Raw genomic sequence first — 72,089 nt, 5'->3', positions numbered from 1 at the left:
TCTGAGAATTCTACCAAATGGTGGGGAAGTAAGAAGCAAGACTCACAGCAAAGGCAGCGGCTCATCAGCTCCCTGCGTCTTGTCTCATGGTGTAAGAAAAAAGAATCATGCAAATGTCGTATAATTGTTTGTCTTCATTATGTGAGCTTGTTCCTCACTTCATTATGCATAGAATTTGCAAGTTGCTTTCTGCCTTTCTCACATTTCAAAAAGCTGATTTGAAATTTCAGGAAAGGTACATATTAGCGGGACTCCATATAGCCAATATTAATTTAGAAATTGGTGTGAAGCATAAACATCAACTTATAACATCCATTATAGAATGAGAAACCATGCATATGTTTTCAAGGACCAGAGATACGGGGAGGTTGGAAACTATTTTGAGGACCTGGGTAAGCACGCTCGTTCGTAGATTGTCCAAATTGCTCTGGGAATGGCAGCAAAGGATGGACAGAATGGGATGTTCAGCATGGTTTATACAGAAGAGGTGTGAGAATTAAAATTAAGGAGGAAGAACCAAGAGCAAACAGCAGAATGACTGTGGATAATGCCGGGGTAAGTTTCCAGGGCTGTTCCCACCGAACCCAGGCATTTTAGTTAGTGTTCTCGTGGGTGACACGTGCCTTAACAGCGTGGTATTCCTCACAGTCACACCTGATGCTAGTGCTGAGGAAGGAGACATCGCGGGACATGGCATAAATAGGGTGCCTATTCCTTCAAAATCGCTCATCAATGCCCCACCCCTCCCCAGAGCTCCTGGGAGGCCTGAGGGAGATAGAGGAATGGGAGAGAGAGGGGGAGCTCTTTGGGGATCCCAGGGCCCCTCCACATATCAGCTGGAAGACATCAGCCAAGTTTCCTGCCCATTCTGAGCCTCCGCTTCTTCATCTATAGAATGTGGATATAATATCTACTTCCTCTTAGGGTTCCAGTGAGGATTAGAGATAAGGAAGGTAATGCTTCTAGAAGAAGTGTAAACAAGGGAGACCGTTATTAGGGATGGAGGTCCCTGTGACACCATGTTATAGGATCAGGATCCACCCCCATGATTAGATGCAGAAGTGGGACAGGAGGGAAACAATAGCTCTTTGGGAGAAATCCAGATGACCCAGCTTCAGGGGGTTTGGTGAAGAGCCTACTCTTTCCGCGTCTCCTCCACAAAAAAAAAAAGCCCTATGAAAAGTTCAAGTGTGCAGGGAGATGGCTTTTCAGAAAGCACTGAAGGATCCAAATAAATATATTTATGCATTTTCTAAATTTAGACCAGTGGAGAGACATACCATTTGTGCTTGAAAGGTGTAAACATTAAGGAAAGGTAAAAGGAAGCTGAAGGGCTTCAAAAGAAACTATATCTTATAGTATCTGGTAGAACAGGATGGAATTATCAAGATGAAGTCGAAGAGGCTAGTCCATGGCTGGCCTCTGGGAAGGCATGGAGGCAGCTGTACCTGTGCTGATCCCATCTCCTCCCTCTGGGTGGGAAAAGGGGGCAGTCCTCCAGGGATTGGTCAGGGAGAGAGAAAAGATGAATAAAAGGGATTTTAAAAGGTATTATGTATGATTATTTTCTATTGCCTGATCTTATAGCAGAGACTAAGAATGGAACAATAGTAAGGCTCCCCAGGAGCAATTAGGGTGTGGAGACAAACATGAATTCTCAGTCAGCTAGATGTGAGTTGTTATCCAGGTCTGTTTGGAGACTGACAGGCCCATAGTAACCTGGGGCGGTGGAGGCTCCCACCGGGAAGTGAGGGACTTAGTGATCTCGGAATGGAAAAGAGAAGTATATATTCTTGTGTTTTTATCTTAATCATCAATGTTAATTGTTGTTTTTAACCCCTCAAGATGCAAAATTCAGTTAAACCAATAAATGATCAGGTTGAAATTAGTAGTTTCAACACAGAAATAATCCTTAAGTGAACAGACATTTATTAAGTAGTAAATAGTAGTAACAGATATTTCTCAAGTCAAATGGCACTATTCCTAAGTAAAAATGTACCTTTGTTTGAAAAGGCAAGGAGGAACCTGAAATGCATATTACTAAGTGAAAGAAGCCTGTCTGAAAAGGCTACAAATTGTATAATTCCAGCCTTATGTCATTCCGGAAAAGGCAAAACTATAGGAACAGTAAAAAGATCAGTGGTTGCCAGGGGTTGGGAGGAGGGAGGGAAGAAAAGATGAATAGCTGGAGCACAGGGGATTTTTAGGACAGTGAAACGATTCTTTGTGCTACAGTCACAGTGGATACATGACATTGTGCACTTGTCAAAACTCACAGAATGTACACCACAGAGTGAACCCTAATGTAAACTATGGACTTTAGTTAATAACAGTGTATCAATATTGGTTCATCAGTTGTTAACAAATGTACCACACCAGTAAAAGATGTTAATAGTAAAAATAATAACAGAGGAAATCTAAGGTGAGGAGGGTTGAGGGAGAAAGGGTGTAAGAGAATTCCTTGTACTTTCTGCTCAATTTTGCTATAAACCTAAAACTGCTCTTAGGGGATGAAGTCTAATGATTAAAAAAAAGTTTCTTTAGATCAGCTGGTTGGTGAAAAGCCTCTGGTATTAGAAGAAGAAAAACTTAGTGGTTATACTTATTTTATGTCAGTAATAAACATGTATCAAGCCTAATAAGTACTGGACACAATCCTAGGCTCTGAGGAGCTGAGATTGGATGGAAATACTGTCTTCAGCTGAAACAGCAGCCTATCATTAGCCCAACAACAACAATGACCAATGTTTTTTGAATGCTTTTTATATTCTATCTCATTTCATCCCACAACTCTAAAAGGACCAAATAGAGAAACTGGCATTTTAGAATGAGCTGACAGATAAGGAAATAAGTTTAGGAAATTTAAATAAAGGTCCAAGGTCACCCAGCTAGGAAGTAATAGAGTAAAAACTGTATTGAGGTAATTTGACAGCTGCCATACTCAGAAATCTGGTGTATCCCCTCAGGAAGGGAGAGCCAGGTAACATTCTTTATTCTGTTTGCAGTGCTGCTTTCTTAGTGAACTCTTCATGTAAAGATATTAGAACAAATTCTATTATAAAAAGGAATCAGATATGGTGTTCTGCCTTAAAAATCTGCATCACTTTTTATATAAGAAATCTAGGGGCTTCCCTGGTGGTGCAGTGGTTATGAATCCACCTGCCAGTGCAGGGGACACAGGTTCAAGCCCTGGTCCGGGAAGATCCCACATGCCATGGAGCAACTAAGCCCGTGCACCACAACTACTGAGCCTGCACTCTAGAGCCCGCGAGCCACAACTACTGAGCCCACATGCCACAACTACTGAAGCCCATGCGACTGGAGCCCTTGCTCCGCAACAAGAGCAGCCACCGCAATGAGAAGCCCGCACACCCCAACGAAGAGTAGCCCCCGCTCGCCGCAACTAGAAAAGGCCTGCGCACAGCAATGAAGAGCCAACGCGGCCAAAAATAAATTTAAAAAATAAATGTATTTAAAAAAAAAATCTATCGGATTATATAATTTTATTTCTCTTTGAAAATTAAAAAAAGTTCCTTCATTGCAATTATTGTTGCTGCTGGGAAGATAAAGGTACATAAGCACAATGCAGAACTTTACAGCTATTAAGAATTAAGTACAAAGAAAATAAGTTGGAAAATGAAGTGAAGCTCAAATATGTATCTATATTTAACTTTATATGAATAGGAACATTAAACTTCACTGCAGCTTGAGGCTGTTAAATCTTTTCCATTATCCTGAGAACACTGTTGTTCAGATCACTTCCAAATTTTATGCAAAAGAGAGCAGTGAATGTGGCAAATCAGATCCTTTCTTTCCCACACATAGGTTTCATATAACCATCCTTTCAAGGGTTCATTGACTTAGAGTTATGAGACCACCTTGAACTGATGTAGCCTTTCTCTTAAGTAGGACACACATAGTCAATCTCCAACAAACAGCAAACACCACGTGTAAGCAGTGTATTAGGAGTTACACACTACAAAGAAGTGGGAAATAAGCTCACAGCAAGCTGGGAGACAGATAAATAAGCACACACACACATGAAAAATTAACTGAGGATCTCATAATGGAAGCTAACATCACATTTTCCACAGATGGATGACAGAAGCCTCGGGAGATGAAAAGAGCCCGCAGCAAGGTTCACAAAAGGGTCTGAAACCACAGCCAGAAACAACATCTTTGAAATCCATGGCTCCTGAATATTGGCTATCTGTCTCTGTCCACCCCTGCAGCTCTCATTACCTATGGCCTCTTGAGTAATCAAATTTTCTTTCTGAAAAACTCGACATCACCAACTGCAATCAGCTTTGTCTAGGAAACTTCTGCCTTTTCACACCCAAAGAAGGTCCTCCTTTCCAAGGCAGGCCCACAGATTTCCCTGGGCTAAATTACTGTAGAGACCAACTCCTTCCCCAGGAAGTGTGCAAACAGTTTCATGAGTAGCAAGGGAGGGCTCAGCAGCTCCTTGCTGTAAGGTGACCCTTCTTCAGGCAGGTGATCCTCAGAAACACTGGAAATAGACATATATCCATACCCGGAAACCCTCTCTTCAAGGGTGAAACGTGTCCGTCGAAATTTTTCTCCCACAAGTAGTAAAAAATTACTCTAGCTTTAATCATGGACTTAAATATGGATGGCAAAGAAAGTGTAGCTGAACTCCTCATAAAATGCCTTGGCTTATTGCATCTCCCAACTTGTCCCACAGCAAACATGCTCTATGGTCACATAAGTCTGGGAGATGCTAAAATCTTGGGGATCTACACTGCAGAATAAAATTTTTAAAACACTAGAAAATTCTGCAGTAATATAATGTGTTTACGTTTTCTTTAAACATCCCCTCATTTTTCTCCCTTTGTAACACTGATAACATTCCTAGGAGGGCTCTTTGGGAAAACTTTCCTTAGAGTCAAGAAATGTTCATGAATATAAATACCTAATTAGGATGCTTGGTCGATGGATTTCTTCCTTATGACAAACTATTGTAAGATGATTAGTTCCTGCAAATTGCCCTTCATGACAGAAAGTTCACACACATCCTCTCACTGCCCTCCATCCATTATCTGGAGCCTAAAACAGAAAATTTGATGTATTATGATGTAAATAGAAAGGTCAGTCATGTCTATCAAGACAAGAGCTTGTTAGAGAAGCAGAAACCTGACCCCTTTCCAATGCTCTGAGTCATCTCCCCAGGGTCAGTTACTGCCTAACTTCTGGAAAAATAAAGGGACAGGTAACAAAGTCCTTGCCATTTTCTGAGGAAAGGAGGTGGGGCACCCAATGATGGTTTCTGGCTGCTGAACGAAGTATTGACTGATGGGGAACTGAAAGGAAGCCTTGTCATCACCAATCCCTGAACAGGAGTGTGGTTGTCCACAGTTAGTGCCCTGGGCTCCTGGAGCAATCCACAGGAGACCCTGCCATTGCCTGTACAGCTCCCGCCATCACTGGCGTGTGAGGCTCATTCTATAGAGGACCAGTGGTAATGACCCAAAGACCATAACTTATTTGTCCACCGTCTCATCCTTCCAGTTTACTCTCCCCACTGCATTCAGAGAGGCCTTTCCAAAATGCATTTATGTTTACCTCCCCTCCCTCTGAGGCCCCATTTAAATGGTAGCATAAACCCCAAATGATGAAGAGAACAGGGTAAGGACTTTAAGCAGGTGAAAGGGATTAATAAACTCCTGAAATAAGGAGAGCAGAAAAGATGAAGTGGTGTCTGAGGAAGGAAGGCAGAGGAAGCAGCTGTAAAGGGTCAGCTGAGAAGGGAGAGCAGACGACATGCAGTGGTTACTGAGGAGAAAGGGATGGAGGCCGTTGCAAAAGACACACAAAGAGGCAGGCAGCTGAGGAAAGAGCCACCTGCAGAGCCCAGGAGAGGCTCAGAGGCTAGAAACTCCAAGTATCACCAAAGGCAGGAATGAAAAAAAGGGATCAGAAACAGGGAGGATGCTTGAAAGTTGGCATATGGAAGAGTCAACCCCTCTACCAGCCTTTCTCATCCCGTGGGAGAATGTTGAACATTCACATGTCTACCGGGTAGGCAAAAAGCAAATAAAAAACAAACATTTGCAAAATATATTGTTATTGGCTGAATTGTGTCACCCCAACATTCATATGTTAGAGTTTTAACCTCCACTACCTCAGAATGTGATTGTATTTAGAGACAGAGCCCTTAAGGAGGTAATTAAGGTAAAATGAGGTCAAATGGGTGGCCCTAATCTAATGACTGGTGTCTTTAGAAAGAAGAGGACACACACATGCACAGAGGAAATACCATGTGAAGGCACAGTGAGAAGACAGTCCTTTGAAAACCAAGGAGGAAGGCCTCAGAAGAAATCAACCTTAATCTTGGACTTCTAGCCTCCAGTGGTGTGACAGTATAAAGTTTTGTTGTTTAAACCACCCAGTCTGTGACATTTTGGTATGATAGCTCTAACACGCTAATACATATATTTTCCTTATCTGAAACTGAACAGCACCAGAGAAAAGTTCTCTGTAATGTGACATGTTATGGGTATCTCAAAAGTAATGACTGTTTCACTATCGGATCACCCTAAAAGGAAGGCTGCTTGGTGACAAGGTCCTTGTCCTTTACAAAGAGTTCCCAATCAGCTTTGTATTGCCTAATTCTTCAATATGAAAGTGCAGCTCTTTTTACATAGAGTTACCTTAAGAGATTTAAGGAGAGTCTGCAACATAAACTAGAGAAACCAAGATAAATGTTTTTAAATGACCATGGATGTAATAGATAATTTGAGGAAAGAAAGCTTAGAAAATTTCTAGTTTATATATATATGTATTTTTTTAAAGGAAAATGATCCTCTCTTTATTTTTGAATTTTATTTAATTAAATTTTTTATACATCAGGTTATTAGTTATCCATTTAATACATATTAGTGTATACATGTCAATCCCAATGTCCCAATTCATCCCACCACCACCCCACCACCCCCCAGCCCCCCTGCCGCTTTCCCCTCTTGGGTCCATACGTTTGTTATCTACATCTGTGTCTCTATTTCTGCCCTGCAAACTGGTTCATCTGTACCATTTCTCTAGGTTACACATATATGGGTTAATATAAGATATTTGTTTTTCGCTTCCTGACTTACTTCACTCTGTATGACAGTCTCTAGATCCATCCACATCTCTACAAATGACCCAGTTTCGTTCCTTCTTATGGCTGAGTAATATTCCATTGTATATATGTACCACATGTTCTTTAACTATTTGTCTGTCGATGGGCATTGAGGTTGCTTCCATGAACTGGCTATTGTAAATAGTGCTGCAGTGAACATTGGGGTGCATGTCTCTTTTTGAATTATGGTTTTCTCAGGGTATATGCCCAGTAGTGGGATTGCTGGGTCATATGGTAGTTCTATTTTGAGTTTTTTAAGGAACCTCCTTACTATTCTCCATAGTGGCTGCATCAATTTACATTCCCACCAACAGTGCAAGAGGGTACCCTTTTCTCCACACCCTCTCCAGCATTTGCAGTTTGTAGATTTTCTGATGATGCCCATTCTAACTGGTGTGAGATGATACCTCATTGTAGTTTTGATTTGCATTTCTCTAATAATTAGTGATTTTGAGCAGCTTTTCATGTGCTTCTTGGCCATCTGTATGTCTTCTTTGGAGAAATGTCTATTTAGGTCTTCTGCCCATTTTTGAATTGGGTTGTTTGCTTTTTTTAATATTGAGCTGCGTGAGCTGTTTATATATTTTGGAGATTAATCCGTTGTGCATTGATTCGTTTGCAAATATTTTCTCACATTTTGAGGGTTGTCTTTTCGTCTTGTTTATGGTTTCCTTTGCTGTGCAAAAGCTTTTAAGTTTCATTAGGTCCCATTTGTTTATTTTTGTTTCCATTACTCTAGGAGGTGGATCAAAAAATATCTTGCTGTGATTTATGTCAAAGAGTGTTCTTCCCATGTTTTCCTCTAAGAGTTTTATAATGTCCGGTCTTACATTTAGGTCTCTAATCCATTATGAGTTTATTTTTGTGTATGGTGTTAGGGAGTGTTCTAATTTCATTCTTTTACATGTAGCGGTCCAGTTTTCCCAGCACCACTTATTGAAGAGACTGTCTTTTCTCCGTTGTATATCTTTGCCTCTTTTGTCATAGATTAGTTGACCATAGGTGTGTGGGGTTATCTCTGGGCTTTCTATCTTGTTCCATTGACCTATGTTTCTGTTTTTTTTGCCAGTACCATATTGTCTTGATTCCTGTAGCTTTGTAGTATAGTCTGAAGTCAGGGAGTCTGATTCCTCCAGCTCTGTTTTTTTCCCCTCAAGACTGCTTTGGCTATTTGGGGTCTTTGGTGTCTCATTACAAATTTTAAGATTTTTTGTTCTAGTTCTGTAAAAAATGCCATTGGTAATTTGATAGGGATTGCATTGAATCTGTAGAAGCTTTCGGTAGTATAGTCATTTTTACAGTATTCATTCTTCCTATCCAAGAACATGGTATATCTCTCCAGCTGTTGGTATCATCTTTAATTTCTTTCATCAGTGTCTTATAGTTTTCTGCATACTGGCCTTTTGTCTCCCTAGGTAGGTTTATTCCTCACTATTTTATTCTTTTTGTTGCAATGATAAATGGGAGTGTTTCCTTCAATTCTCTTTCAGATTTTTCATCATTAGTGTATAGGAATACAAGAGATTTCTGTGCATTAATTTTGTATCCTGCTACTTTACCAAATTCATTGATTAGCTTTAGTAGTTTTCTGGTGGTATCTTTAGGAGGCTCTATGTATAGTATCATGTCATCTGCAAACAGTGACAGTTTTACTTCTTTTCCAATTTGTATTCCTTTTATTTCTTTTTCTTCTCTGATTGCCATGGCTAAGACTTCCAAAACAACGTTGAATAATAGTGGTGAGAGTGGACATCCTTGTCTCGTTCCTGATCTTAGAGGAAATGCTTTCAGTTTTTCACCATTGAGAATGATGTTTGCTGTGGGTTTGTCCTATATGGCCTTCATTAGGTTGAGGTAGGTTCCCTCTATGCCCACTTTCTGGAGAGTTTTTATCATAAATCGGTGTTGAATTTTGTCAAAAGCTTTTTCTGCGTCTATTGAGATGATCATATGGTTTTTATTCTTCAATTTGTTGATATGGTGTATCACACTGATTGATTTTCGTATATTGAAGAATCCTTGCATCCCTGGGATAAATTCCAGTTGATCATGGTGTATGATCCTTTTAATGCGTTATTGGATTCTGTTTGCTAGTATTTTGTTGAGGATTTCTGCATCTATATTCATCAGTGATATTGGTCTGTAATTTTCTTTTTTAATATCTTTGTCTGGTTTTGGTATCAGGGTGATGGTGACGATCATAGAATGAGTTTGGGAGTGTTCCTTCCTCTGCAATTTTTTGGAAGAGTTTGAAAAGGATGGGTGTTAGCTCTTCTCTAAATGTTTGATAGAATTCACCTGTGAAGCCATCTGGTCCTGGACTTTTGTTTGTTGGAAGATTTTTTTTTTTTTTTGCGATATGCGGGCCTCTCACTGTTGTGGCCTCTCCCGTTGCGGAGCACAGGCTCCGGACACGCAGGCTCAGCGGCCATGGCTCACGGGCCCAGCTGCTCTGCGGCACATGGGATCTTCCCGGACCAGGGCACAAACCTGTGTCCCCTGCATCGGCAGGAGGACTCTCAACCACTGTGCCACCAGGGAAGCCCTGTTTGTTGGAAGATTTTTAATCACAGTTTCAATTTCAGTGCTTGTGATTGGTCTGTTCATATTTTCTATTTCTTCCTGGTTCAGTCTTGGAACGTTATGCCTTTCTAAGAATTGGTCCGTTTCTTCCAGGTTGTCCATTTTATTGGCATAGAGTTGCTTGTAGTAGTCTCTTAGGATGCTTTGTATTTCTGCAGTGTCTGTTGTAACTTCTCCTTTTTCATTTCTAATTTTATTGATTTGAGTCCTCTCCCTCTTTTTCTTGATGAGTCTGCCTAATGGTTTATCAATTTTGTTTATCTTCTCAAAGAACCAGCTTTTAGTTTTATTGATCTTTGCTATCGTTTTCTTTGTTTCTATTTCATTTATTTCTGCTCTGATCTTTATGATTTCTTTCCTTCTGCTAACTTTGGGTTTTGTTTGTTCTTCTTTCTCTAGTTCCTTTAGGTGTAAAGTTAGATTATTTATTTGAGATTTTTCTTGTTTCTTGTGGTAGGCTTGTATAGCTATAAACTTCCCTCTTAGAACTGTTTTTGCTGCATCCCATAGGTTTTGGATTGTTGTGTTTTCGTTATCATTTGTCTCTAGGTATTTTTTGATTTCCTCTTTGATTTCTGCAGTGATCGCTTGGTTATTTAGTAACGTATTGTTTAGCCTCCATGTGTTTGTGTTTTTTACATTTTTTTCCCTGTAATTGATTTCTAATCTCATAGCATAGCGGTCAGAAAAGATGCTTGATATGATTTCAGTTTTCTTAAATTTACCAAGGCTTGATTTGTGACCCAAGATGTGATCTTTCCTGGAGAATGTTCCATGCACACTAGAGAAGAAAGTGTAATATGCTGTTTTTGGATGTCCTATAAATATCAATTAAATCTATCTGGTCTACTGTGTCATTTAAAGCTTGTATTTCCTTATTAATTTTCTGGTTGGATGATCTGTCCATTGGTGTAAGTGAGTTGTTAAAGTCCCCTACTATTACTGTGTTACTGTCGATTTCCTCTTTTATAGCTGTTAGCAGTTGCCTTATGTATTGAGGTGCTCCTATGTTGGGTGCATATATATTTATAATTGTTATCTTCTTCTTGGATTGATGCCTTGATCATTATGTAGTGTCCTTCCTTGTCTCTTGTAACATTCTTTATTTTTAAGTCTATTTTATCTGATATGAGTTTTGCTACTCCAGCTTTCTTTTGATTTCCATTTGCATGGAATATCTTTTTCCATCCCTTCACTTTCAGTCTGTATGTGTCCCTAGGTTTGAAGTGGGTCTCTTGTAGACAGCATATATATGGGTCTTGTTTTTGTATCCATTCAGCGAGCCTGTGTCTTTTGGTTGTAGCATTTAATCCATTCACTTTTAAGGTAATTATCGACATGTAAGTTCCTATTACCATTTTCTTAATTGTTTTGGGTTTGTTTTTGTAGGTCCTTTTCTTCTCTTGTGTTTCCCACTTAGAGAAGTTCCTTTAGCATTTGTTGTAGAGCTGGTTTGGTGGTGCTGAATCCTCTTAGCTTTTGTTTGTTTGTAAAGCTTTTGATTTCTCCATCAAATCTGAATGAGATCCTTGCCAGGTAGAGTAATCTTGGTTGTAAGATCTTCCCTTTCATCACTTTAAATATGTCATGCCACTGCCTTCTGGCTTGTAGAATTTTTTCTGAGAAATCAGCTGTTAACCTTATGGGAGTTCCCTTATATGTTATTTGTTGTTTTTCCCTTGTTGCTTTCAATAATTTTTCTTTGTCTTTAATTTTTGTCAGTTTGATTCCTATGTGTCTCAGCATGTTTCTCCTTGGGTTTATCCTGCCTGGGACTCTCTGTGCTTCCTGGACTTGGGTGGCTATTTCCTTTCCCATGTTAGGGAAGTTTTCAACTATAATCTCTTCAAATATTTTCTTGGGTCCTCTCTCTCTCTCTTCCCCTTCTGGGACCCCTATAATGCTAATGTTGTTGTGTTTAATATTGTCCCAGAGGTCCCTTAGACTGTCTTCATTTCTTTTCATTCTTTTTTCTTTATTCTGTTCTGCAGTAGTGAATTCCACCATTGTGTCTTCCAGGTCACTTATCCGTTCTTCTGCCTCAGTTATTCTGCTATTGATTCCTTCTAGTGTAGTTTTCATTTCAGTTATTGTATTGTTCATCTCTGTTTGCTTGTTCTTTAATTCTTCTAGGTGTTTGTTCTTTAATTCTTCTAGGTCTATGTTAAACATTTCTTGCATCTTCTCGATCTTTGCCTCCATTCTTTTTCTGAGGTCCTGGATCATCTTCACTGTCATTATTCTGAATTCTTTTTCTGGAAGGTTGTCTATCTCCACTTCATTGAGTTTTTTTTTTCTGGGGTTTTATCTTGTTCCTTCCTCTGGTACATATCCCTCTGCCTTTTCATCTTGTCTGTCTTTCTGTGAATGTGGTTTTTGTTCCACAGGCTGCAGGATTGTAGTTCTTCTTGCTTCTGCTGTCTGCCCTCTGGTGGATGAGGCTAAGAGGCTTGTGCAAGTTTCCTGATGGAAGGGACTGGTGGTGGGTCAATCTGGGTGTTGCTGTGGTGGCCAAAGCTCAGTAAAACTTTAATCCACTTGTCTGCTGATGGGTGGGGCTGAATTCCCTCCTTGTTGGTTGTTTGGCCTGAGGCGACCCAACACTGGAGCCTACCTAGGCTCTTTGGTGGGGCTAATGGTGGACTCTGGGAGGGCTCATGCCAAGGAGTACTTCCCAGAACTTCTCCTGCCAGTGTCCTTGTCCCCATGGTGAGCCATAGCCACCCCCCACCTCTGCAGGAGACTCTCCAACACCAGCAGATAGGTCTGGTTCAGTCTCCTATGAGGTCACCACTCCTTCCCCTGGGTCCAGTACGCACACTGCTTTTTGTGTGCCCTCCAAGAGTGGAGTCTCCATTTCCCCTAGTCCTGTCGAAGTCCTGCAGTCAAATCCCGCCAGCCTTCAAAGTCTGATTCTCTAGGAGTTCCTCCTCCTGTTACGGGACCCCCAGGTTGGGAAGCCTGATGTGGGGCTTAGAACCTTTACTCTAGTGGTGGACTTCTGTGGTATAAGTGTTCTCCAGTTTGTGAGTCACCCACCCAGCAGTTATGGGATTTGATTTTATTGTGATTGTGCCCCTCCTAGTGTCTCACTGTGGCTTCTCCTTTGTCTTTGGATGTGGGGTATCTTTTTTGGTGAGTTCCAGTGTCTTCCTGTCAATGATTGTTCAGCAGTTAGTTGTCTATAGTTAACATTCTTTTTTTTTTTTTTTTTTTTTTTTTGCGGTATGCGGGCCTCTCACTGCTGTGGCCTCACCCGCTGCGGAGCACAGGCCCCGGACGCGCAGGCCCAGCGGCCATGGCTCACGGGTCCAGCCGCTCCGCGGCATGCGGGATCCTCCCAGACCGGGGCACAAACCCGTGTCCCCTGCATCGTCAGGCGGACTCTCAACCACTGCGCCACCAGGGAAGCCCTATAGTTAATATTCTTAAAGAAATTAAAGAAAATATTATACCACAAAGCAAATATAGGAACTATGAATAAAGGATGGGGAAAAAAAAACCTAAAAGCCTGTAAGTTGAATGTATGGTTATAAAATAAAACTAATTGAAGAGCTAGAGGATATTTAAGAGCCCTTCCAGAGCACAGAAGACAAAACAAATTGTCCTAAAAAGGAGAGGAAAATAATAAACACAGAAGGGCAATGGAGGAGGAACATCTTGTAATAGAAGTCCCAGAAAGAAAAAACACAGAGAAAATGTAGGAAATTATCATAGAGATGATGTAAGAGTCGGGTTGTGAGGGCAGCACCTGTACCACAACCAAGCTGGATGAGCACACTGTGCCCTGCCTTCTCTGCACAGTAGCTGCAGCCCCACCACAGCTGGTGGGCAAGTGCAGCCCACACAAGGGACACTCCTTGAAGCACCTGGCCTCCAGGAGATTTTGTGATTCTGGGCCCCACTGATCATCTCCTAGACAAGACCACTCCTTCAAGGCTGGGATAGGTAGCTGTTTCACCTAATACATATACACAAACAGAAAGAGTGAGGCAAAATGAGACAGGGGTATATATTCCAACCCAAATAACAAGATAAATCCCTAGAAAATGACCTTAATGAGGTGGATATAAGCAACCTACCACATAAAGAGTTCAAAGTCGTGGTCATAAAACTGCTCACCTCAGGAGAAGAATGGATGAACACAATGAGAACTTCAATAAAGAGATAGAAAATATAAGAAAGTACCAAACAGAAGTTATAAGTGAACTGAAAAATACACTTGAGAGGGTTCAAGAGAAGACTGGATGAAGTAGAAGTACGAAGCAGCGAGCTGGAAGACCAAGCAATGGAAACCACTCAGACAGAGCAGCAAAATTTAAAAAAAAAAATTTTAAGTGAATGTACCTTAAGGCCTCTAGGACAACATCAAGTGAAATAACAGTCGCATTATAGGGATCCCTGAAGGAGAAGAGAGAGAGAGAGAAAAGGCCAGAAAAGTTATTTGAATAAATAATGGCTGAAAACTTTCCTCATCTGGGGAAGGAATCAGACATCCAGGTCCAGAAAGCCCAGAGAATTCTAAATAAGATGAACTCAATGAGAGCCACACCAAGATACATTATAATTAAGGTGGTAAAAGTTAAAGAGAGAATCTTAAAAGCAGTAAGAGAAAAACAACTTATTACATACAAAACCCCATAAGGCTATCAGCAGATTTTTCAGCAGAAAGTTTACAGGCCAGAAGGGAGTGGCATGACATATATAAAGTGCTGAAAGGAAAAAAATTCCAACCAAGGATTCTCTACCCGGCAAGGTAGAGAATTCATTCAGAATTGAAGGAGAGATTACGATTTTTACAGATAAGCAAAAGGATGTCATTACCACTAAACTGGCTCTGTAAGAAATGTTAAAGGGACTTCTCTAATCTAAAAAAAGGCACTAATTAATCATTTTAAAAATATGAAAGTAAAAATTTCACTGGAAAAGGTAGATAAATAGTAAAAATAGTGAATCAATTGCTTAAAAAGCAAGTGTGAATGTTAAAAGACAAAAGCAGTTAAATTAACTAAAATTACAATAATTAGTTAAGGGAAGCATAAAATAAAGTGATGTAAAATGTGTCATTAAAAATATAAAACATGGGAGGGTGTAAAAATGTAAAGCTTTGGAATGTGTTCAAAGTTAGTTTACTATCAAGTTAAAAGAGACTACTATATACATAAGATGTTGTATGTGAACCTCACAGTAACCACAAAGAAAAAACTTATAGTAAACACACAAAAGAAAATGAGAAAGGAACCTAAACATAACACTAAAAAAAATCCAGAAAACCACAAGGACAGAAAGAAAGAGAAAAAGAAAGGAACAGAGAGGAATTTTTTTTTTAAAAAGGCCAGAAAACGATGAACAAAATGGCAGCAAGTACATACTTACTTTAAAATGATTATTGTAAATGCACTAAATTCACCAATCAAAAGACACAGAGTGACTGAATGGATTAAGAAAACAAAACCCATCTATATGCTGCCTACAAGAGGCTCACTTCAGAAGTAAGGACACACACAGACTGAACGTGAAGGAATTGAAAACAGATATTCCATGCAATTGGAAATGAAAAGAAAGCTGGTGTAGCTATAACCATATCAGACTAAACAGACTTTAAAAAAAGAAGACTGAAATAAAAGAAAAGGGTACTACATTGTGATAAAGTGGTGAATCCAGGAAGAAGATACAACATTTATAAATATATATGTACCCAACATAGGTACATCAAAATATATAAAGCAAATATTAATAAACCTAAAGGAAAAAAATTGAAAGAAATACAATAATAGTATGGGACTTTTAACACCCCACTTATGGCAATGGATAGATCATCCAGACAGAAAATAAACATCAGCCTTAAATGGCACATTAGATCAGATGAACTTAATAGGTATATACAGAACACTCAATCCAAAAGCAGCAGAATACACATTTTTTTCAAGTGCACATGGAATATTCTCCAGGATAGATCACATGTTAGGCCACAAAACAAGTTTCAATAAATTCAAGAAGATTGAAATCATATCAAGCATCTTTTCTAACCACAATGGTATGAAACTAGAAAACACAAGAAGAGAAATGGAAAAGCCACCCAAAAAAGTGGAGATTAAACAACATACTACTGAATAACCAATGGGTCATCAAAGAAATCAAAGGAGAATTTTTTTTTAAATCCCACAGAAATATGACATACCAAATCTATGGGATGCAACACAAGTGGTTCTAAGGGAAATTCATAGCAATACAGGCCTACCTCAAGAAACAAGAAAAAACAATCTAACTTTACACCTAAAGGAGCTAGAAAAAGGAGAGCAACAAAGCCTAAAGTTAGTAGAAGGAAAGAAGGAAATGATAAAGATCAGAGTGGAAGTAAATGAAATAGAGACTAAAAAGACAACAGAAAATATCAATGAAACTAAGAGCTGGTTCTTTGAGATGATAAACAAAATCAATAATCCTTTAGCTAGACTAACCAAGAAAAAAAGAGGGCTCAAATAAGTAAAATCATAAGTGAAGGAGGAGTAATTATGACTGACACCACAGAAATACAAAGGATCATAAGAGAATACTACAATTATACATGAACAAATTGGTCAACCTAGAAGTGGACAAATTCCTAAAAATATACAATCTACCTAGACTGAATCATGAAGAAATGGAAAACCTGAATAGATCAATTACTAGTAAGAAGACTAGATCAGTAATCAAAAAAACTCCTAACAAGCAAAAGTCCAGAACCAGACACTTCACTGGTGAATTCTACAAAACATTCAAAGAAGATGAAATACCTCTCCATCTCAAACTTCTGAAAAAATTGAAGAGGAAGGAATGCTTCCAAACACATTTTATGAGACCAGCATTCCAAACTCATTTTATGAGGGCAGCATCACCCTGATACCAAAACCAGACAAGGACACTAAGAAAAAGAAAAGAAAAGTAGAGGCCAGTATCCCTGATGAGCATAGATACAAACATCCTCAACAAAATATTAGCAAAACAAATTCAACAATGCATTAAAAGGATCATACACCAGGATAAAGTGGGATTTATTCCTGGGATGCAAGGATGTTTGAACATTCACAAATCAATCAATGTGATACAGCACATCAGTGAATTGAAAAATAAAAGTCATATAATCCTCTCAAAAGATGCAGAAAAACCATTAATAAAATTCAAAATTTATATATGATAAAAACTTTCAGCGAAGTGGGTAAAGAGGGAATGTACCTGAACACAATAAAGGCTGTGTATGACAAACCCAGTGCTAACATTACACTCAAGAGTGAAAGCTGAAAGCTTTTCCTCTAAGATCAGGAAAAAGACAAGGATGCCCACACTTGCCACATTTATTCAACATAGTATTGAAAGTCCTAGTTACAGCAACTAGACAAGAAAAAGAAATAAAAGGCATCCAAATTGGAAAGGAAGAAGTAACACTGTCACTTTTTGCAGATGACATGTAATTATATATAGAAAACTCTAAAGACCCCACCCCCCCAAAAAAAAACTGTTAAAACTAATAAATGAAGTTGCAGGATTCAAAATCAATATGTAGAATTCTGTGGTGTCTCTATATACTACTAACACACTATCAGAAAAAGAAATTAAGAAAACAATCCCATGACAATTCCATCAAAAAGAATAAAATACATTAGAATATATTTAAGCAAGGAGGTGAAATACCTGTACCTTGAAAACTATAAGACACTGATGAAAGAAATTGAGGAAGACACAAATAGATGGAAAGATATTCCGTGCTTGTGGATTGGAAGAATTATTAAAATGCCCATAGTACCCAAAGCAATCTACATATTTAATACAACCCCTTTCAAATTTCCAATGACATATTTTACAAGTGATTCTAAAATTTATATGGAATCATGGAAGATTCTGACTAGCTGAAACAATCTTGAGAGAGAAGAACAAAGCTGAAGTATCATTCTTCCTGATTTCAAACTATAGTTGCAAAGCTACAGTAATCCAAACAGTATGGTACTGGCACAAAAACAGACTCATACATCAATGGAACAAAATAGAGAGCCCAGAAACAAACCCACACATTTATGGACAATTAATTTATGACAAAGGTGCCAAAAACTTACAATGGAGAAAGGAGAATCTCTTCAATAAATGGTGTTGGGAAAACTGGACAGCCACAAGCAAAGGAATGAAACTAGACCACTATCTTAAACCATACACAAAAATTAACTCAAAATGGATTAAAAACTTGAATGTAAGACCTGAAACCATAGAATTCCTAGCAGAAAATTTAGACAGTAATCTTATTGAGATGCTGGTCTTAGCAGTGTTTTTGTGGATCTAACTCCAAAGGCAAGGGAAACGAGCAAAAATAAACAAATGGGACTACATCAAACTAAAAAGCTTCTGTACAGCAATGTAAACCATCATCCAAACAAAGAGGCCATCTATTGAATGGGAGAAGATATTTGCAAGTAATATATCTGATAATGGGTTAATATCCAAAATATATAAAGAACTCATACAACTCAACAACAAAATAACAACCCAATTTTAAAATGGGCAGAAAATCTGAATAGACATTTTTCCAAAGAATCCATTACAGATGGCCAACAGGTACATGAAAAGATGCTCAACATCACTAATTAGTAGAGAAATACAAATCAAGACTGTAATGAGATATCACCTCATACCTGTTAAAATGGCTATTATCAAAAAGTCAAGAAATAACAAGTGGTGGAAAGGATGTGGAGAAAAGGGAACCCTCATACATGGTTGGTGAGATTGTAAATTGGTTCAGCCACTATGGAAAGCAATATGGAGATTTCTCAAAAAATTAAGAATAGGACTACCATATGATTCAGCTACTATACTTCTAGGTATTTACACAAAGAAAACAAAAATGCTAATTTAAAAAGATATATGCACTTCTATGTTTATTGTAACATTATTTACAATAGCCAAGATATGGAAACAATCTATGTATGTACTGATGGATAAATGGATAAAGAAGATGTGGTACACACACACACACACACACACACACACACACACACACACACACACCCCAAATACTACTCAGCCATAACGAAGAATGAAATCTTGCCATTTGTGACAATGTGGATGGTCTTTGAAGGTATTATGCTAAGTGAAATAAGCGAGACGGAAAAAGACAAATACCATATAATTTCACTCATATGGAAGGTGAATAAACAAATGAACAAACAAAATAAAACAGAACTCACAGATATAGAGAACAGATTGGTGGCTATCAGAGTGGAAGGGGGCTTGCGGGTGGGCAAAAGGAGTAAAGGAAGTCAACTGTACGGTGAGGGGTGGTAACTAGACTTTTGGGGGTGGTCACTTATAACGTATATAGATATTGAGTTATGTTGTACACCTGAAACAATAATAATGATAATAATAATGGTAATAATAATAAAAGAAGGATGAGGAGAGAAGTGGAGAGATGGGAAAAGACAATCCTAACTAAATAACATTAGTAGCTTGATCCAGCCATGTCCGTAGCTAGATACATTCCGGACCGTCCCAGCTATATAAGCCAATAAATTCTGTTTTTGTTTTAAAAAAAGAAAAGAAATGAGAATCAGAATGACATTGAATTTTTTTATCAGCAACCCTCAATGATAAAACACAAGGGAACAATACTTTCAAAGTTCTGGAGGAAGATTATGTTAAACCTGGAATTGCATACCTTGCTGAAGTATCACTCAATTATCTTGGTTAAATAAAAACCTTTTCAGAAATTCAAGAACTCGCACTATTTTTTATTGCTGAGGAATATTCCATTGTATGATACCACCAATTGGAAGTGTTTCCAATTTGAGGCCATGAAGAATAAAGCAGCTATAAACATTTTTCTGCAAAAAAAAAAAAAGAGCAATTCAAGAACTCAGAAAATTTACCTGCCATACATCTTTTCTTAGAAAGTTATCTGTGGTTGTGCTCTAGCAAAATCAATGCAGAAATCAAGAAGGAATAAATCATATGACTCTGGATAGTGAATTCAATCAATAAACAGAAAAGAGAAGTCCCAGGAAGCGAGCTGTGCACCAGACCAGTCTGAAAGCAGCAGGTTAGAGTACTCAAGTAGAGGGGTGTTAAAAATAGGGGAAGGGGGGCTTCCCTGGTGGCACAGCGGTTGAGAGTCCGCCTGCCGATGCAGGGGACACGGGTTCGTGCCCCGGTCCGAGAGGATCCCACATGCCATGGAGTGGCTGGACCCATGAGCCATGGCCACTGAGCCTGTGTGTCCGGAGCCTGTGCTCTGCAACGGGAGAGGCCACAACAGTGAGAGAGGCCTGTGTACCACAAAAAAAAAAAAAACAAAAAAAAATGGGAAGGGCTTGATAGATTGCTGTCATAATTGAAATCTGAAAGAAATTGGGAGGAAAAGTAAGACAGTAATTCTGGGAAAAACCAAACTGGGAATATAAAAGTAATTGGTAATTGTAGAAAAACAAGAAAGGAAATATATCAGTCTATGACTTTGTTCTGCAGTGAACACTTTTTACATAGTCAATAATTACAAACTATATTGATTTTTAACTTTTAGATCAATCTATAGTCCACACACAGAGTGCTTTAACTATAGCTATGTAAGTATTAACACTGACAATTTAAAAGTACAGTTGAGAGATCCTGGGATATCAAGGTGCAGGAGGGTGTGTGAAAAGCTGAAAGGATACTAACATTCTCATTTTACAATCCAGAGAGTTAAGAGATATTGTTTATATAGGAAGGATCAGGAAATGATTCTTTGAATGTATTACTTAAAGGTGCAAGGGTAAGATGTAGAAGAAAAATTAAAAAGCAGATCATTAGGATAGTGATCAACAATGAAGAATGAACAGAAAGGGGTACATTTTGACGGAATGCCATGCAGTCAACAAACAGATGTCATTTAGATATAGGAAAATGTTTGAGATATTATTTTAAGTGGAAAAAAGTAGATTATAAATTTTTAGTTATAAAATGTTATCTAGTAATTTCTATATGGTAGGTTTGTAGATTTTTTAAAATACTCCATTCATTGTCTACGGTTCATCCTTTCAAAAGGTTTATTGGGTTTCCACCATGTTTCAGCACTGTGCTAGGGGCTGGAGTAACAAAAATGGCAGTTTATAAAGAAAATCAAGTCTCTGCCACACAGTTGACAGTCCAGCAAGGAAGATACATATTGTACCAGTAAAGATGTAAAAATGTGAGCTTTATGATGGAGGACATTCATGATGTTAGGAGAACATGGAGCATAGGTCCCAAACCTGATCTAGGAATCTGGGAAAGATTCCTCTGTGCAATTACTTTTAAGTTAAGAGGAGGGGGAGGCAGAGGAGTTGTTGTTAGGCAGAAATTCACAATTAGGAACACAGTCTGATCCCAATTACATAAAATACATGAGCTCAGGAAAAATTCTCAAGGGAAACAACAAAAGATTAATGGAGATTATATTCTGGAATGTGAGGAATTTTGTATTCCTCTTTATACTTTTCCAATTTTTCTAAGTTTTCTGTAAGGAGGATGAATGGCTTTGATAATCAGAAGAGATTAATAAAAGTTACTGTTACTAGTGAAGCAGTTAGATATTTGTGCTGTTTGAGGTCCTCTCCCTAGCCCTACCTATGGAATTTACAAACGATTGCCAAACCACCTGTCCACCCTCGGCGCTGTTAAAGGCTGTCATTGGAGATGGTAGATTCATTTCAACAAATGTTTCAGTTAGCAAACCTGGCTTACATCTTCATTTGCCATGAACTTTGCTAGTAGAAGCATATGCTGGGATCTCCTCAAAAGTCAGGGAGATGCAGATGGCAGGAATATGCCCAGCAGGTACCTATTATTTCTAATATTTCTTTATTCATTGGACTTCTGTGCCATCTTTTTAAATTTAACTATACCCTGTATTATGTTCTTATTGAAAAATGCGGTTGAAAGCATTAAGTAATCCTTGTTTTGTGCCCGTATTTCTTGGATTGTGTTTTTAGGTTCTAAAAGCATTTAAATTGGTTCTCCAGTGAATCCTTTCAAGAAGTTATTCCTACATGTAAGATTGAACCTGTCAGTGGTAATTTTTACAGACTTGGGTATTTCGTTTGCTGTACCTATAAGTCCTGTTGCAATATGTTATTTCTTCAATCACACATTTGTATCATTATTTTGAGAACCACATATATACTTTATCAAAAGATCTCTTTTTTTCCAAAGTAAACTAAGCTGGAAAATGAAATTAATGCAACTTAAGTTGGCAATGCCTTTAAAAATCTCATGTTATAATGATGAGATTCAGCGGACAGGTAAATTGCAGTGTGTGCACAGGGATCAGGTGCTAGGGCATCAGCATGCACAGAGAACCTCTGTGATCTTACGCCTTAGGAGATTTATCAATATACTAAAGTCGGAGAAAAGGTAACTCAGGATGAGTGTGTGAACATGTTGCTTTACCTAAGTTCATCTTCTCACTTCAATTTGTTTCTGTGTCTCTCTGCTGGAAAAGGTGGTTCAAAGGGTATTGTTATATTATGGAAATACTACAGCTGGTAGTCAAAAGAACTGGATTCTAATTCTGACTTTTATCACTCACTAGCTGAGAGACTTCAGGTCAGTCACTTAACCTCTCTGGTTCTCATTAAAACTAAATGATCTCTTCCAGTCATTTCTAATGTGAATGCTAAGTGATTTGATGAGATCTAACTTTTGGCTAAATTGTGGCGAGTAGGGGCTCCTCTGCACAGTTCCTCCTCCGCTGAGATCTAGGCCTTTTGTTCTTCACCCCTAGTCAGAGCCACTTTGCCCAACCAACTGCCTACTCGAGGAAAATCTCACAGCAAGGATTCAGCAGTGATGAGGGAGCCATACTAAAACAACATCCTCCATATGGCCCAAGAGGAGAGAGATCTGAAAAGGTTTGGGGTTAGTCAAAGCCTAGAGTAAGTTGTATCTTCTCTGGAGGAACCTCCCGCGTCTCCCCAGCTAAACCCGTGGTCTTATCCCTTTCCTAGTTCTTCTGTATCCGTGAACCTCAACTTCCCCTTTCAAATCTACTTTCACCTCCAGGTTGGTATCCAAGCTGAGATATGCCAATGGGGACAGAAGAGGGTTCTTTTCTTACTAACATAAAACATAGTTTTCCTCTAAAATCGCAACCAATTTCATAATTATGATCTTCTATTGACAACTCACATCTTCCCCAGAAGACACATTTCTTCCTCTGTTCTCTTATGTCAAAACTACATTCCATAGTGCAATGATCCAACTATGGGCTGACTTCTCTGGAAACTGCCAGAATTTCTCTTTCTACCTTCCTTTTGTTTCTAAGAGCAGTTGTGGATTATTATAGACCCCAAAATAGGAGTTGAAATAAGCATTGCATCATTTGTCATGCTAGCTACAAAGGAAGTAGCTACAAAGGAAGTAGCAGAGGTAACCAGGAATGAGGAAAAGGAAATTTCTGATAAACAGCTCTGATGGTTATATAGAAGCTGAATTGAATCATAGACACCAGAGTTTGGAATTGAATTTTGAATTGCAGAATTAGAGGTAACTGCCTCCCAGCTATATGATAGTATCGATTTATTTTGAAATTCGAGTGTGGTTTTATAGGCATTCCATTCTGTGGTACTGCCAGAGAACATTTATTTATTTACTAGTCTCCCATGCAGCACATTTGAATTTGGAAAAAGAAATAATTAAAACAACAACAACCTGGGTGCTCCTGATGTGGATAGTATCATGGATATTAATAGTATTTGGAACTAAAATGAATTAGGTTATCTTTTACAGGCTCAATATTCATCAGTGAAAACATGTAACTGACAAATTCAGCCCTGTAATCAAGCAGTTTAAGCCTTTCCCATTATAGAATAGGAAGTTAGAAGGAATGCTCCTGTCATTGGGCTTGCATTGAGTAAACTAGATAAAGATCGTTTAACTCACTCACCTCTCACTGGTACTTTCTCTAATCTGGAGACAGAAAAGTCCAAAATTAATTTCAGATTCTGAGAGAAGAGACAAAGGAGGAACAGTGAGTTTCTGGGAGAACTTAAAATCTTTCCTGACTGAACCTGGTTTGTGCCTCTTCATCATGGGAGTAGCTCTTGCATCATTTTAAAAACTTGGGCAGTGTTTCAAGAGACTTATTGGTCTTGCCTCTGCAGACTCGTAATTCCTTCATCTGTTCTTGGGAGGAAAAAGCAGTTAGAGGCTTAAAAGCTGGACGTCTCTGCACTCCCATCTCCTTGTTCTTCATTCTTATCCGGGCAGAAAGGTAATGGGACACTTTAGCAAAGGGATATTTTCCAATACTGAGGTGTTGCCTGACACAGCTGGTCAGAGAAGTTAGGTGGGAGAGGGGAGGGGAGGATCCAGAGCCCCCCCCCCCCATAACTGGTTACTGCTTTTCCCACAAGACCGTGTGTTGATAGACCTCCCTTCCTTCACTCTTTCCCTTCCTCTCCCCTCTCAGTCACTGTCTCTTTCCTGACCTTCAGTTTGGCCTTTCCTAGTAAGAGGTCAGTATGTTTGCACACTTGGGAAATCTCATTCAAGAATTTTTGTCAATGGACAAGTCATAAGAAGCCCTTCCATTTTAGGGCTCATTGACGTCACCAAGGAGGCGATAAATATCTGTTGATATAATTGGATGTGAGATTCAGTGTTGAGAGAGCAAAAATTCTGCCCCTCGTTCCCCGGCAGGGCCCTGTGATTTATGCAGGAGCAGAGGCAGCACGCAATCGAGCTGTCAAGAGAGCGTCAGCTTATTAGGCAAATGCTGCGTGGTTTCTGAAGAGGGTCGACGCTATAAAATCCCACTCCGGGCTCTGGTGTGGAGAAACTCGGAGCCCAAGTCCGTTGAGAGACTGAAGAGAAAGAGAAGAGGGAAAGAAGAAGAGAGTGGGGAAAGAAAGGAGAAGGGAAGAAAACCCCTGAGAAAGCCCCGGAGCCGTTCCTCTGCAGAGCGGCGCAGCGCTCCGCTCACCTGCAGAAGCGCCTCAGAAGGTAGGGAGCGCCTAGACGGAAACGCGCCTCCAACTTTGCACTGCCTGAGCTGCCACGGTGTGCGCCGCGCAGCCAGCTGTCCCTAGGCGTGCTTGTGTGTGTGTGTGTGTGTGCGTGTGTGTGTGTGCGCGCGTGTGTGTGTTTACCGACTGTGCCTCAGGATTCCGATAGTAGCTGGGATGTGGCTAAAGCGAACTTAGACGGCTGCTCATCGTTACCCGAACTGGCAGTTATCCCTCGCTGGCTGCGTAAATGAGCCCCCCATCCATCCCAACCGCCGAGAGAAGGATGCAAGGGCAGGGATGGAAAACGACGAGGAGGAGGCAGCAGTTCTCAGTTCGGAGGAAAACGCTGAAACATCCGGAAAGGGTGGGGTGGGGGGTGGGGGGAGATGTGTAGAACAGGTGAGATCTTACATTTGTAGGTCTTCTCTAGGGCTCGGGGGATTGGTTTGGGGGACCGTTACAAAGGGCACTCAGGGACCGTCCCTTCGTGAGTCTCGTAAGAAGAGTCAGTCCGGCCTGACGAGGGGCTGAGCTTTGGCGCCGAGCCCCGCAGGCGTCCCTTTTCCTGCTCCCCGTCTCGGCCTGCCTCCAACTCTGGAAGTCCGAGTTTGCGCGCTTCAGCACCGCGGACAGCGCCCGCCCGAGCCCCCGAGCCAGGTCTGTGGGTGTCGTCCTGTAGGAAGCCCCCCATCCCCCGAGTGCACCTCCCAGTTGAGCGCAACTCTGATCAACTCTTGCTTTCTCTCTTTCTCTCTCTCGTTCCGCCCTCTGCCCACCTGGGTGCCGCACCTAGCGCCCCTAACATGCGGCTGCCGCTGCTCGTGTCCGCGGGCGTCCTGCTGGTGGCTCTCCTGCCCTGCCCGCCATGCAGGGCCCTCCTTAGCCGGGGGCCCGTCCCGGGGGCCCGGCAGGCCTCGCAGCACCCCCAGCCCCTGGATTTCTTCCAGCCTTCGCCGCAGTCTCAGCAGCCGCAGGCTCGGCCCGGCCTGCTCCGCATGGGGGAGGAGTACTTCCTCCGCCTGGGTAGCCTCAATAAGAGCCCCGCTGCTCCGCTCTCGGCCGCCTCCTCGCCTCCTGCCGGCAGCAGCGGCAGCCGCCTTTCGCCGGACGAGGTGGCCGCCAACTTTTTCCGCGCGTTGCTGCAGCAGCTGCTGCTGCCCCGGCGCCCGCTCGACAGCCCTGCGAGTCCGGTGGAACGTGGCGCCGAAAACGGCCTCGGCGGCCGCCAGGAGGCACCGGAGAGGGAGAGGCGAGCCGAGGAACCTCCCATCTCCCTGGATCTCACCTTCCACCTCCTCCGAGAAGTCTTGGAAATGGCCAGGGCTGAGCAGTTAGCGCAGCAAGCTCACAGCAACAGGAAACTGATGGAGATTATTGGGAAATGAAACGGTGCGTTTGGCCAGAAAGATTCTGCATTTAACACAAAAAAGTAAAAATAGAAAATAATGCAGTATTCTGTACCACAGCGTTGCTCTGATACCATTTGTTTATTTTTATATAGCTTGAGACGTAGAGGATGTACAGCAAGAGCGCCCATACTCCTTAGCATGCACAAAGTGTATTCACGTGCAGTAACAGCAACATCCTGTAATTTGTACCGTGTACTCATAGTTTCTATTTCCAGGTGTCTTTAACAGTGTTTTAAAGAGAGTATAGACCCAGGAGGAAATGTTTTGAAGAAGCAGACAGAAGTCACCCAATTGATTTTGTTGTGGTTTGAGCCAAAAAGAATGTCATTCTCTTGGGTGGGTGAGACAAAATCTGTAAGCTCTTTGAACCAGCTTTTCCTTGTAAACGTTTCAGTAATAAAACAGCTTTCCAATCCTTGGTCAATTTGGTTGTGTAAGAGAATGTTGAATATTTATATTTCTAATAAAAGCTGCAAAGGTAATCATGACTTTATTTTTCCTCTTCAGTGCTCACAGGGGAATATACCCTGAGCTCCTTACTTCCTCCAAATTGACTTCAGCACAAGAGAAAACAAAACTCCTTGCATTTTATTTTCTACTAAAAACACGAACCTATGTCAGTGGCTTACACTGCAACCACTTTGGACTCATCTCTGCACCTCAGATTACTCCTCTGAGGTTAAGTTAAATAATTTGGAAAGTTGTTTCCAGTTCTAAGGCTTGGTAATTCTATAGATGGAAGATTGATTCATAATGGAAATAACATCTAACCCTGATTACCTGTAAGATGTGAAATAATTGGGGACAGTGGGGAAGGAGGAAAAGAAAAGAGGACAAGGGCTGTGGTGGGGCTTTCCTCCAATTAGGGGCCAAAATGCTGCATTGTTTTCCCATGAGAAAGGCTTACTTTATCAAACGATTACTTTGGTACCATTAATTATCTTTTTTTCTAAGCTATTTTCCACTGCTGTCTTCTAGTAGGAGAAACTTAATAGCCCCTCCACTTAAAAGAACTAAATGTAGTTGCTGTAAAATGGCCCTTGGGAACATTTTTTTTATAAAGCACATTTTGACTTTAATAACTTCACAAATACCTCATGTATGTCTATGCCAACCCTAATCACTTTAATTCTTAGGAATACGGACTATCTCTATGCACTTCTAAAATCAAACAGCACACCTAATTAGTTTTACAATGCACTCGCCTTTGGTAGTTTAGTTATAACTTTAAAAATTCAGTCGAATGTTTAATACTTCAAAATCAGTTTGGATGGATGAGAATGCTTCTTCCCTTGAGACCCTTTAAATTCACTTGATTAGTGGATTAATAAGATGATATGAAACATAATAAATCCTTGTAAGACTAAGTTGTTAAAAACAGCATTTATTTAAGAGTTCATACAGAGTAAAGTTAAACTTATGTTTCGAAGGAGGCAAAATTATGGTGGAACAAATAAAGCATGATTTAAATACATATATATTTGTACATGTATAATGTGTATTGTGTGTGTGTATATATATATTTAAATACATGCAGTTATTCTACGGTTCAGCAGATTGGTGCCTCAGTGGATACATAAGAAAATAGACAGTTCCTGTTGAAAAGTCTTCTTTAGTTAAAGTGCCTGATATCTGCATATCTAAAACTAAGATTAGAAAAGTGTCACAAGAAGTGTCCTTGGCCTTTAGCCTTCTGGACTATGAAAGTATCACCAGAGTCAAAGAACATTTCTGGATATCCATTCAGCGACATCTGTCGTGGAAAAGAGGAAAGCTTTGTGAAGCATCTCATATCTTTGGTCAATGATTTACCTTTTGTCCATATATTGATAAATCAGTCACTTCTGAATGAACACTGAATTTCACTGACCACCTGCACTGTTAAAGAGGAAAGAGAATAAGAGCTACTATGATTTCACAACAAAAGACAGTGCCTATTAGAGATGAGAGAGTAGTGCCCACATTTTTCAACACCTGCCACTTGTTACTGAAACACACACACACACACACATATCACACCTACAAACCCTTCATAATGTTTCCCACACAATAAAAGATTTGCGTAAGATCAAGTTCCTTTTTTTCCAATGCTTTCTGCAGCTGTTTTCTCAAAGCATTGTTTTCCCTCAATGTGTTAGCTAAGTCATCTGGAATTAAAGGATATTTTTGGTAGAAATCCCGTTCAGAGGTCCCTTTCATCACCTGCATACTATTAGTTTTATCTAGGTTCCCTGCTGCCTGTGTGAATCTCAGCCAGGCAGACAGAGGTGCAGCAGTTGGAATGAACATCATTCATTCAGGGAGTTCAACCAGGAAAAGGAGAAGACATGGCGAGCTGGCTGAGAATCAGCTCCATTCCCACTCCCTGAAGCTGCGGCCTGTCCCTGGAGGGGAGGGTCCTCAAATCCAGTCTGCAACAGAAGAAAATCTGCATCAGAGGAAAAAGAGGCCAGTCCTTTTTGAGTTGATCCAGTCACTTTTCTATTGAGGAGAAAGGATAATAATAATTATATAGGACATAATTATTGTTAGGAGTGGAAAGCAAGCTCAGGTTATCTTGGCCATGACCAAGAGCCATGAAAGGAATTCACACTCATGATCTAAAAAGGGGCAACAGTAATGCATGCCCCTTGGGAAACAGTACAGGCTATTCTACTTTTTTTTAAAGTCCACTTGTACATGATTTACTGAGATGAAAATAACATTAAAACTAGTAGGAATTTGGGTTTAGAAAAATCTGCAAAATAAATAAAATCCTGATTTAAATGACTTCACTACATCACATGACATAATCTCTCCACTGCTAAAGTAAGAATTTCGACCAGCATGTGAAGAATATATATATATATATATATATATATGTAATTTTTGCAAAACTGCAGGCTTAGTTTTGAGCAAATCATGAATAAAAGGACTTTTTTCTCCAGGCAATAAAATCTAATTACATAGACATTCCTAAAGAGATATCTATCTTTCACAGATACCAGACAGATACAAGTTATGATTTTGAAGTCATTGATCTATCTAATCTCATAAGTGAAATTTATTTATGATGCCTTGAGTTTAAAAAATAATCACTCAGTGGAATGAGGGACAATCATAAAGAAGTCTTGCTGAAATGCAACTTGATGTAAAAATGCAGACTGCTTACATCGAAGGCACCATGACAAACAGTTCTTCCTCAGAGAACTACCAAACACAGACTAACATTCTGATGACTTCACTGGTAAAGTTATCCCATGGGATTAGAATGCCACTGATACCAAAGCAATGAGGTAGGCACAGGCGGGTGATGTTATGAAGCTGCTGTATGAATGGACAATACCTGGCACAGGTGAAGCAGAACTTCAGCAAGTATGTTGTTTTGTTGCCACTCAAACTATTTTCAAGAGAAAAAAGAGTACTTGGCCTGCATTTTACCAGATTTTACCCTAAGCATATACTGGGTGCTGATGTTTCAAGTTCCCTAAAATTTTCCCAAGTCCTTATGGCTTTAGGATTATCCTTCCCCCTGCCATGTCATGCCCTGATAGAAAGTTAAGAAGGCCCATGGAATCATATTAGCCACAGTAGAATAAAACTAAAGCAGGTAGATTTCTATAAAGGCATAGTTGAGACATCAAGTGTGATAGGGCTTTTTTTTTTTTTTTTTTAAAGAAGATGTTGGGGGTAGGAGTTTATTTACTTATTTATTTTTGCTGTGTTGGGTCTTCGTTTCTGTGCGAGGGCTTTCTCTAGTTGCGGCGAGTGGGGGCCCCTCTTCATCGCGGTGCGCGGGCCTCTCACTGTCGCGGCCTCTCTTGTTGCGGAGCACAGGCTCCAGACGCGCAGGCTCAGTAATTGTGGCTCACGGGCCCAGTTGCTCTGCAGCATGTGGGGGTCTTCCTGGACCAGGGTTCGAACCTGTGTCCCCTGCATTAGCAGGCAGATTCTCAACCACTGTGCCACCAGGGAAGCCCGATTGGGCTTTTTTTAAAAGGCTGTTACTAGATTCTGTTGGTAATGGGTTAGCCACTTCAATGTCCTTGAAGTTGACATGGAATAAACATCGTCCTGACAGAAGCTGGTGCCTATGCACTCGTGCTGAACTCTTCTCTTCCCCGTCATAGTCACCTTACTCTCGCGAATCCTGAAAAAACCCAAGTGATCTAGGCATATCATTAATGTGTAAAGTACTTTTCTCTGGCCATTCTGTATGAGTGAAGAGTGAATTCTGCCTAGATGAACAGACCATCAGGCTTCATTTTGTAGCCTCTTTTCCTTGAAGGCAATTTCTAATCTAGAGGAAACTTCCATGACAGTTGTTCTGAAATATCTGAAGGGTGAAACTAGAGTTGGGTGAGGTATTTTCTGCAGAGGGACGGAATCTTTGTGACACTGCTGGTGGCTTGCAAGCCATTTGCGGCTGCTTTTGGAATCTGTGTGTATTTTAGTGCTTTTTTTTTATACTCGAAATTAAACTCTATCTTCCATTTTCAATGTTTTAGCTGTTAATACCCTACAGCCTTCAAAACTTGGTATTAAATAGTTAGGGTTCGCTACTTTTACACTCTCATGTTTTCAGTCAGTTATTAGATTCCAAACAATATGGACCAATGCTATCTTTCAGAGAAGAAAGGCTGCTTCCAGAGCAGGGGGCTAAGAGCGGGGATTATCCTGAGTATCTATAGGTGATTATACCGCCTCCCTGGTTTTACTTATGTGAACTTGAGGACCACCCCGCCGCGAACCATCTCAGCAAGGAAGTTTTATGCAGAGAGGCTTAGCCTGGTTTTGAATTCCAGTTTAACAACTTATTAGCTGTATGACTCGGGCAAGTCACTTAACGTCTCTGAGCCTTAGTTTTCTCTTTTGTGAAATAGAGGTGACACCCTATCTCACAAGGTTGTTGTAGGGCTGAATAAATAAAGTAATGCACCTAAAGCACTTTGCACACGACTCACTTATATTAACTGCTTCATAAATGTCCGTTTCCTCCCTCCCTCCTTTCCTTTTCCTCCCTTCCTTCCTTCCTTCCTCCCTCCCTCCTTCCCTCCCTTCCTTCCTCCCTCCCTCCCTCCCTTCCTTCCTTCCTTCCTTCCCTCCTCCCTCCCTTCTTCCCTCCCTTCCTTCCTTCCTTCCTTTCTTTCCTTCCTTCCTCCCTCCCTCCCTCCCTCCCTCCTTCCCTCCTTCCCTCCCTTCCCTCCTTCCTCCCTCCCTCCCTTCCTTCCCTCCCTTCCTTCCTTCCTTTTCTTCTCATATTAGCAAAGAGGCTCCTCTGCCACACAGAAACACCTGGGGACTGTTTGTGAGGAACGATATACAACAGCCAAGACGCCCCAGTAAAGAAAGACAATAGTATTTGTGATGCTCATCTTTCCATCATGTATAAGTTTTAGTTCCTTTGGCATGCTGTAATCATGGTTACTCATCACCCAGTCCAGTGTGCCTCCACGTGGCCCAACTTTATATATGGCTCTCTCATAAAGGAGGAATGAGTTAAAAATTTAGAACTCTTTCTATAAGCACAGACCATTCAATCATAAGCAGACATTTTCCCTACAGCCTTCCCCAAGAGAACTGTATATATGTATTCCTTTAAATAGTTTTCCAAATGCTGGCTCTCCTTCATCACAGGAAGTGCTGTTTCTTGGGAATAATGATGTCTCATTGAAGCTGAAACAAAGGACAGAGAATGATAAGCACTGATCTCCTCTACCTGCTTTTGAGTTTGCCCTGCATTCCAGTCTATTCTGAGATGTGTGCCAAGGGGAAGAAAGGATTGTTAGTCCGATATTATTTCTAAACTTTACACACTTTCCTCGGGTAACAAATGAACAAACTTACAACCATCATTTAACACTGCTCTATCAGCATGGGGCTTCAGATACGTTGAGAAATGTGAGTTTTAGTCATAAAGTAAAACCAGGAAATGGAACAGAGAGGCAGAATTTTCCATCTCAACTGGGAGACCCAGTTCAGTCAAGATCCACAGGAGACTAGCTGAAGGGAATGATATACCTTTGCTTAAAGGAAAGACCATTTTTCTCACATGAACTTGACCAGAAATCCTGGGTATCCATGAACCAGACTCACTCAGAAACACAAAATCTTTGATTTTCCTTTGATTTATTTCCTGTTACTGTCAAATGCTGTTTGAAAGGAAAAAAAAAATAGTGTCAGATTCTGATGCTAGGCTATCCTTTCCCTGCCCTGAAGAGCAGGTGGTGAGAGTTGCTCCTGCTTAGGGCTGAGTGATGTGTGTAAGCATCCTCCTTGTTATGTCATCGAGAACCATTTCTTGCTGATGGGGATAAGGTAGCATGAATTCTGCCAGAGGCTTGTGGATGTCTTTCTCTGTGTATAGGACAGTTCCAGGTTCTGGCCTGAACTGTGTTTGCTTGGTGTTTGTTTCAAGTGTTTGCTTGGCCTGAACTGTGCATGGTATTTTGAAAAAGGCTTGAATGAGTTGCAAACATTAAAAAATTAGGAGCAAGGGTGTGGAGAAATAGAAACTCTTGTGCACTGTTGGTGGGAATGTAAACCAGTGTAAAATAGCATAGCGATTCCTCAAGAAACTAAACATAGAATTACCGTATGATTCTGCAATTCAGTAAGAATTGAAAACAGGAACTCACACAGGTATCTGTACAACCATGTTTCCATTGGCGCTAGTCACAATAGGTGAAAGCAACCCAGGTATCCATCAACGGGTAAATAGATAAGCAAAATGTGGCGTATACATATAATGGGATATTACTCCATCTGAAAAAGGAAGGAAATTCTGACACATGCTACAACATGGATGAACCTTGAGGACATTATGCTAAGTGAAATAAGCCAGACACTAAAAGACAAATTCAGTACAATCCTACTTACATGAGGTATCTAAAGCCGTCAAATTTATAGAAACAGAAAGTAGAATGGTGGTTGCCAGGGGTTAGGGGGTGGGGGCAATGGGAAGGTATTGCTTAATGGGTATAGAGTTTCCGTTTTGCAAGATGAAAAAGTTCTGGAGATTGGTTGTATAATAGTGGGAATTTACTCAGTGCTACTGAACTGAACACTTAAAAATGGTGGTTAAGATGGTCATTTTTATGTTATGTGTTTTTAACCACAATTTTAAAAACAATATTTTTAATTAGGAGATTTCCCATTAAAATCTGGGTTAGCAGGTCCTCTTGGCAAAGCAGAAATTTAGCAACCCAGAACCTACAGGAAGGGCTGAGCAGCACGGTCACTTTGGGCTGGGATGCACTCTCCCACAGTTTTCCACAGTGCTCACCACTCCCTTTTGCTCCCCTGCTGCAAGGCTGTTTTCAGCGGTCATTTGCCACTGCGCTTGTACAGTTGCTATGCTCAAAGTAAGTTAAGAGGAAAGCAAACAATATCATGTATTATATTTGTGCTTCTATCAACATTTTTTCTTTCACCTCACCTGCTTTTTCATTAATCGTGCCTTCTTGGTCTCTAAAGGCACACAAGCTTGTTGCTCTTAACAGAAGGTTAGTTTTTAGTAGGATGGTGTCAAAGAAAAGAGAAGATAATACTCAATGGCTTTGGCTTGATTTTTATGCTAAATGGGCTTGATTTTGGCTTGATCAAGATCAAAGATCAATGGGCTCTTTGGCTTGATTTTTATGCTAAATGGGATGAATATTTTTAAAAAGCCAACATGCTTCTTGTGGCAATATTCTTGACAATCAAAGCGTGAAACTGCCTTCGGCGTTTCACTGAGGCCAAATGTGTCCCTGGACACTTAGCGCAGGGGATATAACTGGGTGCCGTTTTGGAGGAAATGCTCTTGTTTGGGCTTGGGGGCAACACCAGTAGCCCCCTTTACCTAAATGCGGCCCGGCCCACTTGATTCACTGACTGAACAAAACAAAACAGACAAAATGAAACAGAATATCAGGATTCCTGATATTCACTCTGGCATAAGACAGGGTAGCCACATTTATAAGAGGAATTATTTTTTGCTAGCCTAAAATAAAAGAGTGAGCTGTGCCAGGTCATTTTGATGAGTAACCAGTGCCCTCAGGCGGCCTCTAAGCTTCCCAGGGCCTCTGTAAGGTGCCAGCCTCAGCCCTTCCCCAAATGAGCATCTGTGTACACCACCCACGATTCTGATCCATTACAATGTAACTGTCCTGCGTTCCATTCCCTCAGGCTTATCCAAGTGATAGTAACTGATTGGATAAACTGAATTGCAACTGAGACATTAATGGGCGCTGATGGCTCCAGGTCCACCCCTGCCAGATACCATTTTACCTAGAAATGGCCCTGCCTCACCCTGAGGGCCGGGCTGTTGTGGACGTGTCAGCCACATGCCCAGCACGCAAGGAGGTGCTGGGGGCAGTGAGGAAACTGTGTCCAGCCCCACACCTGGGCCCCCCCCACTCCTCTCTGCCACCGTGAATGCCAATGACAAATTCAACCTGACGGAAGGATCTGGTTACCATGCATGTTAAATGCCAGTCTTTCTAGGTCAATCCAAAAGAATCCTTGAGCCTCCACAGTGAAAGCCATTTGCCTTAAAGGAATGTGGGTGAGAAGGGTAAGGCTAGACTTGAGGCCACTGAGTGGGCGACCACCAATGTCTGTCCGGCACCTGCTGGGCTGGGTCAGCAAATCAGAGCCAGGTGCTGGAAACAGGTGTAAGGAGGAATGCCGAGGTCAAGGGTAGAACGTTTATTCAGAAAGATTCAACCCAAGCATTGGCCTGCTCCCTGCTTAGCCTTCCTGAACCGCAGGCCCTTGGAGAGCTTAAGCATTATGGATTCCAGACTGGAAAAGAGAGTACAGCCAAGACCCTGGGCCAGTCATCAATGCCTGAGAATTGACTGGGGCGTGGTCTGTGACTCACAGCCAAGGGTCTAAGCCCTGGAAACTCGGTTGGGTAGGTCCATCATGGGCAATCCTTTCACAGGAATGCAGTCATCTCTGCTCAGTGGCAGAGAAGTCAAGGTATGTTAGGAAGGCAGCACAGAGCTGTGACAATACAGCACGCTCTCCGCAGATGCCAGAGGAAGGAGAAAAGAGGTACCCCTCGCCCCACCAAATGAGCCCTGGAAGGAAAACATTCACTAAAGAACATTTTTTGCCCTTGGGAAAATTTACAGTTCTGCACACTGAGAGATGGAAGGGATGGATGAAGGGAGTTGATCTCGGGGCTTCGTTGCCATTAGCTGTCTCCCTCTTGCTAAGTCAGGGAAGATCAGAAACCAGGACTATGAAACGAGAAGAAATTAAACTCACTCACTTTTTCTTAACCTGGAGGAAGATGTGTGGTGTGCTCTCTTTGATCTGTTTCAAACATGGTGTCTAGGAATTGATGGGGTCGGTGGGGAGCAGGAAGGAGAAGTGAAAATGCTGATATCACAGTTCTGCAAAAACCTACAGGCAGGGCTTCCCTGGTGGCGCAGTGGTTGAGAGTCCGCCTGCCGATGCAGAGGACACGGGTTCGTGGCCCGGTCCGGGAAGATCCCACATGCCGCGGAGCGGCTGGGCCCGTGAGCCATGGCCACTGAGCCTGCGTGTCCGGAGCCTGTGCTCCGCAACAGGAGAGGCCACAGCAGTGAGAGGCCCGCGTACCGCAAAAAAATAAAAAAATAAACCTACAGGCAGCCCTCTTCTCAGGCATGGACCTGACATTGTGTGTCCAGCACAGAGTGTGTGTGTTCTCAGCCTTTCTGAAAGGAGAACAGAATTACAAAGGATGCTAATTAGATCATTAATTCCTCACAAACGGGACTTCTTTCCCTTGTGTGTGGGGAAACAGGCAAACAGGTTTTCAAGAGCCGTGGGAGGCTGATGGTATTGCTGTGCCCAATTCATGGACAGGAAAGCATGGGATGGTTGAGCAATTGGCTCAGAGTAACGCTGTGGGTTATGCTGAGACCATAAACCCAAGGAGAAAAGAGGCAGCGAGTGCTGCTGAGCATGCGAGACTCAGGGCGCAGGCTGACATCACCCCAGGAAGTCAGAGACAGGGAGGCAGGTGGGTCAGCAGCCTGGGGTGCAGCTGAAGGACTGGTGCACTCATTTGCAATGTATGCGCACATCACTGCAGGCAGTGGAGGCCAAGAACCGACTTCTCTATGCCCATGTGTCATGAGTGGTGAGTCAATGCAGAGAACCCTTGGTCACACTATTTTTGCCTCCATCCCATCAACCCAGGTAAAGTGGGGATTCACCCACTTATCCTAGATGTGGGCACGGCCTCCATTCTGCTGCACGCACACACTCCGTGGTGGTGGACAAGGGGTCACCGGGCACCAAGCTCCCAGCTGCTCCATGATTTGGAGCAGGTCACTCATCCCCTATAATCCTCCACTAAAAAATGAGGAGGTTTAACAATTCTTACTGTGCAGGGTTGTTGTGAGGTTTGAATGAGAGAATCTGTCAAAGACCTTGCCCATTAGTTACAGTCATTACCACGTGGCACTGGTTTCTCACGATGGTGGATTCCTTCTTTGCTTTGTTGGTTGTAGTGGGGAAAAGGCCTGGAAGTCACTGAGATACATAAATAAAGACAGAAAAAAATCCACAGGATGTACAACACTAACAAGAGTCTTAGAATCAGAATAATAAACATTTAAAAACTACGGGAAGCAAAACCCAACTAGCTATGTCATAGCAGCTCCCCCAGAGAGCTCTCCCCAGTGCCTGCGTTACTGTTTTCAGGAATCGTAGAGCTGTAGGCGCAGGTTGCCAGGGGAAATGAATTCATTACGCTGCTCACAAACAATTTACATTACATTTCTTTAAAACAGATACATCCAGTTTAGCTTCCTGTTAAAGTGACTTTTACTAAGGAAGCTATTTGATCCTGAGAAATATAGCCTACAGTTTCAGTATAGAATTTTTTTTTTTTTGGCCCTTCTAGAAAAGTCCCCAAATTGACAGTTATTAGGATGTCACTTTCCCAGCAGGAAAAAAAAACAAAAAAACAACCCAGAAAGAGAAAATCGCAGTTGCAGAATACAAATGAAAAAGCATTAATAATATTCATATAATAGTCTCATTAAAACTGACTTTTTTTTTTTGCGGTACGCGGGCCTCTCATTGCTGTGGCCTCTCCCATTGCGGAGCACAGGCTCCGGACGCGCAGGCTCAGCGGCCATGGCTCACGGGCCCAGCCGCTCCGCGGCATGTGGGATCTTCCCAGACCGGGGCACGAACCCGTGTCCCCTGCATCGGCAGGCGGACTCTCAACCACTGCGCCACCAAGGAAGCCCAAAACTGACTTCTTTAAATAAAAACCTTACTCCAAAATTTTTTCTATGTAAAAATGCCTGCATTTCATTATCAGAACTTCTTATAATTTCCGGGACTATTAAGTACTGGACAATGTTATGCCGTAAATGTAGGCTAGTCCTGAGTGCTGATTGGTTGTCTCTCTATTTTTACCAAGTGAAATTCCAGCATAGTCAGGGTTCCTGGCTTATCAGTGATTCGATTCATAAGCTTGAATCTCCTAATTTGTAAAACACAAGCAACTGCTCTCAGTAGGGGTTTCTATTTGAAAATAATTTGACACCCTGAATCCCTCAATTCAATTTAGAGAACATAGTTAAATTTTCATTCATTTCAGTTTGTTTTGGAAAATTAAATAGATCATTTCAAAGAACACAGGACCTATAGTCACACTCATGGGAAATCATATTCTTGGTCTCCTGCTTTATTTTTTAAAACGTTCTGTGATACCTTGTGAAATTAATCTTGCTCAGAAAAGAAGCTTTCTGGACCTATGGCCTCAGGCATCTCTCGCCTCTCAGTCCCTAGTGGCAGCTGGAGTTGATATTTGCCCTTCAGCTCGGAGTGAATGATTTGGTCTCAAAGGTTATTTGCATGAAAATTATTTTATCTTTTTGTGTGTGACAGCTCGTGGGGACCCAGAGCTCCACACACCTGCTTTTCCTTGGAACGTTGGCTATTGTTCATCCCAGTTTAAGAAAATATTAATATTTTCAAGGGGACTGAATCTTGGATTCATGAGAAATTTGCTAAGATCGCGGGTCTGGGGTCACATGTATTGGTTTCTGAGACTCTAGGAAATAAACTCTGGGCTTTAAGAATCTTGGCTAGAGCCATGTGTCTTTCTTTCCTCCTTCCTGCCTTCCTTCCTTCTTTCCTTCTTTCTTCTAAGAAATGTTTTCTATTTTCCCGTGGGGACACCTTTATAACCTCACAGGACAACATTTATAGAACCTGGGTTGGGAACTAAGATGGCCATGGGCTGGTTTTCCTTGGAGGTACTTCCCGCACTGGACTCCACATATCCCTTTTGCTATTTTAGAGTGAAGAGCCCAAAGGTGTGGGTAACCCACATTGTCCCTGATGTTCTGTCTCTGAGCTCATGATATATTCGATAGGAAGCATCTGGGAACACTCAAGACAGGAGGAAGGACCATCTGCACCTTCTTGTCAACACCTGGGTTGGGAACCTTGGACCTTCTCAGCCAAGAGGACAAGCCCAGGGTTGGAAGTCCCTGGCCCACGACAGGGTGGCCTCTGCAGTTCCGTGGAAAGTGGTGTAGCCAGGACAAGGAGTGAACGGGGCAGAGGCATGTCATTAAAATGTACAGACATATTAGCTCATAAAGCAATTTACATCTAAACTAAAAATAGGGCCCCACAGACCGGTGAAAACGAATCATCAGACTGCAAAGTTCAGCCTTGTCACTTAAAAGCATCAGGCACCTCAGCCATCGCGGCCCTTGCTCTGCTTGGCCCTGTGCGTGGCTGTGAAAGGAAGGGGAGGCCGGTGTGTTGGATTTAGGCCGTGAGGTCTTCCGTGGCCAGCCGTTTGGAACGTCTTAAGGAGCGTCAGCATCTTCCTCCTCCAGGCTCTCCCCATCGGCCCTCTAACTTTTCTACCCAACCTTAAAAAATGGTATTGATCTATGAGAGCGAGGACCTCTCTGTATCCATTCAAGCAGGCAGACACAAAAAGAGTTTTTGTTTTTTTTTAACACTTATCTTGGGATAAATTCTTCAAGAAAATATAACAATGCTAATATAGGCACCTAAACAGAGTTTCAAAATACATGAGGCAAAGCTGATAGAACTGCAAGGATAAAGAGGCAAATCCACAATGAGAGTCATGGATCTCAAAATTCCCCTCTCAGCAATTGATCAAAGAAGTAAGCAGGAAATTGGTGAGGATAGAGTGGAGCTGAACCACACTCTCCGACCCGGTGGACACTTACAGAACGCTCCACCCAACAACAACAGAAAATACAAGGTTTTCAACTGCACGTGGAACATTCACCAAGTTAGCTCATACTTGGGGCCATACGACAGATCTTAATACATTTGAAAGGATTGGAATCATATAACAAATATTCTCTCTCCACAATGGAATCCAACCAGAAATCAAACAGAAAGCAATCTGGAACGTCTCCATACAATGAAATACTGCTCAGGAATAAAAAGAAATGAGCCACTGATACATGCAACCGCACGGATGACTCAAGAGCGTTATGCAGAGTGAAGAACGCCAGTCACAGGAGTCTATGTATTGGATGTTTCACTTACACAATCTCCTAGAACTGGCAAAACTATAATGACAAGCAAAACAGCAGCTGGGATGCAGGAAGGAGATCAACCGCAGAGGCACGTGAGGGAACTTCTTGGAGTGACGGAAATACTCTACAGCTTTACTGTGATAGTGGCTACACGATGCTACGTACTTGTCAAAACGTATTGACCCGTACACTTAGAGTAGGTACATTTAAAAATTCACATCATCTGTCATCTCTTCATTCATCTGCTATTCCGTGACTACCTTTACTGTGTACATTCTAAGTCTTTGCTCTACTGGGCAATGAAGCCTAAGTACCTTTAGGTGGACTTAGACATGGACTTTGTGGAGTTTATGGCATCTCAAGGGGTAATCACGGCTGTGTAACCATTCAGCTAAGTGGGTGCCTAGGAGGAGATTTGGAAACAGTTTGGGAATTAGGGGTTTATGTAAGAGCTTCAAGGCAAGAAATACATTTTGAGAAATGCAATGGGCTCTCTATTTCACTGAAAATCTATTATTATTATTGTCGCCCAGAATGATTTGTGTCAGGCCTAAGTCCATAACCCTCCCAATGAAAACATCCTGAAACAATTTATAAAATTCTTAGTACTAGATTTTTCACTCTCTAATGTTGTGTAAATAGATGAATCCTTTCATCGAGTAGTTGCTTCCTTTTCCTCATGAGAAAACTAAGGCTCAAAGAAATTAAATGTCCAGAGTCAGATGCAGAAGGCACAGGACAGGAACCTAAGTCCTGTCTCTTGATTTCATTGATCTTTCCTGAGCCCCAAGCCTTAGCAGAGTTTCTATCCAACTTGTTTGTCTATTTTCAGACCTGAAGAATGGAATGTGGAAGGTGGATATTCTATCCTTGCAACTACAAATAGCTACGATATGGTGAAGGCTTTTAGGGTCTCTGACAACTACAGCTTCATGCTCTGGTGAACTAGATAAGCTGTGGTTCTTTACAGAGGTAGATGTGGCAGAGATTTTAATGTCAACATCCCCATCTCCAAAGCAACTGGCTTTCTGCAGGGATGTGTGTGTGTGTGTGTGTGTGTGTGTGTGTGTGTGTGGTGGAAGTGGGGCTGGGGTCCTCTGACCTTGAGGCAGCTGCCAAGTTAACCTACCAAATAGGGAGACATTTCTCTGGAAATCCCTGTTCCCTGTACAGCTCTCATCAAATGGTTTGCATAAATTCTTCCAACCAAAGCCACTAAGCCTCACTGGGAAGGGAGGAAGGGGAACACGGAGGGGCTTTCAATTGTTGCTGCTCCCACTTCTGGAAAAATCTAATGGCCACACATATGCCCAATAAAATACCCGGTTATCCATGAGGGTGGGCGTGGTCCCTGTGTTAACACTTGGGTGTGATTTGCATGTAAGTAGGTAGGAAGAGAAGCGCAGCAGAGGAAGCAGGTTGGACAAGGAAATCACCCAGGAGATGGGGCTCACAGAGACTGCTTTCCAAGGGCAGCCGACCTCATCACAGTGTGCTTCCCATCTTATTATTGCCCTGTCTTCTGAGGTTGACTAGGGCGTGGTGCAATTTTAAAAAAAAATAAACTTTAAAATTAATACATGAAGTAGATCAAACTCTTTGTATTGACTGAGCATATAGCAGCCCTGGTCTAGAAGGGTGGGAACTTAGAGGGCCATTTTGCAGTTAAAGACCAGTTCATGGGATTTCCCTGGTGGTCCAGTGGTTAAGACTCCACACTTCCACTGCAGGGGGCACGGGTTCGATTCCTAGTCTCCTGACTGGGGGAACTAAGATCCCACACACCTTGCGGTGCGGCCAAAAAAAAACAACCACCAAAAACAGTTCATGTATATGGACTTTGCACAGTGTGATATAGGGCTGAATCCAAACCTTGTTGAGAAATTAGTTTTTCTTTGAGAATGAAGGTGGGGAAGGCAACATGTACCTCTTATCAAACAAAAAGCAGGATCCCGGTTCACTACCAGTGCAGAGTCAACGTCTGTTTTTTTGCCATGGCCAATTTCTGACGCATAATCTGCCTATGTAATTAGGTGAAGAGAGAAGGTATGTGATAAAGTAGAGTTAACACAGCATCAGAAATCACAGGCAGCAAAAGCAAGGGCAGGCTGTGCGAATGGCCATGAGGAAAGCACCTGGAAACATTTGCCTTCTTAAAAGCTGTGCAGTTCCACGGATGGGGCTGAAGTGAGTTTACAGATCCGCCAGACCCTTAGATGCTTCTGAAATTCTAAGGCAACCTTGTCTCCTGACAGGGGACCGTATGGTTAAGAGAGGTAAGGCTACCAGTGAATCAAGAACTTTTGTGTCACATCCTACATGTTCAGAGAAAGACTAATGATGAAGTGTGAAGTTCTAACAAGCTAACACTGCGTTGGACAAATATTAATCTAGTGAGCTGGACTCTGAGGTAGTGAAGGTGAATCAAACCTGCGAAACCTTCACAGAGGTGGGGAATTTGATCTCTGTCCATACCCTCTTTCAGGCAGGGATCAAAGAGCGGTCCTGCATCATGAATAGGTTTCCTTCGCTACGTGAAAGGCCCTTTCTCAAACACCAGGAATGACACAAGCAAGGTTCTTTGAAATAAGAAGGTCAGTTCACCCTATCCACCCCGCCCCACCTGCCTCAGCCTCATGACAGGCATGTGAATAACACAGCATCCATGACATGGGCTCAGTGGATGGCAGACAAGAAGCGTGACTCTCCCCCTGCAGCCTCAGAGAAGCATTACACAGATATGTGGCGACAAAGCCCCAAACCTGAATTCTCAGAATGTCAACTGAACTCTTCAGACAATTATTCAGATCCAGTTATTTAAGATATTCCAATGATGCATGGAGTTTTCTCTCTCCCCATTTGCCCCACTGAGTCCATGGCCAATACTTCCTCCCCTGCTTTTCACCACAAATAATGACAGGAGGAGGAGTTACACATCTGAGCGTACGATAAGGACACTCAGAACGTTCTAGGGTACACAGGTTTCTGGCTGACTATTAGACACTGGGGCGGGTCCTACTCACACACAGTTATAGACATGACAGGGACCCATGGAGAGCCGACTGCCATTGCTGAGCAGACAGCTAATGAGGCAGAAAGGAGCTATGATTGGAGCTTCCAGAGGAGTCAATGTCAACCAGGGAAAAGTCAGCAAGCCAGAAATAGCTGAGTCGTTTCAGCACTAGTCACCCCGAATCACTTCTGAGCTACAGGCACGGGGAGCTGGGTCTCGGGTCCAGCAAGGTCATTTACTCCAAAGCACATGGGGTTTGAATCTTTAAAGACGATTCATTAAAGCTGATAATTTTCAAAAGGCTGCGAAAGGAGACAGATGTCAGTCCCTAAGCAAACCTTCTAACAGTAAAATCAAGACAAGCCTTGACCATGAGAACGTGTATCAAAAATAATGTGCTGTTTGCTGGCTTTATGACTCTTCTTTGGTTCTGATTCTTTACGGCCAGTAGATGAACGTTGGCCTCTGGCTCCTTATGCACTCAGATCTCACCTGGCTGAAATGTCCCTGATGTTGCTGTCCCCGTGGCACCCTTCTCTCAGGGCTCCCCTCTCCCAGGAGAGACACTGTAGAGTCTGAGGGTTCAGAAAGAACTAGAAGTTGCCTGGCCCACCTGCCCATCAATGCAGTTACCTGGCCACCTCCTGGGCACCCCTCTGGTGAGGCAGATGAAATGCTGCTACATAACCGATGGAAACCCTGCGTATTCCTGCATCAGGCCTTTGCTGGTCCTCGATCTACCTGGAGAGCAGTGAGTCCTCACAGCATTACGGACATCTTTTGAAACTGGCCTCCCCTAATGGCTATTCTGGAGGGTCCACTCCCACTGGATTACTGAATAATTGCCCACGGAGTCTCTGTTCTGAGTCAGGGTCCCCCTCCATGCAGGATTAGATGATGGAGTGACTCTCCTCAGGGAGGTGCCTCAGGGCCACGAGTGCTGTCTAAGAACTTGGTTCTTTCTAGGTGGCTGAGCCTCAGAGTCGGGGAGAAATCCATCCCTGGGCCTACGGAAGAGGAACACGTATGGAAGAGCTACGCGAGATGTTAGTCAAGGGAAAAGAAAATATTTCCTACCCATTAGAGTAAAAATCAAGCACTGAATCTGACGCCAGATGTAGTGAAGTACAAGAAAAGCCAAGAGTGCTAGGCAGATTGCTAACTCCTGCGAGAGAACAAGAAGACAGCTTCACTGATATTATCACAAAAAATATTTTTCAACATCATTTAGATAGATTTTTCATTTTCATTTGGGGCGTTCTCCTGTTTCGGGTTATTATCGTATTACTGTTTTCAGAAAACAGCTCCTCCTGACTCAACTTCCACTAAATATGTAAGGAATCCCATAAACTTTCTAGAAATAAAGTTCCCATCAATTTTCTAGAAAAGTTTCTATTCCATTTTTTTAAACCTAAAAACAACCACAAAAGGTTTCCTTACACCAAACGTTTAGTTTTGTCATTTTTCATCTGTGAAAATGAATACATGGCACAAAAGCATGTTCATCTGTGAATTTTCCAAAAATCATTTCCAATTGTTACCTCATGGAAATCGAGGTTCACTTGAGCAGATAGTCAAGAGACTAATTTTATGATTTCTGAAAAAAATGCTATTTGTTGTTCGTAATCACCTGATGACCCAGGAGCACAGAACGCGAGCATATTTCTCTGCCAGCCCCGTGTCTGGGCAACACTCACACGCACACGTCACGTAAGAATACTCATGGGTATAGAGTAACCATGAACATTCTTCTGTGTGAAGAAACTGTGCAAGATTTCTTCTATGGAATCTTTGAGCCATGCAAACATCTAACCCAGCGTTAGGGAGAAGACGTGGACTTCAAACTTGCATTATAAAAAGAAAACAAGAGGTATTTAATGACCCTTTAAAAAATTCCAAAGGAAGAAAACCTGTGCTTTTCTTCTCCCAGGAGCACATGCTTAGGAAGCCCCAGTTTAATTAAGCCAACACTAACTTTGCCCAGCTGTCACTGGCACACTCCCAGAACCCGTGAATCAGGTTATTTTTTCCAGAGTGGACACAGAACTCAATTGAAACGTGTTCCTTGGGGGTTGTTGGGAACGACACAAAAGCAGGTGATTAGTCTTTGGAAGCTCAAGGAGGATGCAGAAAAGGCCAAGCAAGGTCAAGTGGCCTTTGCAGAGGGGAGCTAAGGACACCAGCCAGTCACTGCAGACGAGCCACTTTCACCTGCAGGCCTAAGGGCCGGGCTCGCTTGCATCCCTCCCCTGGGAAGCCAGGTGTGAGGTCGCCACGCAGGAGCAGAGTGAAGTCAAATTTGTGTTTCTTGTGTTTCATGTAAGGCTTAGAGAAACAAGCCAACACGCGGTGGCGGGGGGGCGGGGGGGATGAGTTGTTTCTGTTTTTCCCAAGGCCCTGGGTTCTCTCTGCCCCTTTGGAAGCCCTTCCTTCTTGCTGTCATCCTGGCTGGACCCTGGGGCGGCACGGGGGGGGGGGGTAGCATTCAGACACCAGAGCATCGACACTAACCTGAGAAGTAGCCGCAGGTGAGCTAGTTTCCTTACCACTCACTGCTGCCCTCTCACTGGCTGCGGCTTCTGCCCCTTCTGCCTTCCGCACATTCGGATCCTCAGAACCTGAAGGCCCTACGTGCCCCAGACCTTCGCTCCCTGGGGTGGAAGGTGGGTTTGTGGTGGTTTTCCGCGTTTGGCCTTTATACCAACTAGGGTAAAACAAGGGATCCGCAGTGTCCGTTGCTGCAGGGACTGGAGTTTCAGACTCTGTGGTCTGCTGAGAGCCAGTGGGTACAACCTCCCCCTTCATAGGACAGATATATTCAAAAGTAAAAAAAAAAAAAAAGAAGAAGAAAAAAAAAGGCAGTTGATTTTAGTTCCCTTGCGGTTTGAAAACTAATAGGTCTCTGCGCAGTGCCCGATCTAGTGCAGGTTTCAGCTCACCCCACCCTCCGCAAGCACTAAAGGCAAGAATGCAGCTAGCGGCCCTCTGTCTCGGCATCTGCACGTGCCCCCTCTTCTTTTCTGGGCTTGTCTTTCAATATAGATGGTGGCCTGGGCAGGCAGAGAGCAGAAGCCTAAAACAAAGGTTGCTGATAGAATATCAGATATGGGAGAAAGGGCAAATTATTGACAGGCATTCATTTATTTTTATGTTATATGTGGGCCCCCAAAACCTCTTTTCTAAAACCAAAAATTGATCAAACCCAACTCTCATTTAGTTACCATACCACTTTCGATTTCAGTGCAATTAGTATACCCAGAATTTCAAGATTCTAGGAACTATAAATAGTATTTTAGCCCAGTTTCCTATGGAGACAGAGAGCACAGGATATAATTCCATCTCTGAGTTCCCTCTCTGAGGTTTTATTGCTATAGATAATTCCGATCCACTTTGAAACCAGGACTTGTTTTTCTTTTTAATGCATCTTCATTGTCTACAAACTCAACAGGTTGGGATCTGTCTGCTAAAGGTGTCATGCAGTCAGTACAGAGGCTTGAACACCAAACAGTGACATCTTAGAAACATAACGTCAGTCAATCAAGTACAGTATCTGGGATGAGCTAATTTCCTAAGAAATTTTTAAAAACAATTCTGTCAACACATAATCTCATCAGATGACAAATACACAGAAAACTAAGCTTCATCTATTTGCTCATGGAACAAAAGCTATAGTTCTGTTTCAGGGTAAGCAACAGGGACATACACTAGCACGGATTCTCTGTTTAGTTCCTTTATTACCTACAGAAAATTCAAAGTTCCAAAAGTATAACCATTTTTATTTCTCAACCTATATCCTACATCTGTACTCAATCCTCATGATATCAGCTCTCTGTGAACTACCATGTTACACACACACACACAATTTCCAAAGAGTGCCTCAGATTTGAGGGTGTCATTGGTGAGAAAATCATGTGAAACTAAGTCTTGCCAACCAGTTATAACCACAGAGAACCTGCTGAATCACCTAGAGGACTTTCTCCCTGACACTGCGACTGCCCTGAAATCTTTTGTCTTCCACATACTAGTGTCTGGCATAGAGTTTCCTTTCCTTGAGGTAGAATAAATTGTTCAGGCTGTTCAGCAAGGAAGCACGCATGCGTGGCCTGTAAGAAGGAGCTCAGGAACGGTTACCTGTGTCACCGGGGCATCCGCAGCGGGTGGCAGGGCTGGGGGAGGCTCTGGGGCAGCCTGGAGCTCTGAGGTGGGCGGACGGGACTCCAGACCTTTCTCTGGGGTTTCATCTCCTCCTGATGACTCTGTTTGAACATTTTCCGCCTCTTCCACTTCTACTACCTCTTCTCCCTCTCCCTCCCCTTCTTCTCCTTCTTCTTCTTCATCTTCTGGTAAGGCAATGCATTTTCATATCGTTATGATTACCACTGCGGCCACGAAAAACACTACTGACCACTATTTATAGCTCAGATTAAGGTCAGGGCTGGGGAAATCCTGTCCATCAGACACTTAACTGTAGCCCGAGTACGCCACGGGCGGGGGCGGGGGCTCGCGCTTCTAATTAAATGTGGACAAATGTGAGAAAGGTTCCAATCATCACCATCCTCCTTGTTCCCCTCGCCAGTACAGAGCCCTGTCCTCACCACCGTGCACCATCCACCTGACCCCCGGAGGCTGTCCCCATTTTTATCATGCTCTGTCACATTCGCAAGCTCCCGGAGGGCTGGGACCGTCACTTATTTATCTCTGTCAAATTAAATGGAAACACAACTCTCTTCCCTATGTCAGAAAACACCGGCCCTGTTTAATTTATCACATTCTTTGTTCAGTGAATGCTGACTTTTGCCACAGTTAACGCCACGACTCTTTTCTTAACCAACTGATCTTAGTATTTCATCAGGCGATATTAATGAGAGATGATATTAAGGATTTTTTTTAAAAGATTCATCCTGAAGATTTGCTTCTAAAGTTCTATCTGTGGGCACTGATACAAGTTTATGGCATTATAGTGGTCGAGCCAAGGAATCTCATCATCTAAATGGGCTCCTCTTTTCAACTCTTTCATCAGGATCAATTTCCAAGCGTGGCATTTCTAGGCCAAATGATAGGGATGTGTTTAGAACTCATTGAGTGCATCTGATCACATAGCCTCAGTTTTATTTCCAGGTGTGACTTACTCTATGACCCATTGCTTTTCTTGCCCTCTAGAGTTTAACTGAAAGTGCTACAATGTCTAATCCAAGTGTCTACTATGTTTTATTTATATCTCATCCTTAACCTTGCACCTGATGACACTTCCCATTATTATCATTATGGCTCGCACCTTGTGTAGGGTTGAAGTTGAGATATTACCATCACCATCGATTATTAAATATTTGACAACCCAGAGTTAAATACCTAATACCAGAATTATAATAAGCACTGTGATATGCAAAGCTAAATAAACACCGTCAACAGACTATATGATTCTGTCATGAAATCGAGCTTCACGTTGGATTATGATCCTTGTAAAGTTGTCGACATCCATTGGGGAGATGATCCTGCATCCCCCTTTCCTCCCACTGAACCCATCTGACGCTTTCACACACCTGCAATTTTGGCCAAATGGTCACAAGAATAACAAACCTCTGTAAAAATCAATTTCGCGTATTACTTTTTCTTCTCTACTGAGGTTGACTGCAAAGTGGTTCATGTTCTCATAACCATGTTCTATTTTCTCCATCTGAAATGCCTTCGATGCTTCAGAAATTCTGCAACAAAGACAAGTTGCCACTTTCTGTCACTGTGTAAAGTTTAATAGCCTTGGGTAAAAATGAAAAGTATACTTTTTTTCATGAGATGAAAACTACTTACTTTTGTAACAGGGTTTTGGCATTCTGTGGAAGCAAACGAAAGACAAGCCTACTTAAATTCATTTCATCAAAGACGGTGTTGAGATTTAATTCTTTCCTTTGCTGACTCTGAACATCTCATAGCTTAGTTTCTAAGTGCTGTAAAGAACTGCTGTTTTATACCAGAACCCTTTCATATTTAAGCAATGCCATGGTCCCTTAAATATATGCTTATGAAATAGTTTAAACGGATGGAGATATAAGCACATATATTTTGGTTGAGAAGATAGATCAAAATGAGAGGTACAGAAAATAGCGAAAATGTGATGACAGCTTTTCAGGATCATCTCCCCACCGTCTTGGTTTGTTTCCTCAGGGGCCAAAAGGGGTACTTACCTGCAGAAACACTGCCATTTCCGGCTCATCCATGAACTGTATTCCTGACTCAACCAACTTTGACACGTTCTCCAAATGGTCAGAGTACTTTTTGATGAGAGCACGGACATGTTCCAGCTTCTCCTCTTGGGTTCGGGTGATGACTTGGGTCATTTCGTTCTTCCTCTCCTCCAAGATGCCATACAGGTAATCAAACTTCTCACAAAGTTCCTGTTTCTGTTTTCTGCAGCATTCCTGTTAGTTGGGTTAGCTAATGTTAGAAAGTGTTCAAAAGAGTGTCTATCTGGAGAAATCACCTGGACATTTCGGGAGAAAAGAAAATTTACTTGCGTAGGATATTTTTTTCTTTTCCCTTAGCCTGTCCCTTAGGTATACATACCCACTGTGTTGATGTGTTGAAAATCCCATTTTTATCATATTTGATACTTAGACCATCCCAAATCAATCAAATTGGCTAAATAGATAGATGATTTTTTGTTTTTTGGGCCGCATCACATGGTTTGTGGGATCTTAGTTCCCCGACCAGGGATTGAACCCGGGCCACGGCAGTGAAAGCGCCGAGTCCTAACCACTGAACCACCAGGGAATTCCCTGGATGATTTTTCAGTCTACTGTTCTTTATAAGTGGAGAATTTCACAGAAATTAGGACAGATTTGGTTTTAAATTATATATTTTCTTTGGAATGAGTATATGTGTGTATTTGGAAAAAACCATGGTACTTCCTGATTAGTACCCTTCAGACTCTCTCTGCTCCTTCTACATTGCTGTTGTCCTAGTTTCAGTCCTGGAGCTGAAGGATGTAGATTCTGGAGCTTCCCAATGGCCTCTGTATCTGGGGTTCCCTCCTTCAAGTCAGCTCACACACTGTAGCCAAATTCGTTTTCCTGGCGTACAGTGCTTCTTCTTTACTATGACTCCCCACTGCTCAAAGAATAACATTTAACTTCATAACTAGCTTTCAAGCCTGTCCATGACCTGTTTCCACCTTTCCTTCATAATATTCTACTATCCTCCATCACATATCCTGTGTCCAGCAAAAAATGAACCACTCGCTTTCTTTGCTTGTGCTCTCCCCTCTGTTTAGAATGTTTTTCCCCAATTCACAGTTGCAAACTCTAAGCAATCTTAAAAGACACTGTTGACATACCGCTTCTTCCATAAAGAATCCCGATGACTGAATGTCATCTTTTAATCCTCTGAAATCCTATAATGGTTACTATGTATGGCATATACCTGTAGCCACCAGGTCCTCTATGTATCCAGTACTGTCCAAGAGAGGGAAATACTGGATCTAGTCTTTGATTCCTGGAGAGAAGGTTTGCATGTGAGGTCAGGCTTCTGCACTTGCATTGTGTGGCTGAAGCATCTCCCATTCCATCCAGCTCCCTTTACTCTGAATCCATGTTTAAGCCCTAATTAACTTTCCAGTTGGCCTTGTCATTGGCCTTTTGGTTTTCCAAGTTCCAGTAAGCTTGGTGTGTGTGTGTGTGTGTGTGTGTAGGCCAATTTCCTTGGACCCGACCATCTCTGGGTCCAAGACCTTTACAACTTAGAGCAGGTTTTGAGCCATAATGATCCAACCTAGGTCTCCTGCCTGGTAGGGGCTTCTTGTGAATCCAGCCATTTATCTCTGACATCTCCGACCTTTTTGTTTGTTTGTTTGTTTGTTTGTTTGTTTTTTGTGGTACGCGGGCCTCTCACTGCTGTGGCCTCTCCCATTGCGGAGCACAGGCTCCGGACGCGCAGGCTCAGCGGCCATGGCTCACAGGCCCAGCCGCTCCGCGGCATGCGGGATCTTCCCGGACCAGGGCATGAACCCGCGTCCCCTGCATCGGCAGGCGGACTCTCAACCACTGCGCCACCAGGGAAGCCCTGACATCTCTGACCTTTGTATGACCCTTATTACATGTTTTTTCATTTTAGTAAACATTGGTGTCTTTGATGTCATGTGTCACTTTCTTCCTTTCTTAAATATCTAAACTATGGTCTCCTTGAGGATAGAATCTGGGTCTGCCTAGGACACATACCACTTTGGATAGTAGATGCTCAGTAAATCTCCATTGAATAGATTTTTTTTAATGATGTTTTATCTTCCCACAATTTATCTACTATTCTCAGAGTAGGCAGGGGAGGATGACCCAAACCAAATTGTTGATTATGAAGATACTCCTCAAATGTGCAAGAAATACATCCCTCACCCTATTGCCTCCTTTGGACGCAGTCAATTCTCATCACAGTTTCCAACCAATTATAATTATAATGCACAAAGGAGAGCCAATGGTTCAAAGTATTTTATTAGTGAATAATAGCTATTGCTGTCATCCACCCATCCATTCATTCATTTAACAAACAGTTCTTAAGTGGGACATTTGTGTCAACCACTATCCAGGGCTCTGGTGATCCAACAATGAATTAAACATAGTTCTTGTTCTCAAGGAGCTCACAGTTTACTTAATGGGAAAGACTATGGGCCAGTAGTAATAGTAATACGACCTAGTAGCCTGAAAAATCAAACTATGTTAGAGATTCATACCAGGTTTTATAGAAGCATAGAGGTGGGGCCTTAATCAACCCTCTGCGTGGGCGGGGACCATTTGAGGGGAGCAGGGAGGGGTTGCCTCAGAAAACACTTCTTAGAGGAAGTGGTGCCCGAGTTTGGCCATAAAGGATGAGTAAGAGCAGAGGAAGTACAGGGAGGTGATGAAAATGCTTGTGGTCTCGGCAGTTGTCAAAGTAATAGGACAAGGGCCCACGCAGCATGTCCAGACATGGAAATTGCTGGACTTGCCAAATTTCCATCCATTTTTTAGCCATTTAGCTTCAGATTTGGACCATTATGAGGCCTAGGAACTGTAGCCTGTTAGTATCTTCCCAATCAAAATTTCTTCCATTGTAGTACTTACTGTTCTAAGCTTACAGGCAACCATGTGCCCACTGCATTTCTCAAATATGCCTTTGATGTCCAGAAGCTCTGCTGTTTTCTGTGATCACACATTGGTTTCTAGCTTATTTTTCTAAAACAAATTGTGCACTTGAAACATTTATAATGAATACTATATTAAGATGTATTATTGGTAGAATATCTTTGTTTCATAAAAGTTTTCTTCTATATGATTTAATATGTGTGACCATTCAAGCCTATGAAAGCCAATGATTTGCAGTGAGAGCGATGTGAAGTCAAGTGTCACAGCTAGTGTATTCTCTTAAGTCAAATAAAAATTAGATCACTTATTTCAGCCATCTAAAATTTACTTAGTGGTTTAAACAGGAAAACTACTTTATTCTTATATTATTTTGAATTCCAAGTATTATTTTATTTCTACTCTGCTTTTTTAATGATTTGTACTATATTGAAGTTTAATAAAATTACTGTCCTTTTAATAGCAACTGTCATTTGCTTATACTTTACAGTGTAGGAAATACTACCCCATGCGTAGTATATGCTTAATTATTATTACATGACTACATAGTGTGTAAAGCACTTATAATATTACCTGGCACACAGTAGGCACTATGTCAGTGTTTGTTAAATTTAGATTCAATTTTCCTTAATTTGAGCCATTCAACTGTAGAATTTTCAAGCTGCACGGACTACCAGAAGTAACCTCCAAACTAACCATTTCACCTATGTGGAGACTGAAACTCGGCAGAGTTAAGTCACTTTCTCAAGCCATTTACCGTTGGTGCCTGGCATAGAGCCAAGGTCTCTGAACTCCTGGGTCGTTGCCACTCCCACCACACAGTTGTGATATACTCTAAAGTAACTTGGAAAAAAAAATGTGTGGCCTGCTTATGTACTGAATATATACCTTTTAACAAATCTACCATGCTGAAAGTAGGCTTTTAAAGGCAAGACTCCTCACATTGTTTCAGAAATATATTCATTATAATTCTTTCAGCAAAATTCACTAAGTGCTTACCATGTATCAGGCATTATAAGATCTCAAAGCTGGCCATACTTTCCCAGTGTTCAGGGGGATGGTAGAAAAATGATTGTATTTTCTAATTTCTAACAGAAAAAAACACTTCTGTTTTTTCTCTTGCTGAACTTGCCTTTAATATAATTCTATGCAAAATATGGAAGAGTTGGACAACTCTGTTTCTAAAAGAGGAAAAATGCATGCTCCTTTTCTGGAATTATGAAATTGGTACTTTGGTACTTTCAAACTTTTGGAAATTCACTTAAGATGTTCAGGTTAACCTAATGTCAGATTAGAATGAAAAAATAGAAATACTCCATGAAATTGAAATTCTTCTATTTTTCACGCATACTCTTTGAGGTAGAAGCAATACACAAGATACTAACATGGTCACCCTTCAATCTTTCTAGGCTAGGAGACCTTCAGAATTGCGGTGAAAGTCAGTGAATTTCAAACAGCTTAGTTTATCAACTTGTCCTCTGAGGTAATTAGGGAACAGGTGTATATGCTATAAGAAAAAAACAAAAACAAAAAAACACACTCTCAGAGGCCAACTTGCTACTGACAGTGACTGATTACTCTGATATCAGTACCTACTGTGCCTTTGTAAGTGTGGACCTGAAATGCTTTTAACAGAGTCTTTCTAGCAACATAAAAATGGAATGGAAAAAACGTGGACCTCTGCATCATCAAAACCTCTTCAGAGAGTACACTTTAAAGGATGATTGTTGCCTGCAAAAGCATGATAGCAACCATGTTTATCTCTTCCGCACAAAAACTTCCTCACCTCAAAGATTTCTCCTTGCTTTTATCATACCTTTCATTTATTTGAGTAAAAAGGCATGTATCTTTAAGCCCAGTTCCAGGCTGTGTACCTCCCCCCATTTCTCTGTATACTAATTGAATCAACATCTATACATTCTGAACTTTCAAGTTTATTTTTTCAAATATTGTCCATTTTATTCATTTTGATGCCTGTAGTTCCTATGTCCCCTCTATGTGGGGTGTGGTGTTGGGTGTGTGTGTGTGTGTGTGTGTGTGTGTGTGTGTGTATGCACACACGTGTTTCTGCATGAGTGTGTTTAGCAATTGAAGTAACTTCCATCATAAATGCAGTGGTGTTGGCCTCCAAGTATACTGTGATGCAGAGCCTCTGACTGCAACATGACCTTCCTCCTGGGGCTGCCAAGACAGTTATGTTTATATTTATTTATGTAGAAGAACAAATTAAACTTGTCTGTAATACTTTAATGGAAATAAAATCCATCCCATCTCTAGGGAGAACCCAGTATGGAGGCAATATACCAAAAAGGGGTGATTTTATAAAAGGAAGACTAGTTTGCCCACATTGAAATGGTAAAATGATGACAGGTAGAATATTTGTTTCTAACCAATGCCATAATATCTGGATGAAAAGAAAAACATTGAGTAGTCATTTGGTTGTTTCCTTAGAAGTGAGTAGATAACCTTCAATATTTACCTTAAAAACATTGTTTAGATGTTGCCTTTATAGAAATGTTAAAATTGACAGATTCTAATTTTTAGCCATCCTTATATTTTAGTGGCAATAAGAAAAAATAAGATACATAACTGCAAAGAGAAGTTTTCATGGAAAAAAATCAGCAATAGATGATCATATACTAAAGAGTAGATAGCCTGCCAAGCAAAGCACCGTTATGAGGTTTTATCATTAGATTTTCAGTGGTTCACCCTTTCCCCAGGCACTTATTACTCTTTGAAAACAATCTTGTTATTTGTTTGCCTTATTGTCTAACTCCTCTACTGGAATAAAACCTTCTTAAGGGAAGGAACATTTTCTGTTTATCTCATCTTTATCTATTTCCCAGCATTACATGTGCAGAATATGGCATATTCTGCATATATGTTTGAACGATTGGATGAATGAATGATATATGAATTGTATTTAGGAATAGTCAGCCCTCACTCACAAGTTGCTACTTTGTTCTGTTCCCAAGACATAGGTATTTAAGTGGATACTCCAAACCTCTTCTTTCAACACTCAAAAGAAAACAGCAAAAAATAGCTAGGCAACTTCAGGGAAGACATTTAACTCAGGACAGTTTTTTTTTTTTAATGTGTACAAGAAGGGATGGGATTGGATGATTGCTAAGGTCCCTTCCCACTCGACAGTTTCAAGGCTCTACAACTTCAGGTAAATGTGGAGTTATTTGGAGCCTTTAGACTATAAAGTGCCTCTTTGTATATGTAAAATGCCTTTTTCCACTCATGGCAAGTTTCAGAGTGGTCATCACAGCACTGAGATGTGAATTACACATCCTAGCCCAGCAATGTCAGTCCCAGGTTTGGAATGTGCCAAGGCCACCACAGGAAACCTAAGACAATTGTGACCACTGCTCTTACCATGTAAGGAGCATAGCTCTGTGACCAAAATAGAGCTGAAGATAAGCTCTGAGTCCCATCACTTGTCAGTGAGCAACTGTGGCTCTACTCGGCCCATTCATATCTACACCACATTCCTCAACTTTTGAGACACCCTTGTTCAAAACAGCAGCTCTGGGTCTGGAAGGGCCCACTCAGCTTCATTTGACATATGGTACTTCAAAATTCCCTTCATTAAACCAAACAGGGTTTCCTTCCCTTTCCCCTCAACACCCCTCTCCCCGCCCCAAAAATCAGACAGTAGATTAATAATATTAAAGAAAGAACTATATTAAGGTAGGAAGATTCTCCTGAGGAATTCAAGTCCAACCCTTCATTGGTAAAGCCCAATTCCAATCACGAGCACATGACAGAAGCCCCATGAGCGCAGACTAGGGTGAGAACCCAGGTCTCTGACAGGCTGCCCTAGAAAAGGGGCAGACAAATTAGAAAAATATCATCCCTCAAGGCACACAGAGTGGAGTTCAGCCCCTCCCCCATCCACTCAGTGTCTCTGTGCAGGGCTTAGTGGAAGAACTCTATTCAATGGCCATGGGTCTCAGGACTCCCAAACTTATGCTCCTTTCCACCAAGTTGCATTACTACCCACTTCGTGTTAGAAGAATAACTGTGTTACAACTTATGGCATTTCAATTCTTATTCCTGGGTTTCTTGGTATTAGGTGTTCTCTGGACTAGTCCAGATCATTTAGAATATCCTTGAGAAATCCTCTGAAGGCTGAGGGTCAGGTGAGCCTGCGCTGACTTAAGCCCCATGGTGCAGCGAAAGCATGAGACCAGACCAAGGCAAGCTGAGCAGCTGTTTCATTCACTCCCGTCTGCTGTTGGATAATCAGCATGTTTCCTGGAAGGGGCTCAGCCTCCCTTTGTTGCCAGTATCTCGAGTTATCACAAAGCCTCAAAGAATAGAGCTAATATCTGCTTCCATTCATTTTCGATCTTTCCCACTGCAGGGAGTTGCTTCACCCGGCCATCATAATTGACCAAGACCTTGAGGTCTTATTCCGACACCATTTAAAAGATGCTCCAGATGCTCCAGTGGTTCAAACAATTATTAGCATCATTAGATTAAATGTACTCTTTCCAAGCCGAGAGTGACAGCAACACAAGGTGACACTTACGGAGCCCCCAGCATGTGCCTCTTAGTCATCACAGCAGCACTGTGAAGGTTTATTAACCCCCCTGTACCACTGAGGGAGTTGAGGGACGGGGAGAGGAAGTAACTTGACCAAGGTCATATCATTAAGTGGCAGAGCCGAAATTCAAACTCTGAAGCATATGTCATAATTCTGGCATGCTTTATAGGATGATTCTTACTCTAGTCATACTTCATATTTGTAACTGCATGGACAACGTCTCAAAGCTGTTTGGTTAAAATCATTGATTTGGAAATATAATGGATTTGTTGTCATTGCAAAATCATTGGAGGGTTTTATTAAAGGTGCCGTTTTTCAGATACTGGAAATGCTCAAGATCAAATAGTTATGATTCAGCTTCAGCTGTTTCCCCTAGACGGACATCCACGCAGAACAACATTATTTCTAGGCCGATCTGCCTCGGGACGGCTAGTGTGAGTAGCCTTCTCTCTTGGGTTTCCAGTGACCTAGGATAAGCGCCATTTGGAAAGACTACAAGAGGGAGGTTACGTTTTCTAGGGATGAGGAATGAAAGTCAAGCACGTTTTTCTGGAAGCAGAGAGCTCCCGAGGCAGTGCAATTCTCCACCCCCGACCAGCAGTCCCCCTACTCTGTCCCAACCCATCCCAGAACAGCTCCAGGCCTGGAGAGGCAAGTGTAGCTTTAGATCTTGCTGGGCTCGTCTAGAACAGCCCAGAAGGCCCTCCAACAACCTGCAATCACAAGCTCTGAGAACGTTTCAGGCTGAACCACCTCGGTCAGGAGGGCTAAGAAGACTGCAGGTTCCTCCATCCCCCATCAGCCCACAGCAAAGAGGGAATGCCACTCCTCCCCAGCTCAGTTCAAATTCCCTTTTGTGACTGCGGTCCGTCTCAAAGCCACTCTCGTCATCAATGCAAACTCACATCAACTGCACACATTGTGTTTAAAGGATCACAAGGAGTCCCCAGCGTGATTTATCCCAAGCTCAGCAGCTCTCCAGGGCTGATCCTGGGCCGGCTGCCTGCCCAGGCCAGCCCTGTAAGACATTACATGATTAGGGACAAAATTAGACATTTGCAAGGGCAGGCGTCAGGGCCCCGAGTGGGAGGCCATGTAATTAGGGAAGGAGAGTGCCCACCCCAGGGGCTGCTCCATTTCCTGTCCCTATGGAGCTCTTCACCAATCAGAAAAGAGAATTCTTCAAAAACAGCTCCCCACCCCCTGGCTGGGAGCCGCTGATGGCTTCTCGGAAAATGTTTCCAGGCAGGTGATGAGCAGAGCCACAAAGGGAAACAACCACCCCAGGCAGGACAGGAGACACAGGAGCTCTGTGACCCTTACCCCTGGTACAGAATTCACCTGCTTGGCAAGGTAGACCCCAGTGCGCTTCACTGCCCTGCCCTGGTGCTTGGCCTGCTGATAGGACCCTGGCTCTGCGGGAGGCCACATAAGCGATTCCAGGTGCACGATGGGGCCATTTATAGCTGTGTCTCTGTCCTCAGGGCCTCTTCAAATGGAGGGTGTTTGCATCAAGTAGGAATCAAAATCAGAGACCTCTGGGGGGCTCTGAGCCAATCCCTATGTTTCCAGGTGAGCCACTTAAACTGATCTGAAAGAACTGTGCTTATCTGAGCCCTATTCATTCATGTATCCTTTCTTTTACTGGTTATTTTAAAAATCTCAGGCTTCCTTTAGAAAAATGTGAAATACAGGCATATATAAGGAAGGCCTTGAAAATCACCTGTCATCCCACTATTCCCTGCTCTTACACTTTTGGTTGCTGGCATGTTTTCCCCCTATGAATACAGACATTCTGTCCTGTTTATATACCACGTCTTCATCTTATTTCCTTAAGTTAAAATCCCAGGGGTGAATGAAATGCATAAAGGGGATGGACTCCTCCTGACAATTTGCTGACTCATCTTGAAGCCTCCAGGGGGAAAATTACACAGCTTCCTCTGGGGAACCGTGAAACTACTCGTAAAAGTGTGTACATTGGACCAATGTTTTTATCAGTAACAATAGGGGTTGTAATCCTGACCTTCACTCTCAGGAAGTTCTTTCTGATATCTACAGTTAATCCCTTCTGCGGGCTTAACTTCAAACCTGTTCCTTCTTGTCTTGTTCTCAATGAAAGAACAAACAGCTGCTTCCCACTGTGCCCCTGACAGGCCTCCAGGAAGAAAACCTGTTGTCAAGTCTCTCCTCGCCCTCTGTGTCCTCCGGTGCTGCCTAAATGGAGCAGAGCCCTTTGCATTTGCTCAAGGCCCAGCGTGCCGCACAGGACTTGTCGTTTGTGTTCTCCAGCCTCAACGTCCCCAACAGAAAGCCTGTTCCCCTGACAGAGGACTCTGATGAAGGTGCGAGCAGAGACCAGCATAGAGATGACCTCACTTGTCCACAAGCAACACATTCCTATTTATACACTCGAGACTCAGTGTGGTACCACACTGAGTGCTGATTCATGGCCTAATGATTAAGTTGTATTTGGCCTTTACTGTGAATACGTAAAAAGAAAAAAAGTTTATATTGTCCATTTCAGAATCTCTTTGATCTCTTCAAGAGAAAACTGTCCTTCTATAAATGGATTCCAGATCCATCATGAATCTTTTCAGGAATGTGAGTATGGGGAAGAGAGGAGACTGACTTTAATGATGTGTGAATCTAAAATGAGATGATTTTGGCCAACATCTTGAAGTCATCATCTAGGAACTGGCCTTTGGCTTTTGATAGAATTTGCCTTTCAAGCGATAAAATGGTAAGATTAGAGCATTTATCAGGCACTCACCATATGCCAGGCGCTAGGCTAAGCACTGTGTTTATGCTTACTTAACTCCTCACGGTTAACTCTATAAAACGGGTACTTTGCCCTGTTTTTCCAGGAGAAAACTGAAGGAATGAATGTACTTGTGAATGGATCTTAAAACATAACGTTTAGTTTAAAAAAAGTAAGAAGCAGAATGAGAAGAACAACAAAATACCGTTTATAAAATTAAAAGACATGCATATAAAACAACACACATTTTGTAGGAATACAGGTAAATGGAACATTAAACATGTTAGAGTAGTTATTTACAGAGAAAAGGAGTGGGAAATGGGGATAAAAGGACATAAATAGATAACAAGAGGGGCCGTGTCCACAGCAATAAAGACAACATGCCATTAACTGAGCAGTACAGGCTTCTGAGGTCCAAATAAAGCACAACCCCAAAGCTTAGAGCAGGGAGTAGTAATAAACTGCTCCAGTTGAACAGCCAAAGACCTGGACTCAAACCCAGGTGGCTTGCACCTGCCCCCAGGCAGCAGGGCTGAACTAACCTGTGGACCTTCAATTCTTGGAAAGACATCTGCCACGTGGCAAAACCCCTTTGGCTTCCGCATTTATACAGTTTATATTTGATCTTGAGAAAAAGTGGATTCCCAATATTTCTGACATGCCAAACCTAAGTGTGAGCCATTTGTTCATCAAGTTTTTAATTGAGTGTTTATTATGTGCCGGCCACTGGGCCAGACAGAGGGCCAGCGGAGATGAAGGAGCCGGGACTCTGGCCTCAGTGAGCTCCCAGATACTGACCCCCTCTCTCCCTGCAGGCAGGCAGCAACTCCACTGTTAGAGCTTAGATATGCAGCTCGAATCTGCACATGACTTTCTAAAGCACCAACTAGCATTTCTTAAGACCGTTTAGATTTCCACAAAGAAACTGTGCTATGATGGTGGAAAACACTCATTGTGACTACTGGAAACTGATTTTTCTTGTAGCTAATCTTTCAAAACGGGTTGCCCAAGAAGGAACACCTGTAACGACCACCTTGATAAATGTGGTAAGATCTGCCTTGTTGCCTCATGTGGTAACTTCTCTTTTCTGTGCCAGGAGGTAAATATTTTAGAGACACATCAGGAAGGAGGTCATCCTATATGGAAAGACTGAAATGTTGGAATGGGGATTTCTAGGGTGGCGTTGAGGAAGCCACAGAACCCCAGGGGTTCAGGCACGGTTTACACTCCCTTGAGGCCACCTGACTCACCTCGATCGTTTTGCAGGTGTCCTCCAGCTGGCTGATCACTCCCTGGACCCGATCATTGCTTCCCACAAGGACAGCAATGCCGTCGCTGAGCTCAGACTAATGGAGAGAAAAGAGGGGTGCAGGATTTTAGGGGCTTTCTAGTCAGCACTGACTGTGAGTTCATCTTAGTAGTGTCCTCATGGGTTCTTAATTTAGGGTCCATGGAACCCCCAAAGGAGGAACAGTGAGGCTGGGAGGCCTGAGAACCTCCTGATCTTGTAAATAAAATTCTGAATGGATGTGTGTATAAATGCATTTGTCTGGGAAGAAGTTTCATAGTTTTCATCAAATTCTTAATAGAGACCGTGACCCTGCTAAAAACATTAAGAACACCGAATTATAGGCCATAGAGAATAGCACATTCAGGGTAAAGAATTCTAAGAATTGTTTATCGAATGAAGACCAAAATGTGACATCAGGGGCCCAAAATGAATTATTTGTCTAGTGCAGCTCAGGATCAGTTTTACCAGAGAAATATTCATTTATTCAACGTATACCTATTACGCATCCTCTACATGCTAGATGCAAACAAATACTCATATTCTAGACTAAGTCATTACAAACTTAAAACTGTAACGTTCAACTGTTTCCAGGAAAAAAATTTCAACTTGAAATTCCTCTCAGGACTCTTTGGACCCCGAAGCGATTCCGTTGTTCTTACTTACCCCCTCGCAAGGCTGGCCTCTGGAGCACAAGAAACACTGAATGAGTGGGACTCAGGAAACCTACTTGCTTGGTCCAACTCGGCCTTCAACTTCTCTATGATGTTGGGCCAAACATGTAATCAATTTGGACCTTCATGGTCTCACATATAAAGTGAGAAGACTGGACCAGAAGAGTGGTTGTAAAACATTTTAAAGCTGCAGAACCCTTTCTTCAAATGGAAGCTAATAGATAATCCCAATAGGTAAAAAGTTTGCTTTGGCCAAACCGGAGCGGGATGGAAGCTCTGCCAGCCTGCCTCTGTCCATCCCACATGGGCCTCAGGGCTCTGAGGGGAATGGTGTGACACAGATACCATTCAGTTCTAACACGTATGACTTGAGGGGGGGCAGGTAAAAGGGAAACGGGGGATAAGTCTTAAGTGGATTGAAAAATAAATAAATGTTATGGATATCTTGCTAAATCCTGCTTCTTTAGCAGTTAGTACTCACTGGTTGCGACTGGTGTTGCCCAAAGTTTGGTTTCCAAATTTAATTCCAACTCTGTACTGTATTTGGTGTAAAACACTGACCAAATGTGGCACCTCTGATTCTTACAGAAAGAAGCTGAGATGTGGAGCTTCTCAAATTCTAGATGCCAAGACTTGGTTGCAGCTCTCTGAGCACACAACCCCACAGTTTGTTTACATCAAATGGATAAGCTTCTACTTGCCTGTGGGTGAAACCGGATTGGCAGGTGAGTGATAAGCTGGGACACCCTGTATTTGGTCAGAATGAGGGGTCTGAGGCCCTGGGGTGAGGGCATGGATGGTGCCCTCAGTGCTGGCCTAGGTTGAAAGGCTAGGAGGCCAGTTTAACCCAGGCTGGAGGGCCAGGCCAAGGGAACGTGTAACGCAATGTCATTCATTGTAATTCTACCAACCACGAGTGCGCGAGAAAAGGCCTTGAGGAAGGCCAAAGGAATCTTTGGTTGGTGAATGAAGAAAAATGTTCTGAGTGGAGTAAAAAGTTATCCTTTTATTACCTATAGTCTGAACCTCAAATAACGTTTGAGCAGCTTGAGCTCGGACCGAGTCCCATAACAATGCACATCTTCAACAACCTCCAACGGGCGCAAACACAGCGACCCTTCCCCCCGGACCCCTTCCTGACTCTCTGCATCTCTTCCCTCCCCCACCTTCCCCACCAGCCTGCAGGGCATTAAGCATGTGGAGGGTGCGCAGCATCCCTTCCGGCTCTGTGCTCCGCGCCCTCCCAGCCTCAGGGCCCTGTGGCCCTGTGCATTGGGCATCTCTCCTTGGGGGGCAGCGAGTCAATGACGCAGGCACTTGGAAGGGGCTTCGGAGGAGGGGCGGAAAGGCCTCTCTTACCTTCTGCCTCTGGAACACGTGAGTGAGGGGAGCCACCTGGCAGTCCTTGTGCGCCCCGAAGACCTTGCACAGAGAGCAGGTGGGCACTTCGCAGTTCAGACAGTAGATGTTGATGCGCTCATCTTCGTGCTCCTCACACAGGGGCTGGTCGGACTTCTTTTCTGGCCTGGGAGGAGATACGTGGATAAGTGTTAGCTCCGGTTGCGGCAGAGCTGAGCCGGGTGGCCCCACGGGGTGATCAGCATGGCATCCTACCCGGCAAGACCCTGTACCCCCAGCAACCCTACCCCAGCAGACTTCCAGAGCCCCTTTCATGCGCTCAGAGCCCTCCAAATTCTCTACGGGTTTATCAGCAGTGTCCTGACAAATTTCCAACCAGGCTGGGGGTAAGGACATGGAGACTGTGACCTGTAGCATTTGCCAGTTTCTCTGGTATGAATATTCCCCCCATTGGCCGATTTCAAGGTTTAAAAACGGGCTAGTGCAATTCCTGAAAGCTGAGCGCCAGATTCTTTCCTTAGCAGCTGCTTCAGCACCATCTCTACATGCTCACAAGTCTCTCAAGAGAGACTTTACAATTACGGGTAAAGAGGGGCAGGTTGCCGATAAACAAAATGTCAAGTTTGCACCAGCTTTGGGGAGGCCCATTTGCCCCACCACTGCAGCCCCTGGCCCCGGCAAAAAGAGTGAGCGTGGAGGTGGGCTGGGGGAGCCCAAATCTCTGATTATCCATCTCGGCGCTGGTTGGAAGTAGTTGTGTGTAAGTGCTTTTTGGATTTGTTTGGGTCTCCTCCTGCCATTAGCCCTGAAAAGTAAATGTACGTGACTTCCTGCGGACTCAGCAGTGGTTAAGAGTGGGTAGTATGTGCTCAGTGAGTGTGAGCAATTACACTGAATACTTTAGGCAATAAGAAAAGTGCAAAATGTTCTTCTGGGACATGGTGGTACCCCGGAAGTCCAAATCTCACAGATAATCCGCAAGTTTCAGTTTTCCCAAACCAAACCAACCAAAACTTCTCAAAGCTGCCCAGGTCATAATGGAGCATTGGGTTTGAGATTTGCACTTCAGGGGTACCACCATGTCTAAGCAATGAAGAAGCATGAGAGAGGTAGTGACAAATTATTGTTGCTTAAGGATAACCTCTTAGCTGCGAAATCACCTGGAGAGCCCAGGTTCATGTCACGTGGTAGGGCCTGGTATATTTCCCTAACCGTCATCGTGGTTTAGGTGTTAGAATATGTCAAGATCAAAATTATGTCATCTTGTGATGCTATAGGCTCCCTCTGGAGATCATGGGGGGAAGGGTGGTTTTAGCCTACTTATACGAAATCTGGAATTTTGATATGTTCTATTCAAAGACTGAGGCTGTTAATAGTTTTCAGAATTGTTTGGAAAATTTAAATATGAATCCAAAATCTTTCCTCATTTTCCCAAACATATGATTATTTAGAAGCATCTCAGATTTGGAACTGAATTTTTATTTTATTGAAGTATAGTTGATTTACAATATTGTGTTAGTTTCAGGTGTACAGCAAAGGGATTCAGTTATACATATATATATTTCCAGATTATTTTCCATTATAGGTTTTTACAAGATATTGAATATAATTCCCTGCTCTATGCAGGAAATCCTTGTAGCTTATCTATTTTTTTAATATAGTAGTTTGTTTAATCCCATACTCCTAATTTATCCCTCTCCCCCTTCCTTTTCCCCTTTAGTAACCATAAATTTTTCTATGTCTGGTGTGAGTCTTTTTACATTTTGTATATAGATTCATTTGTATTATATTTTAGATTCCACATATAAGTGATATCATATAATATTTATCTTTCTCTGTCTGACTTACTTCACTAAGTATAATATTCTCTAGGTCCATCCATGTTGCTGCAAATGGCAATATTTCATTCTTTTGTATGGCTGAATCTATTCTATTCTATAATTCTATTCTATTATAATTCTATTATATTTATTTATTTATGTTTATATATATATATTTATTTATATTTATATTTATATTTATTTATAATAATTCTATTATATATATTATGGTCTATTTCCTCCACTGGAATGTGAGCTCTATGAGGGCAGGGGCCATGGTCTGTCTCCTTTTTTGCTGGGTTCCCAGTGCCAAGAACAGTGCCTTGCACAGAGTAGGTGCTCAGTACATATTTGTTGAATGAATGAGAAGTAAAAGGGAATTTGCCAGATTCGTGGACAGTGTTCCCTGTGCTCTAACATAAAATCGCTCATCTGGAGAAGGTGTGTGAACTATGGGGAAAGCTTAGTCACTTGGCTCTCCTGAGTGGCAAAGGAAAAGACCAGACAACATCTTGAAGACTCCACTTATAAATGACAAAGGCCTCCAGCGGTTATCTAGAGACTAGGAGTGGTGATTCAAAGGCTTCTCTACCTCTAAAACCTTCCCTCCCCTGTACCTCCACCTCGTAATACATGTCAAGCAAGTGTCCAGAGCACATTAACTGGGAGATGGCACAGCTGATGCTACTGCGGCCCCTCTCCCCCAGGCATTTCCTAAGGGTAGCCTGCGTCCCACGTGCTGCTCTGATGTTAGCAGCTCTGACCAGGGATGATATTGTAGAGCTCAGATATTTGCAGGGGATGCAATACTGAAAATGTGGAAACAGCCATGGGCTCTTCATTTAGTTGTTGATTGTGATTACTCTTTCATGATGCAATACAGACCAAGGACTGCCTGCAATATTCCTTATTAGGTTGTTGTTGTTCAGGTGGCAACACAGGCCGAGAGGCATCCCCCACTTACAAATGGGTGTAGAATGAAAACCTTCAGACACCTTACGCCACATAACACACTTGGGACAAATGTGGCATGTAGAATAAAGACGCAAAGGCAACTTCATGAGGTGAGGGTGTCCGAGCTCTCAGTTGTGGTTCGGGTCTCAGTACCAAATGCTGGCTGTGGCCCCCAGCCGTTCCATGCAGACTAGTCTCAGGGAGTCTGTAGCCTGTTCCCTCTGCTCTCTGGGGTTTCGGGGACCATCTTCAAGTTTCCTGAAGGATGGGCATCTGGTGCTGATGATGCATTTCAGGCAGTACTTTGGGTTTTTTTAAACATCTTTATTGGAGTCTCATTGCTTTACATTGTTGTGTTAGTTGCTGCTGTATAACAAAGTGAATCAGCTATACGTATACATATATCCCCATATCCCCTCTCTCTTGTGTCTCCCTCCCTCCCACCCTCCCTATCCCACCCCTCTAGGTGGTCACAAAGCACTGAGCTGATCTCCCTGTGCTATGCGGCTGCTTCCCACTAGCTATCTATTTTACATTTGGTAGTGTATATATATCAGTGCCACTCTCTCACTTCGTCTCAGCTTACCCTTCCCCCTCCCTGTGCCCTCAAGTCCATTCTCTGCGTCTGCATCTTTATTCCTGTCCTGCCCCTAGGTTCTTCAGAGCCTTTTTTTTTTTTTTTAGATTCCATATATATGTGTTAGCATACGGTATTTGTTTTTCTCTTTCTGACTTACTTCACTCTGTATGACAGACTCTAGGTCCATCCACCTCACTCCAAATAACTCAATTTCGTTTCTTTTTATGGCTGAGTAATATTCCATTGTATATATGTGCCACATCTTCTTTATCCATTCATCTGTCAATGGACACTTAGGTTGCTTCCATGTTCAGGCAGTACTTTTACAGTCAAACTGATCTCAAAGTTTAATCCCAACTCAGTTTCTCCAAGTGGTGGCCGTATGGCCTTAGGCGAGTTCCTTCAACTCTTTCAGGCTCAGCTTTTACTCATATCTGAAAATTGGACTAGGAGTCTTCTAATTAAATATGACAAAATGAACGCATTTATTTATTTGTTTCCTGCTGAAATCCCACTAAAATGAGAGTAAGGGAATAAAAAGGTATAAATCAATAAGGACAAAAAATGAGCAAGATAACAGCAGAGGAGAGATGCAACCAAATGTTGGGAACAGCTGGACGAAGGGACGTGACCTGTTTGAAATGCATCTTGGTTCTGCTGGGAGCCTGCAGGGTAAAGGCGCACAGGACAAGCTGCTCAAGCTTTACAGGCTCCCCCTGCAAAGGCCCTGGGACTGCAGAGGCCAGGCACCCAGGAGTGCAGGGCTGGGGCGGGGGGGGGACTGGAAAGAGGAGGACTTTTTGCACACTTTAGGGGATTACTTGAGGATGTGCTCCACAAAAACAGTAGAGTAAACCAACAAAGAGGACGACAAAGGATCCAGGAAACAAGGGCTTCAACCCAGGGGAGAGTAAAAGAAAAGTAGAAGGTAAAGCCAACCGCGTGGGGGCTCAGCCCTAATTGTCTACAGTGAAGTCAATAGATAATGTCTAAAACTGAAAAACCAAAGAATAGGAGCCTGCTAGTAGCATACACACATCACTGGGTGATAAGTGGCAGAAGAACAGCTGAAAGAATTAAACGTGGCTGACTCTGGGGAGTGAGATTTGGGGGCAAAGAGAGAGTAGGGCAGGGAACGCAGCTCTCTTTCGAGGCCTTGTAGTGCAATTGGAATGTTTAAAATTATGCATATGCATAGGAATTACTTTGAATAAAATATTTAAAATACTCGTGAGAATTAAAGAATTACACATGATTCATGTGTATAACACCCTGAACAGTGGCTGACGCGTATTCAACACATATTGGTTTGACTTGCTGTATTTTAAAGTTAATTATTATGTTCTTTTTTTTGGCCGTGGGACATGTGGAATCTTAGCTCCCTGACCAGAGATTGAACCCGTGACCCCTGCAGTGGAAGCGTGGAGCCCTAGCCACTGGACCACCAGGGAAGTCCCGTTATGTTCATTATTAATATTAGTGAAATTAGTTACTTCTCGCATCGCCCCCCCCCCGCCCCCGCAAGCTCTGGCTAGCTCAGCACCAGGCAGAACTCTAGATAAGAAGGCCAGGTTTTACTGAGACCTACAATCTCTAGCCATTCTGCGGGAGGCCAGAGTTGACCAGCCCCTGCCCTTTCTGCTTCCACCTTAATGTGGGCCAGGGTTCATCTCACTCTGTATTTCAGAGTTATTCCAGAGTCACCTCACATACCCTGAGGCTTAGGATTCTGGACTGGTAAATCTGCCAGCCCTCAGGGAACCACTGGGTTTATGTCCAAACATGTGCCCGAGCTCTCTGTACAATTTGTGGTTTTGCTACCAATTAAAAATGTCCCAAAGGCAAGTCTCAGGTTCAAGAAACAGCAGCATAAGAAGAATTTGATAATCACAAAAACACCAGTAGGCTACTCAGCTGTGAGCTTCATTGTTAGAGATTGGTTCATTGCTTTGAATCTGTTCACCTAGGCACTAGTTGTGGCGGATGCATTGCATAGACTTTAAAGCCAGGATGTGTCATGTAGTGTTACACTACAGATTTTAACATCTCCTCTTCTCGGGATTACATAACAATTATTGTTATTAGTTCACATCATTCAAGCTCTCACTGTGGCAAGTAGCAAAACAGAAAATTATGGCAATAAATAGAACGTGTAAGAAGATTTATGGTGTTGCTTAAACATCTGGTACTTACGGAGCAACTGCTCTGTGCGAGGCACTGTCGCAGGCACTGAATCAGTTGTTATATAAACAGCCTTAGTAATTAGTTGGTTATTAATCGGCTGGTTAACTTTTTTAAGAGACAGTGTATCTATTTGCATCTTAAAATAATGAAATAAAATGAGATCAGATCTTAATTACAGCAGTGGTACTTTCCTTCTTCTCAAGAGATTTTGGAAGCGAGGGAAATGGCCCACTCTGTATCTCTGCAATATGTCATCAGCAATTCTTCTTCCCAGTGCCATCTATATCCTGGCCCTATCTAATTTAGTTTTGAATCTTAAGCAGAAATGAATAGCCATAGCAATTGTAATAATTATATGTTCGATTTATAGAACAGCTTTCCTTCTAAGAGCACAAGGCTCTTCGAGCCCGGCAGATGTCCCGTGAATCCGTGTCTCCTACTAGGAAGCACAGTGAGATCATTTCTAGATGGTCTCAGTATTGCTGTCAAGCGCTATGGACTTGACTGCCTTGTGTACAGTTGAAAAAGGGCTCCTCGACACCAGCACTTCTAGGAATGAACTCCCCCTGTGTTGTCTCTAGGAAAGGAACTCTGTAGCCAGTGTGATTCGATGAATAAGAAGCCCTTTTCAAAAAACTAAAAAATGACTGATGTATATGCTGCGTGTCAATCAGCAGGTGCGTGCCAACAGTATTCAGGAAGAATAACCTAGAGAATAGGGAAACATAACCTGAGCTCCATCCTTTTTTTCCTCCTGTCTCTAAACTCTAAGTTGCTAAACCCCAGGAGTCTACCTTGCTTTGCTACTTCCCAGAGTCACTACCATGACTAACTATGTCAGAGGATTTTGTTTTTATTATTATCCTCTAGATAATGTTTACATGAGACTGTCTGAACTAAGAACAGGCCGATGTGGGGAGATGCCATTTCTGTTCATTTTCTGTAGAGTTTTGCACTCTAGTTTTTCTGCTGTGTAGAATCTGGAGCTATAAAGAAGCTGTGTAGTGCAGAAACGTCTACAAGGGATGTAATACAAGGCTGGGGGTAGGGCAGCATTATGCCTCTTTCAATATCACCATCTGGACTGGATTAGTGTTAATGAGTTACTTCATTCTGAAATTGATACAAAAGCATGGGCCCCAGCTTCCTTCTCTCCTCCCAAGAGCAACTCTCACTCCCATTGGGAAGGACTGACTTGGAAAAACATTTTCCTATAAAACAATTAGCCCCTGATTGGTAAACAAGCATTCAGTATAGCGACCCACTAAAACAAACAAATAATGAAGACAAGCTTCAGATGTGTCTGACACACAGGAGAACCCTACCTGGTGGACTCCTGCTTGTAGATGTCAATGATATTTTCCACCAGCAGGTTCCTCTGAAGCCCGTAGATCCCATGTCTGTCCAAAACCACTTCGTGTCTGCAGGATGGGCAACGGAATCGGCCCCCCGAGGCCACAGTGCTACCTCCTCTTGTGGGCAAGTACGGGTTAGAGGCCTGTTCTCGCCAAGCAAGAAAAGAGGAATTGAGCAACGCCACAGGTAGCTTTTCAGAGGCTTCCCTTCACTCTCTGTTACACTAGGAACAACATCAACTCCTGCTTTCAGCTTGCTGTGAGATCGTCCCTTAGGGCATTATCGGCAAGTACCATGTACCGTCTTCAGCATGAGGTGCTTCTCCGCCCGGCATTTCCATAACCAAAAGTTCCAGCCAGAAACTCCAACATTAATGTCTTGGGCAGTAATTCATTTACAATTTTGAGACAGATTCAGTTTTTTTTAAACAAGTATGATTCTTGGTATTGAAATAAAATTAGATTTGAGAGTAAGAAGGAGGCTGACAGCAAAGTACAAAGCAAATCACTTTAAAAACTTTTTTTTTTTTTTTTTTTAACAAATGCCACCTTATACAGCTTTCTAAAGAAATTACCTCAAAGTTAAGTGCTTGATTCGGAGAAGAGGTAATCTTTTCCACCCCCTCCATTCCAAACAAACCTACCTGGAAAATGTCACTGGCACACTTCCTACACAGGTTATGCTGGCAGGGGAGAATGACCACGGGTTTCGTGAACATCTCTAAACAGATGGGACAGATGAGTTGCTTCTCCAAGTTATCCATGGTCTGCTGCTCTTTGGAAAAAGACTTGTAATTCAAAGATGCGCTCATCTCCTGGCCGTCCCTGTGTGCTCTGCCAGGGAAAGGGTGCTTCGAATGGTTTCTGCAAGTGATTCCTGGAAATAATTCCAAAGATTGTGTGATCAAGTGTCCTTTACGTTTCTTTCCGTGGAGGACATTGTTTCAGGCCCAGGTTCAGAGTGGGGCTGGAGCTGTTTTTAGCAGCCGAGGGTCACATGACAGCAGACAGACTTCTCCGTATAAGCCAGTGACAGGAGGATGGATTCTGACAGGTGACAGAGAACAGGGGCCAACACTTCCACCCCAGGGAGTGAAGAGAGTGGGTGGGAAGGAGGATTACAAACCCCATTTAGACGGGGTTGTGAGGAGAGGGAGGTGAAGCTGACAGTTGTCAACAACAAATGCAAATGTTGGTGACCAGTCGCTGAGCTGTGCCCCCTGTGGGCAATCAGCAAGGGCTTGGTGATGGGCTTCTCCAGGACCAGGGAGAACATAGTCCAAGAGTCTCACTGTATAACAAATGCCATTTCTGTCTTGAGAATTTAGGAAGCAAGTCACCAAAAGTAGCATGATCATACTATCCTAGGTGAAAACAAACGAAGCATGTCTGCCTGGCATATCATTATCCTGGCTTCACAAGGGTAATCAACTAAAAAGACTTGCTTAGTGTTAAATATTTCATCTTTGTGAGGGTTGTGAAATGGGAAAAATTTCAACTTAAAAACTGATTTCAAATCTTTTCACCACAAAAGTATCCACAAAATTTTTAAAAACTCCAAACACCAGTTGATCCAATTTTTTTTAAAAAAAAGTTGTATAATAAAGCTCTAGTATGCTCTTTTCTCTCTCTTTTTCCTAATCCTCCTTCATCATATACACCACCACCCCTACACACACCTAGAAACACACAGAAAATTTGGCAATCTTTAAAAATTTTAGTTTGCGCCAACAATCAGTAATGAGGTAGTAACTGGCACATGGGGTGGCAGACCCATTATTTTATTTTGCCATATAGTGGGGGACAAATATCAGTGCCATTTTCAGTGGAAGTGAAAATGGAATCCTGCTTCCACACCTGGGTTTTATCTGGTCTGAAATATCTGTGCCCCTCTGCATTTGTCTGTATTTCCCAAGTTGATTTTTTAAATGACAGTTTCCCTGGTCATTTCTGAGAATTCTTGGTCTGCCCTTGAGTCATCAACTTCAATTCTGATATTGGCCAGGATTTTGTGAAACAACTGTTTCATCTATGTGTTTTATTTAAAGATTTAAAATCAGATCAAAAATGAAATAAGAAACACATGTCTATTTTTTTATGTGATGAATTTGCAGCTTTATTTCTCCTTGATTTAAAACACCCCATACAATGAACACATTTTGTTAACACAGCCCCAGGGTGCACTTAATTACCAGTAAGGAGTAGATCGTTGTGACTGGTTATGTGTGCCCTTAGTGCTGTGTGCACTGAGAGTTTATTGAGAATCGAATAAGCTCTATTAACTAATAATAAGTTATACGTATTCATAAACATTTCAGGGATCTTTGGAGAATTTTGTTATTCCTTTCAATGTCTGTTTAGCAACTACAGTGAAGAAGGGAATTGGTGACATTGTTTTACTAAGTTAATTCAGTTCACCTAGCCTAGACAGTTAACTGTGTTTATTGTACATGGGCTATGGAGGTCTGAGCAAAATAAGAGAGCTGTTTTCTAAGAAAGATGAAGTTTCTACTGTAAAAGACCTTGCAACCTAAGGAAAAGCACTTAAACTAATACTATACACTATAGCCAAGCCTATCCTTTTAAGAGGAATTCATTCTTTCAAAAAATATTTGTTGAGTGTTTATCATGTGTCTTGAAAGACGAACAAGATACAGGCTATTGTCCTCAAGGAGCTCAGTCTAATAAATAGTAGAGATAAGACACGAATATACAGAACCACAGTACAAAACAAAATGGGATAAAGAACTTCAGGGACTTCCCTTGTGGTCCAGTGGTTAAGACTCTGCGCTTCCAGTGAGCACGGGTTTGATCCCTGGT

At 42.2% G+C, this 72,089-nt stretch overlaps 2 protein-coding genes across 4 annotated transcripts; one reads left to right on the top strand and one right to left on the bottom strand.

Moving 5' to 3' along the window:
- Positions 1-25,505: 25,505 nt before the first annotated feature.
- On the top strand, positions 25,506-26,093 carry CRH (corticotropin releasing hormone; the record flags this gene model as incomplete). The annotated part of the gene is made up of 1 exon (XM_082858857.1): positions 25,506-26,093. Exon 1 carries the CDS (start codon positions 25,512-25,514, stop codon positions 26,091-26,093), a length of 582 nt encoding a protein of 193 aa, XP_082714983.1. The 5' UTR covers positions 25,506-25,511.
- A 2,312-nt stretch (positions 26,094-28,405) lies between these two features.
- Positions 28,406-70,081, bottom strand: TRIM55 (tripartite motif containing 55; the record flags this gene model as incomplete). 3 transcript variants are annotated; one of them, XM_082858364.1, is made up of 10 exons in its annotated part: positions 28,406-28,528; positions 45,153-45,440; positions 46,773-46,981; positions 48,219-48,343; positions 48,447-48,469; positions 48,821-49,054; positions 60,306-60,401; positions 62,377-62,542; positions 69,240-69,412; positions 69,914-70,081. In XM_082858364.1, the coding sequence occupies 10 exons, from the start codon at positions 70,079-70,081 to the stop codon at positions 28,406-28,408; spliced, it is 1,605 nt and encodes a 534-aa protein (XP_082714490.1). The 3 variants fall into 3 exon arrangements, with proteins under 3 accessions (XP_082714490.1, XP_082714491.1, XP_082714492.1); XM_082858365.1 differs by lacking the exon at positions 45,153-45,440; XM_082858366.1 differs by lacking the exons at positions 45,153-45,440; positions 46,773-46,981; positions 48,219-48,343; positions 48,447-48,469; positions 48,821-49,054.
- Positions 70,082-72,089: the final 2,008 nt, after the last annotated feature.

This window comes from Leucopleurus acutus (assembly GCF_964270905.1).
Source record: "Leucopleurus acutus genome assembly, chromosome: 17".
Taxonomy (NCBI): Eukaryota; Metazoa; Chordata; class Mammalia; order Artiodactyla; family Delphinidae; genus Leucopleurus; species Leucopleurus acutus.
This window is presented reverse-complemented; position numbering and strand designations above follow the sequence as displayed.